The 72089-nt window shown below is 46.7% G+C and overlaps 1 protein-coding gene across 1 annotated transcript; it reads right to left on the bottom strand.

The window, feature by feature from the left end:
* Positions 1-20832: 20832 nt before the first annotated feature.
* LOC146195909 (techylectin-5A-like) lies at positions 20833-71096 on the bottom strand. The gene is made up of 5 exons (XM_084597952.1): positions 70943-71096; positions 69868-70010; positions 64031-64136; positions 46371-46538; positions 20833-21316 (listed from the first exon to the last, which is right to left on the bottom strand). The coding sequence occupies exons 1-5, from the start codon at positions 71085-71087 to the stop codon at positions 21042-21044; spliced, it is 837 nt and encodes a 278-aa protein (XP_084454078.1). The 5' UTR covers positions 71088-71096; the 3' UTR covers positions 20833-21041.
* Positions 71097-72089: the final 993 nt, after the last annotated feature.

Genomic DNA, 72089 nt, shown 5'->3' with positions numbered 1-72089 from the left:
ACCAACTACACTGAAGATGTGCTCCACCTATGCAGTCGCGTAAACGCCCAGATGCCCGAGGCACAAAAGATCAAGCACATCCTGAAGGGCATCGAATATGACACCTTCCTGGTGTTGACATCCCGGGATTTGACAACTGTTGCACAAGTTGTCAACCTTTGGCAACGCTATGATGAGTTGCGCAAACAGCGACTCCTCCCTTGACAGCTTTCCGCGCCTGTGGAATCGCTTTCTGGCCTCTCCGCTACATCTGAGACCTCATCGCTGCTGCAGCAGCTCAAAGATTTCATCCGAGAGGAAGTTGCTCGCCAAATATCACTATTGCCAGCAAACTGCGAGCTTTCCCGCAATTTGGCGCCCCTTCGACAGGTCATCGCCGGCCGCGTGGCGGAAGCCCTTCCCCCTGTACATCCGCCAGCGCCTATTCCTCAGCCCGCATAAGCCATTGAGACCCTCGCATACGCCGACGTCGCTCCACCTGTCGTTCCACCAATGACATACGCCCCCGTTCCTGTCGCACCGCTGACGTACGCTGCGGTCGCTGCCCGACCACTGCCACCACCTAGCTACCCTGTGGTGTACGCTACGCCTCCAGCACCTGTACAGGAATATCTTCAGGCGCCACAGCCTTTCGTCCCGCCTCGTCCTCAGCGCCGCAATCCGTGGCGAACAAGTGATAACCGTCCCATTTGTTATTCTTGTGGATGTGCTGGTCATATTGCCCGGTACTGCCGAAATCGCACTCCCGATGAGTTTCTATCGCGCCAAACATCACCTTCCTGGCAGCCAACCCGGGATCAGTACGCAGCCGCCGATTCATCTGCAGGTTCCGTTGCGAATGACCGTACTACCTTTTCTACTCGCCGCTCAACCTCGCCGCGTCGCCGCTCCCTGTCTCCTCGGCGCCGGCGTCCCAATCTTGCGCAAGAGGAAAACTGAATGCCGCAGTTCCTGAGGCGACAACTGCACAACGAGCGAACTGCAAAAGGCCTCACGTATCTCCTGCAAATCTCCTTGAAGTTTCTGTTGAGGGGGTTATAGTACTGGCTCTGGTCGACACCCGCGCTGCTGTTTCTGCCATGGCTGCAAGTCTTTGCCGTTCCTTGCGCAAAGTGACGACACCTATTTCAGGATTCTCGCTATGCATAGCAAGTGCCCGGCCTGTAGAGCCTATAGCGGTGTGCACCGCTCGTCATCATTCAAGAAGTTTTGTACGCAATAGAGTTTGTAGTTTTGCCTTCCTGTTCTCATGATCTTATCTTGGGTTGGGATTTTCTGTCGCGTCATAATGCGGTGATCAACTGTGCATGTGCTGAACTGGAGTTTTTTGCGCTAGACTAACCGTCGCCGGACGTTCCTTTTCCCAAAGTCTTCGTTGCCAAAGATACTGATCTTCCTGCGTGCTCTTTCGTTCTTGTGCCCACCGCTTGTGCTTTTTCCCGCCGTACTGATGTACTTTTCATCCCATCGCCTATCTTCCTAAGCCGCAAAAATCTCCTGCCGTACGCCGTACTTTCTGTATCAGCTGACCTCACCGCGCTCTGGATTTGTAATCCGTTCTCATTTCCCGTATACCTGCGTCGCGGTGAATGCCTCGGCACCATCCAGCTCATTTATTTTATTCTCCGTGGTGGCGCAACACCCGCTTCACAGCCCGCTGACTTGGCTGCACTTACACCACCTGTTCTTGCGCTGGACCAGTCTTCTGCCGACGTTTTCCTCCGCTCCATCGATGCCAGTCTTCCTGAACCTCAACGCTCTGAACTTCTCGCGCTGCTTCATCAGTTCCGTTCTTCATTCGACTCTCACCAGCCTGCTTTGAGCCGCACATCAACTGTTGCCCACCACATTGACACCGGTTCCCATGCTCCTCTGCGTCAGCGCCCCTATCGAGTGTCGGCCACTGAGCGCCGATTTATTGAAGGCCAAGTTCACATAATCTTACAGAATGGAGTGATTGAGCCTTCTAATAGTCCCTGGTCCTCCCCTGTTGTCCTAGGGCGGAAGAAAGACGGTTCTATTCGCTTTTGCGTTGACTACCGTCGCCTAAACAAAATCACGAGGAAAGACGTCTACCCTCTTCCGCTTATATAGATGATGCATTGGACTGCTTACAAGGTGCTGAACTTTTTTCTTCCCTTGATTTACGATCCGGTTACTGGCAGGTGCCCATGGCTGCGGAAGATCGCCCTAAAACCGCGTTTGTCACCCCCGATGGCCTCTTTGAATTTACCGTCATGCCGTTCGGTCTCTGCAATGCTCCTGCTACATTTGAGCGTATGATGGATACAGTTCTGCGTGGCCTAAAATGGAAGACGTGCCTCTGTTACCTTGACGACATCGTGGTGTTCTCGCCGGACTTTGCGACCCATCTCTCTCGACTAAAGCAGGTCTTGACATGTCTTGCGAACGCTGGTCTGCAGCTCAACTTGAAGAAGTGTCGTTTCGCTGCTCGTGAGCTGACCATTTTGGGCCACGTTGTGTCCAAAGATGGTATCCGTCCTGATCCCGCCAAACTTCGAGCTGTGACTGCATTCCCGAAACCTACTACCATCAAGCAACTCAGGAGCTTTTTGGGTTTGTGCTCATACTTTCGGCGTTTTATGCGGAACTTTGCTTCCATTGTTGCCCCGCTGACTGAGCTCCTCGGCAATAATTCAGACATTTCGCTGTGGTCATCAGCTTGCGACGACGCCTACAACACCTTGCGCCGCCTCCTCACAGCCCCGCCTATCCTGCGCCATTTTGACCCCCAGGCGCCAACCGTAGTGCACGCAGACGCGAGTGGTGTCGGCCTCGGAGCTGTGCTTGCTCAGCGCCCATCTGGCTTCGGTGAGTACGTAGTCGCTTACGCCAGCCGTACTCTCGCCAAAGTCGAAGCGAACTACTCTGTAACGGAAAAGGAGTGCTTGGCCATTGAATGGGCAATCACAAAGTTTCGCCCTTACCTTTACGGCCATTCTTTTGACGTAGTCACGGACCATCATGCCCTATGCTGGCTTTCATCGCTGAAGGACCCATCCGGCCGCTTGGCACGGTGGGCTCTGCGTTTGCAAGAATACGATATCCGCGTTATTTATCGATCTGGTCGCAAACATAAAGACGCCGATGCTTTATCTCGCTCACCGCTTCCAGCCGACCTTGCCAGCCTCTCCGTCTTAGACTCCGTGGCATTTTCAATCGACGTCAGTGACATGCCTGCCGAACAACGGAAGGATCCATGGATCGCCTCTCTTATTGACTACCTTTCAAACAAATCAGCGATTACACCTTCACGCGCCCTTCGCCGCCAAGCTTCCCACTATGAGTTTCGGGATAACCTCCTTTACCGGCACAATTACAGCTCAAGTGGACGGAAATGGCTCCTCGTGATTCCGCGCCATTTACGGACTCAAATATGTACAGCCTTTCATGCCGATCCACAGTGTGGACACGCCGGAGTTTTCAAGATGTACATACGAATCCGTCTTCGTTACTATTGGCGGGGTATGTATAACTCGGTCCTCGGGTACTTTCGATCGTGCCTGATGTGCAAACGCAGCAAACCTGCCTCTCCCCGTTCGGCTGGTAAGTTACAGCCCCTCACATGCCCGCTTAGACCCTTCGACCGCATTGGAATTCACCTATATGTCCCTCTTCCGTACACACCCGATGGCAATCGCTGGGTTATTGTCGCCGTCGACCACCTGACGCGATATGCCGAAACCGCCGCGCTCTCAGCTGCAACAGCCCGAGATGTGGCCGGTTTCTTATTGAAGAACTTTATTCTCCGTCACGGTGCTCTTCGTGAATTTCTCAGCGACAGAGGCCGTGCTTTCTTATCCGAAGTCGTTGGAGCCTTGCTCGATCAGTGCAAAATCATTCACCGGACTTGCACCGCTTACCACCAGCAAACGAACGGCCTTGGTGAACGATTTAATCGCACCCTCGGCGACATGCTCGCGAAGTACGTCGTATCCAACCACACGAACTGGGACATTGTCCTTCCTTATATCACCTATGCGTACAATACTTCTACGCAATCTAGAGCGGGTTTCTCTCCGTTCTTTTTCTTTACGGTCGGCATCCATCTGCTCCCCTTGATACTGTTCTCCCTTACAACCCTGATCCATCAGAATACACTACAGTGACAGAAGCTGCCAAGTATGCCGAAGAATGCCGCCAGATTGCCCGCACGTTTACGACCGACTCTCAGTGGCGCCAAAAATATCGCCATGACACCGATCAGGAGAATGCACCACACTTTGAGCCGGGCTCACTTGTGTGGCTATGGGTTCCATCCGGTAGCCCCGGTCTCTCCGCAAAGCTGACCTCAAAGTATCACGGGCCCTACCGTGTCGCCGAGCGCACCTCATGTTTAGCCGCTTACGCCATCTTCTGATTTGCGACGCCGTGGCCGCGAGACTGTACATGTTCAGCGTCTTAAGCCGTTCTACGATCCAATTGTACCCTCGTCCCCTTAAGTCTCCAGGATGGCTCCTTTTTCTCTGGGGGGCATTGTGAAGAAGAAGATAAGCCCTTTTGGCTGGACGCTGATGAAGAGGAAGTAGTCTGTGGAACTGTGATCGCGCAGATCATCGTGCTGGTTTGATCATCGTGCGCTTCCGTGCCGACCCCGACGCCGTCCTCGACGAACAGATTAAACCTTCTCTTACAGGAAATAGAAATGAAGTTACAAATTATCGACCTATATCCGTATTACCTGTGTTTCCTAAGGTATTCTAAGGAGCCATTCATTCAGATTAGAAAAGTTTTTGAGCGTTCACAATGTATTACCCTTGCAAGTATGGCTTTCAAAATAAGATAGATTGAACGAGCAAGCTTTACTGGCGGGTAAAGGTAAAGTAATTGATAATATCGACTCCCGAACGTACACACTTTGTCTGTTCTTGGACCTCCGAAAAGCTTTTGAAAGTGTACAGCACTAAATTGTCTTAAGTAAATTGGTATGGAATACGTTGGAGTCCACTTAATCTGTCTAGAAGTTACTCGAGCAACAAACGTCAGTATTTAAAATGTAGTAATTGTGTTTCAATCGCTTGTGTTTTACCCAAGGTGGTCGCAGGGATCTATTTTAGGCCCTCTTATGTTTTTAGTTTACATAAATGTTATTTGTAACATACCTGATTCGCCAGATTTCGTCATGTATGCTGATCATACAAATATATTTTTCGCAGCCCGAATTCTGCTACATTTATAAACTACTCTAAATGATTATCTGGGATGCAGGCTAATAAATTTAGCTTAAACTTTTTCAAAACCAGGTGTATAATTTTCGGACTTAATAATGCCCCAGTCCATTGCACTCTTAAAAAAGGTATGCTAACAAACAAATACAACAGGTACCCACTCAGAAACTTCTCGCTGTTTTGTTCAATGAACACTTATTCTGGGATACACATATTTTTTAACTTGCCACAAATCTTGTCAAAACTGTTGGCTGTACCTCATACCTGTTTCGCTAGAAGTACCTATGTATTATCCTCTATTTGTTTTCTAATTTATGTTATTGTACGCTGTTCTGGGACACCATCACTTCTAGTAACTATCAGACTTTTTTAATTGTGTAAAAAAGGCACTACAAGCTATTGAGGGTTATCACGGCAGACCGAAAAAAAAATATCATCGTCACCTCTATACAAAAAGCATAATTTACTGAAAGCTAACCGAGTCTAGATGTACTACCGCTTGTTACAACATCTCCATAGCAATAGGCTGTTCTTGGTCTCTGGTAACCGATTTCCTAGTAAATACCTTCTAAGGCAACACTGAAATTTCGTCCATAAAAGAAGGACAAATTACGGTACACAAAAGCCTAATTACCAGATTTCAGTTGTTCTCCTTAACCCATCCCTACGTTCCATGTTCCATCTCTCTAAAAGCAAATTTAAGAGGCATAAAAAAGAATGTGATACTCGCTGACCTCTAATAACTGTTCTTTTTTTCGTTTTGTCGTTAACAAATGCAAATTTTCATAGTGTCATGTTATTGTGCGACTTAGTTTATTTTTGTCATGTTGTGTTGTTTTATTTTGAGTGCATAGTGCACGTTATGTTGCGGCGCGTAATTTATTTGCTGTTTTACTGCAGCATATGGTAATTATGATGTTTGCTATATTGCTCTGTCAGCATTTGTTTTCAGTGCTGTGCGCTACTGGGCACAGATTCCGTTTGAGGTCATTTTAGAGAGCAGCTCTTTGGCACCCGTTCCTGCGTCTCACTTTTTTTTGCGCTGCCTTTGTTGTCCCTCGTAAGCCAGATCCATAAATAAATAAATAAATAGGTAAATCATCTCTTCACCGCGAATCTAACCTCCATCCCTTGGACTTCCGGCTGGGAGCTTTAACCAACTGCGCCATGCCCGGGATCGTGAAACGCACATAATTCTCCTTGTCTACTGTGAGAATGATAGTAGCGATAACAATGACGCTGCAATTAGTCATAGGGACAATGATGATATTAGCAATGATAATGATGGTGCATTTAGTTGAAAATGATAATGAGAGCAAACATGATACACCGCGTACAACAGCAACGCTTAGTAATAATAATAATAGTAATTGGTTCACAGGAAGGGAAAGGTGCAGTATCTGTCACGCTCTGTGAACACCTTACCCGCGCCGTAAGGGAATCAACGTTTTAGATTAACCTAATCTAAAAACGTTGAAGGGAATGAAGGAAGGAAGGTGAGAGTGAAAGTGGATAGAGAGAAAGAGGAGCCGTAGTGGAGGGTATAGGGAATAATTTCGGCCACCTGGAGATCTTCAAAGTGCGCCGAAAGGGTGGAGATGGTGAAGGGTGGCTGATCCTGGCCCTGATGGGGCTGGGACAGATTGGTCACTGCTGCTTGTGGCGGGGGCTAGCCTGCCACCGAAATGTTATCTGTTGTAGGCCTTTATTCTACTCGCCACCGCTTAAGTGGTGGACGAAGGCTGTTTCGGCGCTCGTCTTTCTCACCCTCTTCTTTTTCTTTCTTCTCTATTTTCTCTTCTGTCCGCACCAGGCAGCGGAGGTGGCTCAGCTACAGAGCCAGTAGCAGGCCCGTTCATTTCCTTTTCCTTCTTCCTACAGCCACAACAACAACAACACGTCAACATTGTTGCTGTTGTGGCTGTAGGAAGAAGGAAAAGAAAATGCACGAGCCTGCTCCTGGCTCGGTAGCTGAGCCACCTCCGCTGCCTCGTGCGGACGTGCGCTGACATCGCACAGCACACGGACGCCTCTTCGTTTCGTTTCGATGGAGGCGGAACGAAGAGGCGTCCTTGTGCTGTGCGATGTGCGAAAAAAGGAGGGTGTAAAAGACGCGCACCGCAACAACAGCCGTCGTCCACCACCTAAGCGGTGGCGGGTGCAATGACGGCCTACAACAGATAAAAATTCGGTGGCTGGCTAGCTCCCGCCGCAAGCGGTGTTGACCTACCGTACCGACCCAGTAGGGCCAGGAACTGACACCCTTCGTCGACATCGCACAGCACAAGGACGCTACTTCGTTTCGCTTCCATCGAAACGCAGCCGCCGCGGTCGTGATCGAATCCGGGAACTCTGGCACAGTAGTCGCGCGTCTTACCACTGCACCACCCCTGCGGGGCAGCAACGCTTAGGCTTTCGCATTTCATCAGTGTAGATTCCATAGTGCTTCCAGAATTTTAGAGCGCAGCTCTTTGGCACCTATTCCTTCATTTCGCGGCGTCGCCTTTGTACCTCATAACCAGCTTCACAGCCAATCAATAACGGTAACATAGCATACAGTGTCAAGGAAAGGTGTTCATAACTTTGTCGGCGTTGTAAAGGAGGAAGTCGTAACAAACTAAAACTGTTTCTAGTAACTAAACTAAACAATTATCTAGTAACATACTCATCAGCGTCACCGTTGCTCCTCATAACAAGATCGGCAGCCAAAAAAAATGGTACCATAAGACAAAGCGTCAAGGAAAGCTGCGCATGAATTTGTCGGCGCTTCAAAGAGGAAATAATTGGTATATGGGCAAAATAATTGTATTCTAGGATAGGGCGTTAAGAAAAGGTGAGCAAGTGACAAAACGATTGATGTGGTTTTAATGATGTACTTATTACAGCCAATAACAACAAAAATTAAAGAGCACTGCAGAATCTGCATTGGAGTAATGCGAAAGCACGGATACTGCTGTTGGTTGCTTTTAGTTGCTTCTAGTTGCTTAATTCACTTCTTGTTTTCCCATTTTAGTCTTTGGTGCTTTCAAATTGCGCGCCAATCCCTTCTTATGCCTTTCGGGCTCTACTTCCGGTTGCGTGACGTCGCATCCTTGACGTCATATCCACTACGGCACCCCTTTCTTCCACTTTCCTCCTTTCCCTTACACCCGGTTCAAGCGTCCACAGAACAAGTGTGGCAGATACTGCGCCTTCCCTTTCCTGCGTTTCCAGTCATTCTAAATAATTACCTAATTAACTTATTGGCCTAATTATTTTTCGACAACAACATTGTCACCCTCTATCGATTGATACCACTCATTAACCTCTACCACTTCTCAATTACAACTGCTGCGGACACGATTTTGCGGACACTATCTGTGGACGGCCTGTGGACACGGTCTGCGGACCTAAATCTGTGAACATAGCGAAGTCATGCTTTGGCCTTAATTAGTTCACAGAAAAGGAGGCTGAATGCCTGTCATACCTGTTCTGTGGACATTTTAACCGCGCCGTAAAGGAAGGGAGGAAGATGGGATTTAAAGCAGAAAGAATTAAAAGGGTGCCGTAGTGGAGGGCTCCATAATTTTGACCAGGTGGTGATCTTGTACTGACATCGTAGAACCCACAGACACCTCTTTATTGAAACTTGGAGCCAGTTATCTTCATCCAAGGAAAGGTCCAGTATCCGTCACTCGCTGAAGGGGTACTCGTTGGTATGGAATATGTGCGAAAGACAAAAATGAAAGATGGCTTAGCTCTGCTATGCCTGAATATACGGCGAAAATTTGTGACTACCTCGGAATCAGAAAATGTTAATTTCATTAGACTTCTGCGCCGTTCGCCAGCAGCTAATCTCTCCTTGGCTTCCATGTCGAGCGCGTCTAAGTTCACCGGCGAACTATAATTCATTTACAGGAAAGCCAAGGCGCAGCATCTGTCACTCGCGGAACGCAAGGGCCGATCGGCAACGTTCAAGCGCACTCGTTTCCGCTTGGTCCTCATAGCCAACACCTCCTATAGCTGACGGCAGATGGATGACGTTGCATTTGGCGTCACCCTAATTGAGTGACTTTATTTTAGTCTTTGGTACTTTCAAGTTGTGCACCAATCGCAGTATCTGTCAGTCGTGGAACCGCGCTAACATCCTCAAAGTAAACAAGCGGAATTAGGAAGAGCGTTTCACGACCCGGGGTATGGTATCCGCGGAGGCACTCACTGGGTGTTCGGGAACAAGTGGTGGGTCGTCGGCGATTGGCTTCTTGTCAAAAGCTTGATACGATATCTCGTCCAAGGCCTGAGACGCTACTTTGTTCACATGGCCCTCAGACAAATCAGTATTTTCATCAGGAACCTGTGGTGCGGTACTTGAAGACTCAGCCAGAACGATGGCAGGAAGGTCGCGAGACGCATCAATTATCTCAGAGGGATTAATGATGTGCTCCCGTAATGCGTCGTCAGGAAGCCGGTCTCGATACCGAAGCTTGTCCGCGTATGTAACCACACACTCCTCCGCTGTGCGGCCGAAACGCTCGCAATCTTCGCAACGTGGCGTATGGCAGTGACGACCCCTGTGGCCTTTGCTGGGCAACAACGTCCAGATCAGTTCCCGGTTCCTGTCGCTGATGGGCTCGCTGCTGCCGATGAGCCAGTCTTGAAACGCCATGCATCATAAGCCTCCGAATCAGTGAGGAGGACGATCAAGCAGGTAACAAGCATAGCCGTCATGGTCGAGGGTCGAAGCATAATGGGAAGTGCCGGCGTTCCCGGTCGAGGAAGCCTGGCGGTGGTTCAGAGGCGGCTTCGCTGTCTTCCGACAGGCTATTGGAATTGTAAGCAAAACTATGTGCTGTCACCATGGCGGTCTCTGAATAGATAGTGCTTGCAACTCTCAATGCACGGGGTCTTAAATCTCGCCAGAGACAGATGTGACGGGGAAAGCAGTGTAAAAGACAATGATCGACCTACCGAAAGGCGCTACAAAGCTGCTCCTCAGACGGAAAGGCGGCATAACGGCGAGGTGGGGAAACGTGGAGGAAGCGGAAGTTGCACACGCACTAGCGCAAGAAGCAGGGGTGGACCCGAAGATGCTTACGAAGGAAGATGTGGTCTGAATAAACATGACTCAACAAACCATCCTCGTTGCATCAGCGAGCGAGGACAGGGCTGTGAAGTACCAAGACGCCAAGAAACATAATCCGAAGGAAGACAGTGGAAGTGGACACCCATGCACCGATGCCGCACTGTGCGGGCAGTGGAGTCATACACGGAATTCCTATGACCATGAGCATGGAGCTAATCAGGGAAACATTGGACTGCGACGCGAAACCGCCGATATTGTGAGCACGGAGACTAGGGGACTCCGGCTCGCTGCTGATACTCTTCTAGGGAAGCGGGGTTCCAGGGAGGGATGAAATGTCTAGGTTCGTTCAAGAAATGCCGACTTTTGCGCAGCAGGCGTATAAATATTGTGGCAGTCGAAGAGACGAAAATAGAGAGCGAGGAGGAAACTGAGAGGGTGCTACAGCCCTTTTTGGCAGATTTTAATGTCATTATTGTGCATGCTGTGGGCTTGTCGGCAGGTTCTTTTCTGTTTCTGAGAAAGACACTGCCTTGTCCTGGCCTAACTTATAATATCGACGCCGAGGGCCGGTTGATATGTTGCATCTTCTACTCTTTAGGAAGCCATGACGGATAATTAACAATTGCGGTTTTAATACATTGGCTCAGCGTTAAGTTTATTTGAACACATAGCCAGCTTACTGGACTGTGACCGACATGTTGTGCTAATCGGCGACTTTAACTGCGTTTGCAACCCCATAGACCATTGTAGTCCAGGCGCACGCATTGACAGGAGCGGTAAACGTTTGTTCCGTGTTACAGACACATGCAGGACTATGATACAGGCGTGCCCTGCCGCGCTTCTAGATAATTCACCTACATTCAGGGGCATTCTCAAGCTCCTCGAGACCGGATTTATGCATCTTGTGCATTAGTTTCTCACGGGCTTCTATGCGAAACTAAAGCGGTTTCGTCTTATCACTGCATGGTGGTGGCCCGGCTCGGTGGCAATGACCATTCAAAGTTGAGGCCTCAGTGGGAACTTTTGAAGTTAAACTCATCGCTGGTAAATGACCAAGAATTTATCATTTTTCTGCGCTCACAGCTCCAATCATGCTTTTCCGGAAGTCTGCCCTTGTTTGCCGCTTGAGAAATGTTGAAGCAGGAAGTACGTGCGATATAGCAACTGAACTTGGCTCAATTAAATCTTTCTACAGGAAGCATAAGAAGAAGGCACTTAACAAAAGCTTGTGCAACCTTTATGAACTAGAATGTGACTTCCCTGGCTCATATACGGATGAAATTGCTAGTGCCAAAAGTGAAATACAAAGGAACGATGCGGAAAGATACAAGGGTGCTTTAATTCCATCTCGTGTCAAGCGTTTCTTGCACTGCGAATGGCCTACGCGGCAAGCTTCGCTTGATGAACGTCATCATGCGACTGCAAAGCTGATTCCGGGAGATCGCGCGGGAAGTTTGGTGCGGACGCTGGAGGACGGGTCCGCATGGGCTCCCGCGCACTTGATGAAGGCGGAGGACTCCGAGGCTTCAAGAGACGATCGCGAGAGCAGCGGAGCTTCGGGGTGATACCGGGTTTTTGACGGTAGGCCCATTTTCTCGTTGGTATCGCCATTTCTGTGCCGCCTCGTGGGAGCCGAGCGTTCTGTCTAACGTTAGGCATAACATCGCAGCGTGGTGGGGGTTCCCCAACGCACACAAGACGTCAGAACTGGCCGAGATGGCTATTGACGAGAAGGGAGGAGAGCAGAATTGTGTCGACATGACTGCGCAGAAGCTAAAGCGGAAACGTCAGGTTTTAAAACCGGCTGGTATAAACGAGAAGGCTAAAGGTACGTGCCGGAAGAAGATGGCGACGATGGAAGTGCGCAGCAGCAATCTAGCCTAATGAAATTCAGGCCCAAACTAAGGAAGAATGTGACGGGGAAAGCAGTGTAAAAGACAATGATCGACCTACCGAAAGGCGCTACAAAGCTGCTCCTCAGACGGAAAGGCGGCATAACGGCGAGGTGGGGAAACGTGGAGGAAGCGGAAGTTGCACACGCACTAGCGCAAGAAGCAGGGGTGGACCCGAAGATGCTTACGAAGGAAGATGTGGTCTGAATAAACATGACTCAACAAACCATCCTCGTTGCATCAGCGAGCGAGGACAGGGCTGTGAAGTACCAAGACGCCAAGAAACATAATCCGAAGGAAGACAGTGGAAGTGGACACCCATGCACCGATGCCGCACTGTGCGGGCAGTGGAGTCATACACGGAATTCCTATGACCATGAGCATGGAGCTAATCAGGGAAACATTGGACTGCGACGCGAAACCGCCGATATTGTGAGCACGGAGACTAGGGGACTCCGGCTCGCTGCTGATACTCTTCTAGGGAAGCGGGGTTCCAGGGAGGGATGAAATGTCTAGGTTCGTTCAAGAAATGCTCGTTATACAAGAAGAAGCTGGAAGTATGAGTGGAGTACGGCCGTCTGGGGCACAGAGCCAACGTGTGCCCGGAACAGACGAAGATAAAGTGCTGTTGCTGCAGCAAGGAGAACCCGGAGCAGGGACATACGTGCACCCCCGCATGCCAGCTGTGCGGGGGAGCCCACGTGCTTGGCGACAGCAAGTGTAGGAAGATATATAGGGAGCCGTATGTGGCGACTAGATATGCAAATAGACGAGAAGATGGGAAAGATTCAGCAGCGCACCACACGAACGGGCCCAAGGGAAGGCCCAAATCCGGGACCAAGTCCAGCTCCAGGAAGCCCTCGAGATTCCGATCTGGGGCGGGACTCACAGATGAGAGGAGTTTCCGAGCGTGCCCTCCAGAGAGGACCCGGGACTACCCAAGGTAGGATCCCAGAAATCAGTAAGCTTCGCGAGCAAGGTCTCCCTGTCTAGCCCAGAAACAGTAACGCTGAGGAATGAAAATGCAAAGTTGAAAGCAAAGATAAGGAAACAAAATGCAGTACTAAAAAGGCAAGGAATGGAAATTGTGGGGTTGAAAATGATAGCAGAATTAGTAAACAACAAGCCGAGGCCGGTAGCGCCTCCCACGCAAGCGGTAGCGCGAAAACCCACCGGAGGCAAACTCTGTGACAAAAGATGCAGAGGAGAAAATGGATATGTAGGTAGTTAGAACCCCTTCGATAAGACGAAAGGCAGGTGAGACCGAGCTCCTTGTGACACTGGAGAGGAAGCTAACGAGTAAATTTGGAAACAGAATAGACAGGCTGGAAACGCAGATGCAGGAAGTGAATGTAAGGTTAAACGCTCTAGGAGACATCAATGGACAAGATTCTAGTGGCATTAAACGGCCTCACCGGGAGGATGGCGAGAATGGAGCGCGTAGGTTTTGCAATAATGGACAGGAACCAGAGGCTGAGAACGCCACCATTTAGCAATGGAATCGCTGTGGGTACCGACGGAAGCAAGCGCTATTACAGCAGCACTTGGAACATGTGGAGGACGAACCAACTGCCATAGCGCTGCAGGACACCGGAGGAAATCAGGTCAAACAGGCCGGATACCAAAGCTTCTGTAGCGATAGGGGTTAAAAATGCAGAGTGGCCACGGTGGCCAAAAGGAATATAGCAACCCTAGAGCACGACGTGAGCATGGGAGACGAAGAAGCGGTTATGATAGAAATGATCACGGGACGAAGGCAGCAAAAAGCATAGTTCTTCTTAATATTTAAAGCAATCCGAGGCAGAGGAAAATGAAATTCGGAACGATATTTAAAAAAGCCATCAAACTGGCCGGGCCAAATCCATTGGTGATCGTGGGGGCTTTAATGCGGCACAGCAGGAATGGGGCTACATGAGGCAAGATCCGAAGGGTATACTTCTCCTTAAGGAGTCCCAAAACCTCGGACTAGCCTTGCATACCGACCCGTGTGCGCCCACTAGAGTAGGCAGCAGTGTAAGCACAGACACCACTCCGGACCTCTCCTTCAGTAAAAATGCTGGCAGAATAGAATGGGAAACAGCATGGAACCTCTGGGTAGTAATCACTTCATTGTAGCCACGAAGCTGGGAGATGGAGGCAAGCTGAGAAAACTCAAACAGGCGAGAAATGTGGAGTGTTCGCAGAAGCCACAAAGCTAAGGAAATTGGAGACATGGAGGAATAGGTAAAACAGCTAAGGAAAGATGCCAAGGACGCGGAAGTGCTATCCGAAGCGTGAGATGTATCGGAAATAATAGACAGCAAACTAATGAGCACGTGGAAGGAGAAGGAAAGACTTGAGAGAGAGTGAAATCTTCAAAATGGAACAGAAACATAAGGCGCTCGTTAGCCAGACACATCAAAGAAATGAAAAGGTATGCGATCAAGCAGAACGAACAAAATTGGAACGACAGGTGCGACGAGATGGAAAGGAGCATGAGTGTAGCAAAGACGCGAAATATACTGAGGCATCTCCTCGACTCGAGCAAATCCAAACAGCTTGCGAGCATCAACCAGGTGAAAGCGAAACACGCATGCAAGGGGACGGACAAACAGCTAATGGACAAGCTCAAGGACATTTACATAGGTGACGCGACGGAACTGTGACAGGCAGAATATGGAGGAGCGGAAAATGAAGAGCTGGACGCGGTCATTATGGTAGCGGAGATCAGAGCAGCTATCACTGGACTAGAAACTGGCCTGGCCCCTGGCCCGGATAGAATATCCAATGTCATGCTCAGGAACCTAGATGACGACTCGATAGAGGCGATTGCACGATACATGGACGAAGTATGGAAGGAAGGTAAATTGCCGGAGGAATGGAAACAGGCAGAGGTGGTTCTCATCCCCAAGTCGGAGAAGGAACCAAAATTGGAAAACCTGACACCGATCTCGCTGACGTCGTGCGTGGGGAAGCTCATTGAACACGTAGTGCAAATGACGTTAACGAGATTCATGGAAGATGGAAACACGTGGCCGCACGAGATGGTGGGATTTAGACCTAAGTTCAGCACGCAGGATGTAATTCTCAGACTAAAACTTGACTATATAGACAAGAAAGAATTAGATGCTAAAGTGATACGAGGTCTTGACCTCACGAAGGCCTTCGACAGCGTCGGACACGAGGCGGTGCTCAGAAGTCTGGAGAAGGTAAGTGCGGGCAAGATAACATACGAGTATATTAAAGACTTCCTCCGAGATATGAAGGCGATGAATAAATTCCAGGACGCAGAGTCCCCCAGCATAAGGCTTGGCAGCAAAGGTACCCCACAAGGAGCCTTGCTGTCCCCTTTCCTATTTAAAATAGCGATGAGAGGTCTCCCGGCCATGCTGAAAAGATCCCTGATATAAACTTCAGCATGTATTCCGACGACATAAACATTTGGATGAATAGCGGAAGCGACGCGGAAGTTGAGTGGTGTGTGCAAAGGGCAGCAGCGTAGTGGGAAGTGTGCGGCTGAAAGAGGCCTGGCGTGTTCACTGCAAACGTTAGAGCTGTTTTGTATAATAGCGACGACAGGAACAAGAGAGAAGTAGAAAGTAAAGTGCTGGTGGAAGGCCTGAAAGGGCCCGGGGTCGAGGAAATGAGGATCCTAGGCATGTTTCTCAACAAGAAGGGCAGCAAAACCAACACCATAAAGATCTTAGCCACGCATGCAGACCAAGTAGTAGGCATATTCAGGAGGGTAGCGGTAAATGCGAGAGGAATAAAAGAAAGGAACCTCCTGAAAATGTCACAGGCGTACGTAATACGTCGGTTCTGCTACGCGACGTCGTACCTAAACATGATCAAAGCAGAAATAGAGAAGATAGCCAAAGTGTTTAGGAAATTCGTCAAGCGAGCTCTGGGACTGCCCACATCCACGTCGACGGAGAGATTTGAGTAAATGGGTGTTCACAACAGGTGATCTCAGCTTGCTGATGCGATGAGAATATCCCAATTGGAACGGCTTGACCAGTCTGAGACGGGCAGGACAATATTTTAATGGATAGCCATCCGGCCAGAAAGTAGCACGCACAAGATATTAAACATCCTGCCAGGAATCAGAGCCAAGATACGCTTCCCACCTATGCCCCGGAACATGCAACCCGAGTATGACAAGGAAACATATTTAACCAGCCAAAGGACGAGACACAGGGAAGGAGTCTTCTTCGTTGTTTTCTTCCGTTCAATATACATTCAGGTGCTAGTTCAGCCTTGTCCTGTCCTCTTCTTCCATGTGTCTCGTCCTTTGACTGGTTAAATATGAACCTTTACCAACTTGCCCAGTCGTCAAACATATGACAAGGAAAGGCGAAAACATATGGCTAAGACCTATGAGAGGAAGATGAGGGAGCGACCGGCACACCAGGTGGCTTAGTAGACGCGGCGTGTGGTCAGCACAGGGCGGTTGTATCATTGAGGGGAAAGGAGCATCTATGCTAGCTGCTTCAAGCCGCACGAGACATGCCAGCGTGGCGGAAGAGTTGGCTATAGCGCTCGCTTGCGTCGGTACAGCCAGGACAGGACAATTTTATGGGACAGCAAAAATGGAGTGAGGAAATTTGTGAAAGGAAGAATCTCAGAAGAGGTCAAACACGTCGTCGAGGCGAGGCTAATAGAACGTAACATATAGATAATATGGATTCTAGCGCCCGAGTCTATTGCAGGAAATGAGGCGGCACACGAGCTTGCCCGAGCTCTCTATCACCGGGTGGTCGTAGAGCAGCCCTCTCGCATAGAGATTATAGATAGCTTGATTTCATACAACGAGATCACGGAACATTAAAAGTTTAGCGGCAGGATCTATCCGCCGCCCAACCTTTTCCTACGAAATGAAGAGGCAAATGCATGGAGATTACAAAGGAAAATCATATAAGCCCCTTCTGGGTATACATGACAATCTCTAAATAGGAGAAAGACCAGTATTGCATAACATGTGGGGAGAGGGGCACTCTAGACCATGTAATTTGCGACTGTGCTGGCAGCTTGGGCGCCGAGCAAAAGATAAAAGACAGAGAAGCCTGGGAGACCTTGCTGCGGAGCGAGAACCGCGCTCAACCGCAACAAGCCATCCGCCTGGCGGCTGAGGCCGTGAAGCAACAAAGCATCTTCACCAGTCCTTAGTTTGCAAGTATCCTGAGTAGGACTCGCTTAGGCCTGCGTGCGGGGGATCCAAAAATGACTTTCATTTCGGTGGAAATAAAAACTTTTGATGATGCTGACGATGAAGCTGATTCCGGGATTAATACGTAATGGCACATTGGTTATGTGTACGAATGAGGTTACTTCCGTATTCATTAATTATTACTGGATGTTGTTTAGTGCCACTCCTCCTGTGAGAAATTCTGATATGTCGCGTTTCACATCCCCGGTGACCCCTTTATCAGTAGATGATTGTTCTGTAATTAGTAGCTCTTTCACGCAGCAGGAGGTAGAAAATGCAATTGATCAATTACCTCTTTCAAAAACACCAGGTCCTAATGGCATTTCCTCTGAATTTTCTAAAGCTTTAAAACTGTTCTTGCTGCTATCCTGCTACATTTCTTCGTAATGAGTTTTGATGTAGGGGCCCTTTCCTAGACTTTTACAAAATATCACACAGTCTTAATTCCAAAGAGTACCGATGAAGAACGAATACGCTCAGTGGAAGGTTATAGACCAATCACACTTGCAAATGTGAGTTACAAGATTTTCTTCAAACTTTTATCAAATCGCCTGCAGTTCGAAATGTCGGCTCTCAATGGTCCTCACCAGACGTGCGGCTTGAGGGATCGCGCCATTCAAAGTACTATACACATTGCGCGCACAATCCTCGAATCGTGCTCCTGGTCTCATGATCAGGTTGCTTTACTTGAGGTCGACCTCACGAAAGTATTTTTGATCGAATTCGTCATTCATTCCTGTTTTCGCTTCTGGAGCGACCGAATGTTGGTTCTGTAGTACTGAAGGGGGTGCAACTTTTCTATAGGAATTGTTCGACTCCCCTGATTGTAGATGACCACCTATCAAGCCCCGTACCAATCAACTCTTCTGTGAAGCAAGGCTGTCTGTTGTCTCTGCTGCTTTTTGCTTTTTACTTGTAGCCACTTTGACTGTTTTACGTAATAGTACTATCCATGGCTTCTCTCTCCTTGGAAATTAGGTTAAAGTTCTTGTATATGCGGATGATCGTGAGTTTTTCTGCACTGACAAACCCAGTATAGAAAACGTTATACCCAGCATAGAACAATTTGCCAATGTTTCTGGTGCTCAGGTGAATGTCAATGTTTCTGGTGCTCAGATGGTGCTCAGTGCTTTTTCCGCCACTACTGTATCGTTCTTTATACTTTGGTCTTAAGGGTAATTATGTGTTAGAGAGGGTGCGCAAAATGCGGATTTCTCCTTGCACGAAAACATTTTTCTTTAAATAACACACCGAAGCTCTACCTGTTAACACATGGCTCCACAGGAGAAATATTTTTGTATGTTCAGTAAACTGCCGTCGATGTTATGTGCCTGAAACAATTGAGCACGATTTCATTAATTCCAAAGCCTCAATTCTCTTTGGGACATGTTGCAAAGAAACCTAAATAAAGACTTTATTCTAAATTCGTACAGTGTGCGGTATCTTGCTGTTACACAATCTGATTACGAACCATATGACGTTTTTCTTATTGGACTTCATAGCTTGTTGGATCGCAACACTGATTTTGCTGTTCCACCTAGACTCCATTTTGTCAGAATGATGCTGTAACTGAGACATTTATGAAGAAAATGACTTTCAACCTGAGTGATTTCCGCTGCTGACACGGTGTTTATCTTTGCCTGCCTTTTAGTTGTGTTTTCTTTTGTGCAGCTCAGCAACGGCTGAGTGCTTTGTAAATAGTATAGGAGAAAGATTTGATGTTGGGAAAGGTTGAGGGTCACCGGAGAAGGGGTAGGCAGCGAACGCGATGGTTAGATGGCATCCTCGAGGCACTGCAGATGAATTTATGTGATGTTAGGGAGATAGTGAGAGACCGGAAAGCGTGGCGTGATATGGTCCATAGGGTCACGAAGAGTCGGACACGACTGAACTGAACTGAGAATATGACGTTAGCCAACTTCATGGTCGGGTCGCACCTGTTGTTTGCACTCACGCGCTCGTACATAGCGAGCCAGTCCTCCACATCCACACCATCCACTCCAATGAAAGTTCCGAGGTCATGCGGGTGGGCAATGATGATAGCCGTGGGGTGGAAGAAGCCGATGGTGCAGCCCCGTCGCTGGGCGTGGCTAAAGAGCCGGGAAGTCGAAGACCGGTGCGGAGTTTCGTGCTTGTTGCAGGCTACTCCGCACCTCTACCAACAATAAAGCGTAGATACACGCACACAAATAGTAGATGTATTTACAGATATTTACAAAGGGGTAGCTGACCACAGCACAGACGAACAACAGGCCAGCGGCGCCCAGCACGAACCACCCACACTTCGTCGTCCTCGCGTACCACACACTAAACACGCGAGCACAGAACTTTGTCGTCGTCGTTGTCCCTTGATAATGTCAACGCTGATAGCCTCAGCCGAAATTTTTTTTTGTTTTTTTTTGTAGTAACCACCTGTTGGTTCCCAGAAGTTACTCCACTGGGAGCGGAACACAATATCTATAGTTATAGATTTTTTGCTTGGTGAAATTCTTTTTTTTGCGCTTTGCTCACCTTCAGCTCTACGTTGTGATACGTATCCACGAAATTGAACTTTCTACGAAATCTGTCTGCTACGACGTGAATTGGAATCTTAACCGACGTGTTCGGTTGCGAACTGCAATAGCTTTCTGGGTTCCCATTTTCGCCAACTGGTTTCTTTCATAGGAGACTCGAAAACCTCGACGCAATTTTTTTAGAAAGGAAATCTTCTATAAAGCATCCTGACATTTCCCGAAGTTCTTTTCGCGATTTGTTGCGCCTTGAGGGTTGCCTGGCGGGGACAGCTCACGCTATACACAGAAGAGACAGGAACAGCAGGCCACGCTATGGCGACTCGCATACGAACCTGCAATGCTTCAGCTCTCTTCGAGGAGCCGCTTTAACAGCAAACCTTGCGAGACCACTTCAGGGGCTCGGCTCGATTTATTAATGCTGCTCAGAATACCGGCGTTATTACTGAAATGGGGGCAGTAATCTATGACCACTTTTCGGCTGAATCGTGTACACAGCCGGCCTCAGTGGCTTACATAGGTGCGGCTACGGTTTGGAGGCGTGAGCGCAGATGGAAATGAAAGCAACAACCTACGGCCCCATAAAGCGACAATCTCCAAAGCGTCCTATAGGCCAGCAGTGACAATGGACGTGTCTTCGATGCGATCAGAGACAATAGTAGTCTTTTCCAGGAGTGCCAAGCTTTAAAGGAACACAACTGTCGTCCTCTCGTGCCTTTATTCAGTTCGAAAACGCAGGGAAAAAGGGCCGTCAGCTGTATTCGCTGCATCAAAGAGCATTCAGATTAACCTGAGGTGTCCGCTCGGTATTCTGTACTTTCACTTTGACCTCCCCATTTGAAGCTCTATCCGGGTATTCTGTCATCATTCCTTGCGGGTTTCTAGCGCTGTATACTGGTACAGAACAACGTTCTCGGCACAACCCATCAACGCAACGTAGCATCTTTGTGCTCTGAACCTGTGTTCTCAAAAAAAAAAAAAAAAAACAATAGACTGAAAAGAACAAATCGACTTTATTTTACCCTTTTTTTACCAAGTTAAAATGTGTGTTTGTCCACGAAAACACTAGTCCAAATCGTGGTAACTATACCTTGCTTCTGTTATTAAGGTGCAGTATGTTTTCTGGATGTACGTGCGGGAGGACCTTCATGTTATTGTCATTCCTGTAATGGATATCTTTGATTAAGCCTGCACATGGCCCTACTAGTTATTAAAATCAGTTGGCCTGATTAACATTACTGCACTCGGATAAGAGTAATTGAACTTATATGAGCTTCCGGTAAGGCCCCAAACGATTCCACCAGCGCTGCCCTGGAAGAAACCGTTTTGGTTGAGCCCGTTCAGGTTTGCAAGGTAGCACTTGTTGTACCACCAGCCGCCGTTATACGTTTGAGCACAGTTTCTGTCCCCATATCCGTCGTTGTCCTTATCGTATGTACTGAACTTCATGCCATTCGCGCCGCTCAAACTGTTCCAACCTGAAATATGAAGCAAGAAAGGAAAGACGAGGAATAAATTCATTTCTGCCAGCATGAAAACAATGATTCAAGTTTTTATGTATGTGCAACTGTAACAGACCTATCTCTGTTGAAAAACAGCAGGCTGCCATAATGTAGTCAGATAATCGTTGGCAGCACAAACACCAAGTACTATTGACATTTTATATTATCAAGTGCCTCATAAAAGCATTATAAAATTTCAGGCTTAGGAGACAAAATTATAAGTAACATTCCTCAGTTTCCAGATCACAATACATCTCTTCACAAATTGTCCCTTTGATCAGGGCTGTATTTTGGGAAGCTTACTGTTGTGGAATCCAAAAAACGCAGCTACCTCAAAAGCAACATTTACAAATTTGGGATTGATGAATATACCAGGTGAAATTTTTTACTATTTCCTTATATGTATGTTAAAAAATATTTGATATCTCTGTATAGTCTGAGCAGGTGGGTTGTACAGTGAGGTAGATATTTTTATTTATAGAGCGTAATAAATAAAGAACGGTTTACCTTAAAATTCTCCAATCGATGTTTTGTTTCAATACATTTAGGGAATATTGTACTGTAACAGACATCTAAGCTGAGTCTCAATTTCTAATTCAATTAATCGGCTATATGATCACAGACATCGAGTGCCGAACATGCGGATTCGAAAGATTATTGAGTTGGATTTCAGGCCCTGCCCATTTGCAATCGGTCTTCTTGAAGTTCATATGTTTATTAATCACATATTAGTGCTGTTCGCTCATTTGATGATAAAAAAAAAAATCGGCTAACGTGATTTTTATTGCAATACCACGCGCCCAGCCGTCATTTGAAATGAATGCAATGCAGGAAAGGCGAATAAGTCACCTTTTCGTGTAAATGTTTGACATGCCATATTTTATGCCACTATATTGATATAAACCTTTTAAATCGAGGGCTAACGTTTTATGGCTACGGCGTTGTATTGAATAATGTATTATTGTCCATCAAAAATAGGAGACAAGTAGGCTCCACCAATAAGGCAGAACTAGACAGCGTTAACGGCTCCCATCTGCCGACTCACCTCGTGGAACCCTCGTGTAATTTACGTCCCCTTAATCAATAGCCCCTCAACTGGTACCACTATATTGCTTCACGGATACTCGTTGGCATACACTTGTAAAAGATCGTATTATGCAAACGACCGAGGATATATAAAGCCCATTTTTAAAGAAGTCGTAACCAGCTCCTGCCTAGCTTAGGACCACAGTGTCTGACTCGGGTTCCAGGTGTACCAGTGGGTTTGATTCCAGTTTGCGCTCTTCCATTTCAAAGGCGAAACGAAAGTTGGAAGCGCGTGCCAACTTGGCCATGTCATGTGACCTCGTGACGTCACACAGCCCCTCGAATAATGAGTACCCGTGCATTTCACACCTCACCTGCAGAGACTCCACAGTGGTGTATCACATAGTTGTTTAAAATAGAGATCTGTACAATGGAACAAAACTCAATCAGTACTCTTGAGTTGCAGAACAATGTTACAAGCTTGGCTGAGGTTTATATAGCTTTGTCAGTCATTCTTCAGAATTGGGCCGAAGGTTTGTGCCACAATGTTGAAAATAGAACAGGAAGAAAACGTGTATTTGACGCGTTTTTAATTCTTGGCTTGACCAAATTTTTGAAGTGTGCTGTAGGTTAATGAAAACACTTAAGCGGACATGTTGGTGGACCATTTCACATTCCTCAACATAAGATGAGCACAGCACTGAGTAGGCAGGTGCCATGATTGCAACGGACATGTTGCCGCACACTTGCACTCAATATTTTGTAGCGCCGGCTCTAATATGATCCCTGTTTCATGCTGATTTATATTGCAGCAAATTTTGTGCATTAAACAGACAGCGAGTAACAACTTAATTTGGGTTGCATGAATAGACAACCAACAGCACTCAGGCGGCAAACGACCTGTCATGCCTGAAAACGGAAAACATGCCAGACACGAAAGAGGATTCGCTATAAAGGGCCGATTTCGCAAGCGGGGAGCCGAGAAAGCTTTTTCGCTAGAGCTGCCAAGGGCCACTGCTCCACTATAAAATGAGTACCATGGCTGTTCTTTTTCTTTTCTAACGTCATGAACGTGTTCATGGCAGCGAGAAAATATATATGAATGAATTCTTGAGTAATAGACGAGTGTAGTGCAGGATGAAAGAAAGTTGGAAATAATTTCCTATTGAGAAGAAATTTGGTGGCGTTGCCAGAGCAGCTCCGCTTAGTTATTTAATATGTAGAAATAAATTTCATGTCCTTTCAATGCCAATGAGCGCACCCGAATTGTTGCCGATAAGGTAGTAAAATGTTGCATGCGTCAAATATATAACGATTTACGTTTGGAGTTGCCTACAAACGAAAATGGAGGTGTCCGACTCTGAAGATGTCTGAATTGATCATTATGAAAAATTTTGTTTGCACTATGGAATAACATTTGCGCCCGGGTAGGGGGCAGAAGATGGTGAACTCGTCTTTATGTGTTCACCATGCCACTTAGTTTTTAATACCACGGCTAAGCAGTAGAAATAATGAGCCGGACGAGTATAAAAAGCCCCTGAACTATGAACGTATTTTGTACCGCTATGATGCACACAGGAATCTTAGGCCCTTCAGATCGCCTCTACCGTCGTCATGGAAGATAGGGTACCAAGACGCACTTTATATGGTAGTGACATACGTACCAATATAGATTACAGAGTAAAAATGATGCCTTGAATTGAGAGAAAACAGTGCTAGCCCGAAGTATATTGGTATCCCATAATTATCAGGTTGGTAATGTTAAGAAACTAATATAGGCCTCTCACATTATCCTCCAACTGGCCGTGTACTGAAGTCTGCTGTAGACAATCGTTTCCCACACCAACGTTACACTCTCATCTCTCCATCTCATTATTTGCTACCCTTTGCTTCTTTACCTTAAGCGCCAATTTTTTAGCTGTTGTATGCAATGCATGCGGAGAGTGAATAGCATTTTCTTCACTTGTATATAATTAGAATTTGTATTATTCCTTGCGATAACTTTGTGTTCTTGTTACCCTTTTCTGGTACCTTCGCACGTGCCGGATACCAGTTGGTTCATGACTGCAGACGTTGTGTCCGAATCAGTTGCTCTCTCCTAATGAGTGAGTGCTATAAACGGATAATAGTCAGCGCATTTTTTATCACTCATTTGATTGTGCAATATAATCGCCGTAGAGTATTTTTAACCGACAGCCTTGCCCTTTTGCTGCCAGAAGACAATGAAAAGTAGGCAATTGATCTCATGCAAATTGTTTCCTACGTTCAAGGAATCAGAGTTCGTTTTGTTCTGAATTATAAAAGTTTCGATGTTATTTAATGATTTAGGTGTGACCCAACTCATTGTGGTTTGTGCCCAACGTTTGGCCAGTATACTTCTCAGAGCATATTTAACTTCCTGATGGTTTCTTAGCTTCCTTCATTAGTGTGAACAAGCCCCACATTTTCCCTCCAATTGAATCTTCAACTCACCTCACTTTATGTCAGCACCTTCCGCTATTGTGCTTTGTAATTCATGCAAGGTTATTGGCATTTATAAGTTATATTAAAGTTCTGCAGTGGGGTTACCGTATGAGGCAAACCCATGCAGGGCAATGCACACAAGATAGATGTCATGTTTTAATTTAAGTAACCCATTTATTGCTGCACATGCATCCATAAATGAGAACCTACTTCACTGCGACATACAGAAATGGACTTTATGAAGAAGGCGTACGTAAAGTTTGTGAGCAGACGCAGTGAACTTGTACAGATCTTCACGGGGGGGGGGGGGGGGGTAAGATAATACCACCTCGTTGTCTTAGTTTGTGGTGCATCGTCTGATAATTACCATTTCTTTACAGCAGCACATAGAAATTGAGTAAACAGATACTTATATCAAGAACTATATGGATTCATTTCTTGGTTGACTGCTGTGAAATAATAAACTTGAAATAGGAACAGTAAACAGAAACATGAAGCAGAAGCAAAAACAATCACGTGATCCTTGTGCGAAGCGAGCCTACGGCCTACAAAATTAAACTCAGGTGCTCGTAACAATTGCGTCTGTTAAATGTTCAGATTCCTTGGGTATATAAGTCGCACAAAATATATCCTTGACTGTGTTCACTAGCGCCACCCTCGTCCATATAGTTTAAGTGAACTATAATATTTTAGTGTACTATAATATAGCGGAGCACGTGGAACATCCTCTCTTACCGCGAGGGCCAAGTGGAACGTGATCTGACGGTGAGTGTGCAAGTAGAGCGATAACACTCGTACCCTACTTGCGGCATCAAGGTCGTTGCCAGATTCGAGGCCCTAGTTAGAATACACAGCAAACAAAAAGCATATATAAAATGAGCGGCAATTTACGGGATGCTGTGGTGGGAGCAAACAGCCACTGAAATCAAGAAAAGTATAGATAGTTTTTATTCACATTGAAGGTCGAGCAAAAACACGAGCACCAATGAGTAGAAGGACACAACGTAACCTATTTTTCGCAACTAAATCTTTTATTAAAAACCACTGTATAAATACCAATCTCATGAAACTAAAAACAGAAGAAAACCAACGTTATAGTATCAAGAAAATGGTAAGATGCAGCTGGTGAGGATGCTTATTTACTAAGATAAGGTGCAAAACCTAGGCACTTCGCAGTCACAAAAGCGAATAACAATTGCCAAAAAAGAAGGAATCGACGGAAGAAATTAGTTGTATGTGTGATCTATAGATATACCAGTTCTTTTTCTGTTAAAGAAGTCGACTGGGCCCTTATGAATGTTTTTCTTCGACTTGAAATGTAAAAAGCCTCCGTGATTTCGCGCTGAAGTCGTTCATTATAGGTTTGTAATATTCTTACCGGGAAACGCGTGACCGGAAGAAAGAAGAAGTGTCTTCCTGCTAAGGTGGCTTCATCGCTCCTCTGAAAATTCTTGCCGTCCTTGTAAGTACCTGTCCTGTCCCCAGAAAAGTGGATCTTCTATTTCCGAGGAAGCTCCGGACGTCCTCTCCGCGTCAGGTTTCGAGACCTCCGGCGCATGCTACTGATGCATGATTGCAGCTCAGGTCGGTACGGAGGCTAGGCCTAGTGCTGCGGTTGCCACGCTGGCAGAGGTAGCTTCGCCGGAGTTGCTCGCTGCCACACCTGCCCTGCCGTCGACACCTCAACCTGACCATCGGCCTCAGGTCCAGCTTGGTGCTCCCGGTTCTTCAGCACCAGCGCCCATTCAGCCTTCCCAAAATGGACAACAGCCCGTAAGGGAACTGTTCTCTGGGCGGAGCACGGCTATGGCCACTCAGCTAACACGACGAGATGCACATCCAACAGTGCGACCTGAGGAGACAAGCTCTCCAATGGACCTATCGGCTCCACCATCCGTATCAACAAGCACCCGTGCCCCTCACAAGCACCCTTCGGAAGATAATCAACCGAATTCGTCCTCGGCAAGTGGTGGCTATCAAGGAAAGCGCTCCTGTTTAACTATCGAAAACCAGGTTGCACCTACACCGGGATCGTCAAGTGGCGATTAAATCTCTAGCCAACAAAAGCCTCACCGGTATACCAAACAGGATCATCCAGGCCAACTTGGACGCGTGTCTCGGAACCAGAGGTTTTCGGGGCTTCACGGCAAGGAAGAAGTCAAACACTATAGCTGTGTGGCTCCCGACACTTACTGCGGTGGAACGTGTCCAAACGCTTAGTTATATTTCAGTCACAAGTGACATCTCAGTGCCTCTGCAAGTGTATCTAGTTGAAGGCTCCGACTTGCAGCGTTGCGTCGCTTACAACGTCGACATAAACGAAGATCAAACCACCCTTCAACGTGAGCTGTACTGCCCAACGCACCGAGTAATACAGGCCCGACACATAGGAAAGGGGCATTCCTGCATGATCACCTTGCAAGGCCCTCCGACACTCCTAGCCTGTCTGTACTACTACGGCTACATATTAAGGCCACGCCCATATAAACCGAGTGTGGTTTACTGTTATAACTGTTTTCGGGCAGGGCACATGCGCAAATCTTGCCCCTTTGCTACTGCCGATGAAGGTGCGTCTGAAAGAAGTTACGTACCGATGCGGCCTCTGTAAATCGGACGACCACGAGATAACATCTCCAAGTTGTCCGACAAAACAAAAGGCAACGCAGAAGGCTCGTCTTCGGAACACTAAGCGTTGGCCAATAGAGGACATGACACCGGTGCAGACATCCAATCGCTTTGCAGCTCTTCAGTGGGATGATGACGAGTGGCCAGAGCTTCCTGGGCCCGCTTCGAATGCACCTCCAGCTAAGACAAAGTCTAATGATACGGTGCTCAAGAAACGCCGTCGACAACAGCCAATACAGCAGCGTACTGATTTACCAGACGACGATATGGCTGTAGTGGATGAGCAAATCAATCGTCTCTTAGCAGAGGTCTCTAAGCTCCGACAACACCGCGAAATGCTTGCTCGACATCGACGAGCTGCAGAAGTAACCGCCAAATCTAGTAATTGCCCAACACAACCGCCTTCATCCCGCGCAACATGGCCATTTTCTACCTCTTCCCAGAGTACCACAACGCCCAATAATAACTCTGCAACATCGCTGCTCCGCTATATGGTCAACCAGTTGTCCAACCTGACATCTGTGATACTACAGCGCTTGGACTAGCACACAAAAATGGCGAAATCCAGTCGTCCTGGTGTACTACAGTGGAACTGTAGAGGCATTTCCACGAAGGTGGCCGAGCTCAAGACCCAACTGCGATTTAACAAGCTTCGGGTGTGGGCTATGTTACTTCAGGAAACGAATGCCTTGCCATCTATTCCTGGCTTCAGCGGCTACGTGTCTCCTTCAATGACCGACCGTCGCGTGCAGACTGCTTCTCCCCCGGGAAAGGCGGCGATATATGTTTAAACGCGTATTCCTTATGTACGCCTTTCTCTCGAAAACTGGTGCACATCATACCAAGAGGTAGTAGCAGTTGCTGCGAAATTTCTGAAAAGAACCGTTGTTCTTGTTTCTTATTACGTTCGACCAGCTGGAGGCGCCTCTTCCCGTATTAATCTTGGCTGGTTATTAAGTGTTCCTCGGCAATACCCGGGTGTCCAATTTTAGTCGGAGGCGACTTTAACGCCCCTCACCCAGATTGGGGGTATCCGACTGCAAGCCCTCGTGGTAGGCGTGTGCGGGACGCCTTCACTGGTGCCCTGTTTGTTCTGCCTAATCACCCTGGACAGCATCACGGCCTGTCCGTCACATACGTAGTGCTGCCTATGCTCCAGACTTGACATGGTGGTTGGGCGCAGGAACTCCCTCATTGCACATGGAGCCGGACTGCTGGGGCAGTGATCACCACCCTATCCTCATCGGTCTCCATCCCTCCCGTCTCCGCCCTTTACGCCGCAAATGTTCTGTGATAAACTGGGACAGCTTTCGCTCATGTCTCGACAGTATGTCTCCAGATTCGCCGTCACTCCTTGTTGACCGTATACAAAGAGCACTAAACAGTGCTACGACTACTACCTGGATTGATGTAGGTCGACCGGCACCAGATCTCGGCCTGCTTAACTTGTGGGCAGCGCGCCGTCAAGCTGAGCTGGCTGCTACGCGAGACCCTACTTCGGGGCAGGCACGTACACGACTGAATTATCTTACCGCGAAGGCTCGGAGATATGAACGCGATCTCTCGCGATGCCAGTGGCATGCATGGTGTGAACAATTTTCTGATAAATCATCGAATGCCTCACTATGGCGAACGTTTCGTGCAATGGAACACGGTCGTCGTTCTACTGACGCAGCAGCAACAGCATGCTTTGCGGCTAATCTGTCGCCGGGCGATTTCGCCAAAGAAGCTGCTCGAAAATTTTTCCCAAAATACGATATACTGTCTCCTTCAGCTGTAAACTTTAATTTGGCAGGTATCCCTGCAGACGCATGGAAACTACCATCTGCTGCCGACGCAGATGGAATTGCGAGCCCCTTTTCGATGTGCGAGCTGCTGGCTGCAATTGACGATGCGAAACGGAAAACAGCGCCCGGCCTGGACAAAATTCAGTATGAGGTTTACAAGAACTTCACTACTGCTGCACTTCCTCAACTACTAGACACCATAAACAAAGTGTGGCTTGATGGTGTCGTACCCGAGAGCTGGAAAACCGCTGTCGTGATCCCTATTCCAAAACCTGGGAAGCCTCCAACGGACCTCGCCAACTTACGACCAATCTCCTTAACATCAACGCTTTGCAAGCTCGCAGAGAAAATGCTAGCCACACGACTTTCTTGGTGGCTTGAACTGCACGGTTTTTATCACCCTCCTCAAATTGGATTTCGTCCATTTACAGAGGACGGGTTGGCTGTCTTGGCATCAGAAGTTCTATCATCTACCCGCAGCCGCAATGTACGTACCATATTAGCAATGGATGTTGAAAAGGCATATGACAACATCAGTCATGCTGCAATCCTGAAGGCCATTGACATGCTTCATCTCTTCCGAGAGTACGCACTTTCGTCGCATCATTTTTGGACGGAAGAAAATTTGCAATACGCCTCAACGGTGACACTGTTGGTTCATTCGTTTCACTACGTGGCGTGCCCCAGGGATCAGTATTGTCTCCGATGTTGTTCAATATTACTTTCATTCCATTGGCGTGGCGCTTACATGATATCCCTGAAATCAAGTTTTTGCAGTACGCAGGTGATATCACGGTATGGAGCACTCACCATGATCTTCTCACTCAAGAGGCCGCCCTTCAGTCAGCATTAGACGTAACCTCTGATTACGCATCCTCCATTGGCCTTCAACTTTCTGTGTGTAAAACTTCATACACGTCAGTCGCCAACTGCTGGGGACGCCGTAAACTTGCCTCAAATCCAATTCGTCTCTCTCTATCAGGCACCCCAATACAAGAAAGTTCGAGCCTGAAAATTCTGGGCTTAACAATTCACCAATCAGGATCAGCGACTGCTTGGCTCTCTCAGGCAAAAAAGCAAGCACTTCAAACTATAAGTTTACTAAGAAGAATTGCACCAAAAAGGGTGGCGCCGGCTCGTATGTTTAACGCCAGTTAGTGAGGGCGGTTGTGCAGCCCGTATTGTTTATTAGGCCCAGTTTGAGCATCTTACAAGAGCACAATGGGATCGCCTTGAAGCCGTAAATCGAGAAGCTATGAGGACCATAACATGCCTTCCACGAATCACACCGGTCGTAGCGTTACAGGAGAATGCGCAGCTCAACACCATCGATGAACTGGTGCAGCAGCGCCGTGATGCTCGCAGACTCAAGGCCACTTTGTCACATTCCACGCAAGCACTGAGGGCGTATTCAACGTCACACATTATTCTTCAGCCGCCTGCGCCAGTTCTCCCTCCCTGGAAATTTATACAGTTAGGAGACAACAAGCCAACTGACATCCGCAGACCGACGTCTGCCAACTCTGCATCGTTGCTACGCCAGAGATTTGAAGAGCAAGATACTAACCTGCCTCAAGATTCCATAGTAGTGTACGTAGATGGAAGCCTGCAAGGCTGTGAAGCCAAAACGGCAATCTACTGTCCACGGAGGCCTAGCCTGAATCAGACAACTACGTTTCAGCTTTCGGAACCACTTACATCTTTCTGCGCTGAGCTTGTGGCAGTTCAGGAGGCACTCTGCTCCGTGACTTCTATAACCATGCTCCCTATAGCCCACATTGTCTTCCGCACTGACGCACTTCAAGCAGTACGTCTGCTCCGACGTGTCAGCCGCTGCCCTAAACTTTGCCAGGACATCCACCAGCTTGCGGCGCGCATCCCACAATCAATACGCATTGAGTGGGTCCCACGGGATCTGCTGCCTTCCCAAAGTCAAGCCGATTTTGCAACCCACCTCGTGAACCAAGACGCATCTATCCCACGGTTTCTCGAAGTCGACGACGCTACCCTCCTTTTGTCAAGAAAGGAGCACTTCCGGCGCCGCAAACGTGCACTTATCCCTCCGTGTGCGATATCCCTTCCCCGCGGTCTCACCCGTGCAGAGGAGGTTGCGCTTAGGAGGATCCGGGTCGGTGTTGCCCTTACACCAGCTGTAACTAGGACGTGGTCATACTTCTAACACTTATATCCTCGCCCAGGATGCCCGATCTGTAACAACGAAGATGTCGAGGCCGACATCCACCACTTGCTGTGGGACTCCCCAGCACCCAAGCCAACACGAATCCGGCACCTGAGTATAGCTGGCCTTTCAGCAACCAATCCTGCCTCATACGTCACTTGGACGCAGGGGCAGCTGCCGTGCGGCGCTCAGACTTTGCAAGGCGATTGCCTGGGCTACGGAGCTTCTGTGGAATACCAGTTTTGCAACGGTAGACCCAATTTTTGGATTTTATCGCCACCCTTGAGTCGCCTCGTGGGAGCCGAGCGCTAAGCCTAGCGCTAGGCCTAACGTCGCAACGTGGTCGGGGCTACCCGACGCGCGTTAGACGCCGAGACCGGCCAAGATGGTCACAGAAGAAAAGGAACAAGAACTGGAATGCGTCGATATGATGGCGCCAGAAGATGAGGCTGATAAGCCGGCCTTTCAAACCGGCTGGTTTCGACGTGAAGGCAAAAGATACGTGTAGGAGGAAGATGGAACGCAAGGGCTAATCAGTCAAGGCAAGTTCAAGCCCAAACTGGGAAAACGGCTGGCGAAGAGAGCGGTGGAGAGGAAAATGATTAATCTACCAAGCGGCGCTATAAAGCTGCTCCTCAGACCGAGAGGCGGCATTACGGCGAATTGGGGAAACATAGAAGAAGCAGAAGTTGCTGGCGCGCTAGCGCAAGAATCTGGAGTCGACCTCAAGGTACTCATGAGAGAGGACGTGGTCTCAATTAATATAACACAACAAGCCATCCTCGTAGCGTCAGCAAACGAGGAAAGGGCAGTGAAGTACCAAGGAGTCAAGAAACTGGTGATCAGAGGGAAGACCGTGGAGGTGAACAACCATGCACCGATGCCGGAAGACGCGGGAAAAGGAGTCATCCACGAAATTCCCGTGACCATGCGCATGGAACTGATCAGAGAGACGCTGGATTGCGACGCTAACCCACCGATATTAGGCGCACGGTCACTCGGGGACTCCGGCTCTCTGCTGATTCTATTCGAGGGGAGCGAGGTGCCTGACATGGTAAAGTGCTTGGGATCATTTAAAAGATGCTGGAGATACAAGAAGAAGCTGGAGGTGTGTATGACATGTGGCCGACTCGGACACCGAGCCGACGTATTCCCGGACCCGATGGAAATAAAGTGTCGCGGCTGCGGGAAAGAAGACCCGGAGCAAGGACACACGTGCACACCCGTATGCCAACTATGTGGGGGAGACCACATGCTGGGCGAAAGCAAGTGCAGAAAAATATACAGGAAGCCATTCGTGCCAACGAACAGACTGGAAGATGAAAAAGGCGAGGCTACGCTACCCAAGAGTGGGCCCAAAAGGAGGGCCTGCATCTGGAAGGAGACCCAACTCCGGGAAACCCAACCCCCGGCCGAGTGTGGTACTTGCGGACGACAAGGAGTTCCCGTGCCTACCCTCCAGGGAGGACTTGCGACTACCCAAGACGGGGCACCAAACGGCCGCGGTAAGCTACGCGAGCAAGGCCTCCCAGGTTAGCCCAGAAACTATAGCGCTAAAAAAAGAACACGCAGAGCTAAAAACAAAAATAGGAAAGCAGGAAGCCGATATAAAAAGGCAAGGATCAGAAATTGCAGAGTTAAGAAAAATGATGCCAGAACTTATCAATAACAGATCTAGACCGGAAACGCCTCCTGTTCACGTTGCGGTAATACAAAAACCAGCAGAGGCGAAACAGGTAACAGAAAATAGGGAAGAAAAAATGGACGCGGAGGTAACTAAACCCTCACCAGTAAAACGGAAGGCGGGCGAGTCAGACCCTCTCTTGGTACTCGAAAGGAAACTAACAAGCAGATTCGGCAGCAAAATTGAAAAGCTAGAAACGCGAGTAGAAGAACTAAACACGCGGTTTACACAGCTAGAGGGACGAATAGATGCACAAATGCAAGAAATTAATAACAGGTTTAACGCCTTGGGCGATATAAAGGGGTCGATAGACCAAATCCTTGTGGCGCTAAGCGGCATCGCTGATAGGATGACGAAACTAGAACAAATAGTATACTCCAACAATGGACAAGAACCAAAATAGGAAAGAGAACGCTACCATATGGCAATGGAATTGCCGGGGGTACCGACGCAAAAGGGCACTACTGCAGCAGCACCTAGAAAATCTAGACGACAAACCGATTGCTATAGCACTGCAGGAGACCGGAGGTTATCAAGTCAAATTGACCGGATACCAAAGTTTTTGCAGCAATCTGGAAGAAAAATGCAGGGTGGCCACGCTGGTCAAGAGAAACATAGCAACCTTAGAGCACAATGTTAGTACTGGAAGCATAGAAGCAGTCTTGGTAGAAATGATAACAGGGCGGAAGAACATTTATAGCAGCCCAAGACAAAAGAAAACCAAATTCGGAACGATATTCAAGAAAGCCATCAAATTGGCCTGATTGAACCCGCTGGTGATAGTGGGAGACTTTAATGCGGCGCATCAGGAGTGGGGGTATGCAAGGCAGGACCTAAAAGGTAGACTTATCCTGGAATAGTCCCAAACTCTTGGCTTAACCTTACACACAGACCCGTGTGCGCCCACTAGAGTCGGCGGCAGTGTAACCACAGACACGGCGCCAAACCTCACTTTCAGTAAAAATGCTAGTAAAGTCGAGTGGAGCAACACCATGGAGAACCTGGGCAGTGGTCACTACATAATAGCCACCAAAGTGGGAGTAGGGGTGACACTGAGGAAGATCAAGAAGACCAAAATAACGGAGTGGGATAAATTCCGAGCAATTCGGGGAGACCACGGAATTGAAGAAATTGAGGATATAAATACCTGGGCTAAACAGCTTAGAGATGATGCTAAGAGCGCGGAAATGGCTGCCGAAGGGGAAGACACGCCGGAAATAATGGACAGCAAACTAATGAGTATGTGGAAGGAGAAGGAGAGACTTGGAAAAAAACTGAAATCCCAAAAATGGAACAGAAACCTAAGAAGAACGCTAGCCAGGCATATGAAAGACATGGAAACCTACGCGATAAAACTTAACGAGCAAAACTGGTGAAGCACGTGTGACGAAATGGATAGGAATATGAGCTTAGCCAAAACGTGGAACCTACTGAGGCATCTCCTAGACCCGAACAAATCAAAACAGACAGCTAGCGTCAACCAAGTGAAGGCGAGACACGCTTAACCATGGGACGGATAAGCAACTAATGGAGAGACTCAAAGAAATATACATAGGAGAAACAACAGAAATTAAACAAGCGGAATATGGGGATCCAGAGAATGGCAAACTAGATACAGATATCACGGTAGCAGAAGTAAGAGCAGCTATTGCGGGGTTAAGAACTCGCTCGGCCTCAGGACCAGATAAGATATCAAATGTCATGCTTAGAAATCTAGATGAAGGCTCGGTGGAAGCAATCACACGATACATTAACAAAGTATGGAAAGAAAGTAAATTACCGGACGAATGGAAAAAGGCAGCAGTGATTCTCATTCCTAAGCCGGGGAAAGAACCAAAGTTAGAAAACCTAAAACCAATCTCTCTGACATCGTGTGTGGGGAAGCTCATGGAACACGTAGTGCAAGCGAGATTAACAAAATACATGGAGGATGAAAACCTATGGCCGCATGAGATGGTAGGCTTCAGACCTAAGCTCAGCACGCAGGACATTATGCTCAGACTAAGACATGATATCATAGACAAAAAAAGGCTAGACACTTAGGTGATCCTAGGCCTAGACCTCACGAAGGCCTTCGATAATATCAGACATGACGCGGTACTAAAAGGTTTTGAGGAAGTAAACGTAGGCAAAAGAACATACAATTACATTAAGAACTTTCTTCAGGGCAGAAGGGCGGTGAATAAATTTCAGGACGCAGAGTCTCCCAGCATAAGGCTAGGAAGCAAAGGAACTCCTCAAGGTGCCATGTTATCTCCATTTCTATTCAACATAGCAATGAGAGGCCTCCCAGCTAAGCTGAATGAGATCTCTGGAATAAAGTTCAGCATGTATGCTGACGATATTAACATCTGGATGAACAATGGAAGTCATGCAGAAATTGAGTGGAGCCTGCAGAGAGCTGCAGACGCCGTGGAGAAGTATGCAGCCGACAGAGGACTAGCATGCTCACCGCAGAATTCGGAGCTCTTTAGGTACAACACCAACAGCGGAGACAAAAAGCCAATAAACATCAAAGTGGTAGTAGAGGGCGTAGAGGTGCCGCAGGTCGAGGAGATGAGGGTCCTGGGTATGGTTATCAAACATAAAGGCAACAATACCAATGCCATAAAGAAATTAGCAACATATGCGGATCAAGTGCAAGGCATATTCAGAAGGATAACAGTAAAAGGGAGAGGCCTAAAAGAAAGAAGCCTCCTAAGAATATCACAGGCGTACATAACAAGCAGAATCTGCTATGCAACGCCGAAATATGAACAAAGAGAACATAGATAAACTAGACAGGATACTGAGGAAATGTGCCAAGAGGGCTCTGGGACTTCCCATATCCACATCAACGGAACGTCTTGAGAAAATGGGTATCCACAACAGATGGGCCGAGCTAGCTGAGGGAGTTAGAATAGCTCAGCTGGAGCGACTTAGCCATTCTGAAACAGGAAGAAAAATACTAGAATGGATAGACATCCAACCGGGATACACTGCTTATAAGACAGTGGATATCCCGGAAGCGATAAGAGCCAGGATACGCGTCCCGCCTATGCCAAAAAATATGCACCCCGAATATAACAAAGAGAGGCGCGGGCATAGAGCCAGATCCTACGAGAAAAGAATGGGAGAACAACCAGCAGAACAAGTGGCCTACGTAGATGCTGCATGTGGACGGCAAGGAGCAACCGTATCCGCAGTAGTCGACGGAACAGGAGCACCTGTAGTATCGGCTTCAAGCCGCACGAGAGACGCCAACGCGACGGAGGAATTGGCAGTAGCAGTCGCTTGTGTAGGTACCAAGGCTAAATTCACATTACGCGATAGCAGAAATGCGGTCAGAAATTTTGGGAAGGGAAGAATATCAGAAGAAGCTAAACGAGTCCTCGAATCGAGGCCGCTTGAGCGCAACGTGGAAATTATATGGATACCAGCACATGAATCCATCGCAGGGAATGAGGCTGCTCACGAGTTTGCCCGAGCTCTCTATCACCGGGCGGCTGCCGAGCAGCCCTCTTGCATGGATATAAAAGATAGCCTAATCTCGTATAAAGAGGTTACAGAGCACTATAAACGAAGCAGAAGGGTCTATCCGCTGCCAGACTGTTCCCTCGGAAACGGAGAGGCAGTTGCATGGAGGAGGCTACAAGGGGGCAATCATAATAGTCCCTTTTGGGTATATGCAACAATTTCAAAAGATGAAAAGGATCTACATTGCATAACATGTGGGAGATGGGGCACTCTAGATCATATTATTTGGGAATGTAACAACAGCCCAGGAGCTAAAGAATATATAGATAGAGACGCCTGGGAGACCCTGCTGCGAAGCGAGGACCCCGCTCAGCAGCAGCAAGCCATCCGCCTGGCGGCTGAGGCCGTGAAGCAACAATGTATATTCACCAGACCTTAGTTCGCGAGGCTCCTGAGTAAGGCTCCATCAGGCCTGCGTGCCGGGGAGTCCGAAACGGAGCTGCTTCTCGGTGGAAATAAAGGTTTTCAACAACAACAACCTCATCATCGCTCACTTCTGGACTTCATAAAATCAGCCAACCTTTTTCCATTCATTTAATCATTTATTCATCCTTCATCTCATAACCTACTGATGCCCTGAGGTAATAAATATCAACTAAAAAAAACGCGTGACCGAAGTGGTGTGCTCACAGACAACGACGACGACCGAGGAACGCGCAGACGACGAAGTGTTCTGAAAGACGACGACGCTGACAGAGTGGATGCTGCACGGATGGTGAAGTCTCTGCGCTGAGTTCCGCTCATCGCATCGCAAGTTACATTAAATACATCCCCGTAACAATATTTCCGCTTGCACATAAAGCGGCTTACATTTTTTCTTGCACACAGGCTTACATAAGGCTTACAGTACTTACACTCTTTGCATCCCTAGTAGAGGTCAACCAAATGTAAGGCCTTAGACACTGATAGCGATCTTTCCTGTTAATTTAGCCGTACATTTACACAACGTCCCGTCTGACCTATGTATGTATTTCCACAGGAGTCTGGAAGCCCTTATACCACCCCGTTTTGCAAGGAATGAACTCTGAAATAAGGCATGCCATAAATCTTTTCTTATTTTCATTTTGTCCCTTGCGATTCGCTATTATTCTACTTACCAAGCCATATAAACCGTTTTACCGAGAGAGAGCAGGGGAGGAGGAAAATACTCTCTAACCAGACTCCTTGCGCCGGTTCATTGTTCCCAGTACCGAGTGGGCTGTGCATTCGCACGCTTCAAGCATAGCAGAGCGGCCTTGCACCTCGGTATAGTGTCGTTTGAGAGACTTAAATACCATTAGTAGCGCTCCTTTTAGTGGTAATGTCATCGGGACAACAATGCGTGATCGTGGACTGCGCAAACAATCAAAGAAATCGCAATATGTTTGCCGAAAGCGTATGCGAGACGCATGCATCGACAGTCCAAGTTCGGCTGTGATATGTTTCTGCTTCACCGCTTTCCAGTCTATCCTTATTTAATTCGCCTATGAACGTTTTATGTAAGCCAGATAGACTTATTACCAATGACAGACTCACGAATGTGATGCCCATTTCACTTCCTGCGCCGTAGTAGCCACGCACGCCGGGCAGGCAGTGCGTCCTGCAAGCCCTCCGCGCCAACGATACGGTGGATCTCTTCCGCCAACGCAAGAGCGGGCTAAAATCAGTGCCTCACATTAAGCCGACAGCAAAAAAGAAAAAAAAAGTCGTTCTTGCGGATTTCTGACCAATACCGTGTTATTGATAATTGCAATACAAATAAGTTACGCAACACATTGCCGCTGGTGCGGCCCGCGGCTCATCGTCTGCTCGCTGGCTCCGCTGCTAAGGGGTCACTGAAAGTGACATCTTTTATTTACTGATACTATGGGATCGGCAGTTAGGCAGTTCCATGAGAGACAATTTACTCTAGCGCTGAGCAATTACAAAGTGTCGTCGGATGTGCCTTCGGTGCGAAACAATTTAGGCCTATAGCGACGACTAGGGAGTAGCGCTCGACGAGAGTGCCGTAGACCACCGCGCAGCGGGCGGCGCCGCTTTCGTAAACGCAGCTGTATGTGCAGCGAATTTGTCTTCTTGCACGGTGCAGCTGAGAGCGCACGCTTTTCGACGTTTTGCTCAACAATACGTCGTGCAAACGATGCTGGTACGTGACGGGGGTATACGATGTTGTTGCGCCTCAGGGCGAACACCAAGGCTTTATAAAAACGTCGACGGATGGTACTTTAGACACTGCTTCTTTTACGTGCTGGTCTTGAACCATGGTTTACTTTAAATGCATACATTTTTGAAGCAGGACAGCTCAATCCTATATCGAAATGAGTCGCACTTCATGTTAAATCCATGCGGCGATATCTGGAAAGCATCGTTTGTATTATCTTCATTCCGCTTTCGGTAGCTGCCCGTACGGTTCATTCGCTGTGTTTGTGTGTACAGTTACCATTGCGATTATAAAATATAATTAAAAATACATGTATCGTGAAAGATATAACAGATACATCCTCACTGCTGAAGTGGAGCGCAGTCTTTCGCAGTCACCCCGGCCGCTAGTGCTGTTTCCAACAGCTGCCGCTATGTCAAACGCATTGTATACGGTTTGCTGGCGCGCTCAAACAAAGCACAAATAGCACCAAGGTGTCGGATAGCTGTCACGAGCACCGCGAAACAGCACTTTTACACTGCCGCACTGCTGCATCAACACGCACAGCACAGTCCAAGATGGCGTCAAGAGGAGCCGGAGCGGACATTCCCAGTGGGCTCATACGGGGCGCCATCATCAAACTAAGATGGCTGCACCCAGGCATCGAAATGAAAAAGGTCGATACTTTCTCGAGTTTTTTAGCTGGAAAACTTACTTGCACACCATAGCGCTTGGTAACGCTGCATATATTGGGTGAAAATCGGTACTTGCACGGCATCATCACAATTTTTTTTTAGCCTTATCATCAGTGGCATTCATATGATGCGTCATCTTTTACTCAGTGGATAAATTTATCACATGCCAACCTGCTTGTCCTGTCCGGATAGTTTGATGCCTTTACTTTATTTACCTATTCATGAAAGCTTTTAGCCATGTCGTGCCCGCAAGAGTTTATCAGGACTGAAGGAAGACATGAAAGAACATTTTTTACAGCTCTTGGTTGTCCTAAGGCGCTTTGTACTAAGAGTTTGAATGATCTCGGATGATAGCGCCAACAAACATGGCTGTGGTTGAAGGACAGCAGCACATCTATAAACTGTAATTTATCTCTGGTAGCAACTCATGAGGGAAAACGAGACTATTCCCACGTTCTAGGAAGGGTCTGTGAAGCGTGCACCGTCGCCAAATATCAGGTAGTCGCCCACGTATTTACATACACGGGAACGCATCCCATTTAGACTACCTTCAAGATATATGTAAGCCCCTTTATGAATAAGCTGAATTATTATCAACCCGTAAGATGTCCAGCGCGAGATCATGGAGGCTTTTTTTACATTTGAATACAATGGAATACACGCATAAGCGCACCGTCGATTTCTTTAGGACAAAAAGAACTTGCATAACTAGACCGCACGTGGTAGTAATCTCTTCCGTCGATTCCTTCTTTTCAGTAATTGGTGTTCGCTTTTGTTACTCTGAAGTTGCTTGCTTTCGCACCTTATCTCAGTTAACAAGCACCCCCAGCAGATGTATTGTACGCTTTTCTTGATGCTATCACGTTTGTTTTCTTTTTTTTTTTTCATGAGAGGGATATTTATTTCGCGGTTTTCAATAAAAGTTTTCCTTGCGAAAAGCCGCTCGTGTTTTTTCTTTCTATGCCTTGGTCCTCGTTTTTTGAGCTACCTTTAATATGAATGAGATTCAACCCGCCCAACTTTCAACCTTAATACTGTATATTTCTTCTACAAAAGGCTCTGTTCTGTGTTTTAACTCCCACCTCTCCAGTCCGGCCTCGCTGGTAACGCTAATAGCTATTTCTGTGGTGAAAGCAAGGATTGCCTCATGGTACGCGAGATCTGGCAACTGCATTCCGAAAAATCTTCAACCTGTGTATGCTTCCCACTTTCAATTGGCCATGCCCGACGGGTGAAACGCTCGGAGGTTTGGAGGCAGGTAAGGCACTAAAAGGAACGGCTACGTCTGGCGTGTGACCTGAATATGCCGCATAACTACCAAGCACGTATTTACAGGAAATGGTGCGACACAGCTTAACGGACTACAGAGTTCATCTCGGCCTCCATCCGCCATCAACTGCTAGCAAACCAACGAGCGATTCTACATCAACAAACAGTCCTAGTTTGGGGAAACCAGCACCTCCCGGACCGAACTATTAAGACCCTACAACAGGGACCAAAGTTGGCCTACCAACCGACCTGGACAACAATCGAGAAACTGTCCTTCGGTAGAGCCACCGCCCAGTGTATCTGTCTACGGGACTGCAAGAATCAACGTTGGGACACGACTTTGTAAGTTTGATCCCAGCTACAGCTTCGCGTACTTTCTTGTCAATTCCGGTTTGCGGTTACTTCTGTGGGATAGAGAATGTTTCTTTGTTCTTTCGGAGAGCGTCTATGCGGACAAAGGGTAGGCGGTCATCGAAAATAATTTTAAATGGCTTGACGTTCCAATGCCAGAGGGGTTCACGTATCCGCGTTATATTGCTGTCAGTGTGAAGAAGAGAAAGAAGAAAGGCAGAAGACGACAAAGTTCCCGTTTCGCGCTCGCACCGTTTGTCCCTGAACTTCGCCAACACCGGGCTCTCTGTGTTACCGGCGCTGCGGCCTTCACACGCCTTTCGCTACGTGACAATATGTCACGTGAGTGTTCAGATGCGGATGAGAGGGACTATACACAGAAGTAACTCCTCTCTCTGCAGTATGTGATGCATTGGTATATAATATGCACCCTTCAGGCAGATGTGCGGATGATACCGATACCGACGGGGAAGTAGTGGGGTGATTGTCCGTGAGCTGGCAGTACGAACATAGAGGTATTTATTCCCTCCCGCCCATTCCCACATTCAATGTAGTTCATCTTTACACAGACTCTCTCACTGCCCTTAAACAGCTTAAGGCCGTTCGACGCACATTCCAAATAGCACAGTCTATTCATTTGCTATGTTCAAAGTACCCATCGGAAACGTGGGACAGGAACGGATCAGGGGGAACAGTGGAAGGTGGTGGATCGCCTGATGTGTTTATGTGCGTCATAGCATCCGCTTGAATATTATGTGGTTGGCGAACATGGCCGCGAATCCAGTGTATGCGCACAGGGCATGGGTACTTTGAACAGAGAAAATGAATAGACTGTGCTATTTGGAATGTACGTCGAACGGCCTTAAGCTGTTTAAGGGCAGTGAGAGAGTCTGTGTAAAGATGAACTACATTGAATGTGGGAATGGGCGGAAGGGAATAAATACCTCCATGTTCATCCAAGAATGTGAGAATGGTCTCGTTTTCACTTTTGAGTCACCAACCGGAGATAAATTACAGTTTCTAGATGTGCTGATATCCTTCATCTCCAGCCGTTTGTTGGCGCTATCATCCGAGATCAGTCAAACCCTTACTACATAGCGCCTTAGGACAATCGAGAGTTGTAAAAAATGAAATTGTTCTTTCATGTCTACGTTCAGTCCTGGTAAAATCTTACACGGACGACATTGCTAAAAGCTTTCATGAAGAGGTCATTAGAATGAAGGCATCAGGCTATCCTGACAGCGCAGTCAGGTTTGCATGTGATAAATTTGTTATCCGCCGGGTAAAAGGTAACGCAACAAAGAAGGCAACTGATGATATAGCAAAAAGGAAAAAGACAATAATGCGGTACAAGCACCGACTTTCATACAATCTCAGCAGCGGTGGCCAAGCGCTTTGGCGTACAGGTAATCCTTTCGGCTCCAAACAAACTCAAGAATGTATGTTGCTTGGTAAACACAATAATATCGAATTGGTAGGAAAAAAATAGAAATAAGAAAAGATCTAAGGCATGCCATACTTAAGTGCTCATCCCTTGCAAAACGGGGGAGGAGAGGGGGGTATACGAGATGCCAGTTTCCTATGAGAAGACCTACATAGGTGAGACGGGACGTTGTGTAAATGTACGACTAAAAGAACATGTAAAATCGCGATCAGAGTCCAAATCCTTACATTTGGTTGGCCACTGCAAAAGATGTAAAGACTGTAAGCCAGACTGTAAACCGTAATATAATCCGATGTGCAAGAAAAAATGTAAGTCCCTTTATGAGCAAGTGGAGATATTATCAACTCTTAAGGAACAATTTCAGCGCGAAAACAGGGGGGGGGGGGGGGGGTACATTTGGAGACAAGGAAATACATGCATAACCGGACCGTCTATTTCTTAACACAGAAGAACTGGCATATCTACACTAAGCCTGGAACTGATCTCTTACGTCGATTTCTTTTTTTATATAAATGTTCGCTGTTGTGGCTACGAAGTTCCTTGCTTTTGCATCTCATCAGAGTTAATAAGCACTCCAACCAGCCGTATCGTGTAATTTTCTTGATGCTATCACGTTTGTTTTCCTTTCTTTAGTTTCATGAGATGGGTATTGATGCAGCGGTTTTCAATAAAAGGTTTTGTTGGGATCAAACACTCGTCTTGTGTCCTACTTTTTGGTGCTTGGTGATTGTTTTTTTGCGCTACCTTCAATATGAATAACATTCAACTTGCCCAACTTTCAGCCTTGCTACTTTGGTATGTTCAGCATTGTGAGATAATGTAATCGGAGAGGTTATCTATTAGAAATAAAATGCAACCCAGTAATGCTAATTTAATCCTTAACCACAACCATTTATTTTGCGCCTGATTCTCTTAGCCACTGTGCGACGGAGACGGTCTCGCTTTTAACAATTCTTTCATTGACGTTAATGGCCGTCCGCGGTCTTCGTGTGTGTTATAACGAGCCTTTAATTTTATTTCCCTTATCTGATTACCATAACAAAGGCCTCATCTGGCAAGTAGATGTCATAAGTTGTGTAAGAAGTTTTCGCAGCACTCTCACTTTTCTAGGTACATCTCGTCCCCCTGACACTGGCGGTACAATCGCACGCTTCACGTCATCCTCTATGGAGGAAGATGTCGCAGCGCTTGTGAGCACTCGAAGATAGGTTACACGCAACATAAATACCTTAATAGGGAGACAGTGAACAGCCGTTGCTGTGACTAATGTGTTAAGAGAACCGGATTTCAGGTTCTAAGGTAGTGCTTTTAGATCTCCCGGTTGCATGCGATCCCTATCCTTATGCTTTTATGCGAAGCATATTGCTAGAGGTAAACCACAGCCCTTCGTGACGGTTACACGCCGTGCAAAGAATGTGGAATGCTACGTCACACCACGTGATACGCTGACGTCACGACAGAGGAGAGACGGGGGACCGGCTCGCGCCGTCGGCTGCGGTTGCACGCCGTGCGGACCAGTGGTATGGTGACGTCACACCACGTGATACGCTAACGTCACGACAAAGGAGAGGGGGGTCCAGTAACGACCGTTGGTGCACGTCAAGCCGGCTGGACACGGGTAGTTTACGGGGAGGCTTTCCCATACGACCGTGTTGTTGCCGAAGAAATCAAAATCGTTAATTCCTTTAGCACGTCAGTGTTCTAAGAGCTTTTGCTTTGCGTACATATTCGCGTAGTGGCAATCGAATATCGTTGGCCTGGGGGACGACATGTTCGTTGTGCGTGTCGGTAACACAGTTAGATTAGAGATGAACGAGTCATGATATTACCTAGTTTTATGCGATGGGAAAACATTGTGCATTCCGAGTTTAAACCGTCTAAAAGCACGTGTAACCAAGGAAAGAAAAGTTTAGCCAAGTGTAACCATGGAAAGCCGAGTTTAGCAATCAATATGCTTCGTATCTGACCAGGCTTAACCAAGCTAAGCCTCACCAATTTTTTAATCAATAACATTCATTACTACAATATACCACATATGGATCCAGCCAAAGCATTTGGTATTCATTCTTTGGTGTCAGTGGCTTTTGGTTCCCTTCGTATGCATATTATAATTAGTTTCTCATTCTCATCACATTTGTTTCCTGATTACAGCAGCACCGTGTATCAAAAATATCCCATGCGACATAACAATCTGTGGTGCGATCTGTCTATAGAAGGTTATTTTTGAGGAGGTTGCCGTTAGTTCGTTTGATATTTTTCAATTTCTTATTCTTATACCACGACACTTTTATGCAGAGTTTCTGCATAATTATGTTTGCTTTTGTCTTTTGGGATGTTCATGATAGCTGTGATACGGCGTTCTACGGCAAAACATAATTTGAAAGGTTCATTATTTATTGCAGACTGAGGGTAAACATAAATGTCAAACTAATGTAGGGCATGGCTGCATGCGTTCTTATACACAAGGTTTGAATAAACTAACCGTCTGCTCACTCTTGTTGACCCAAATTCTTTACAATCATTTAAATCTATCGCAGGATATAAATAATATATTTGCTTGCTGTTCGCTGTTTCAAGGCAGCTGATTTTGTTTCAACTTTGCAGTTGAATTAAATGTCGTTCTGCATTAAGCTCTCCGTTCGCTGCGACTGTGTACTTGAAAGGCCCATGAAAAGCTATATACTAAATATGGAAAGCGCGAACAAGTAATAGGTATGCCCTCAATCATCACTGCATCGAAGAAATGTTTAGGCTACCTTCATTAGCACCATACATATGGGTGATCGAAAATGATGCTCCTCCTCATCCACGTCACCTCAGCCCATGTCGGCGCGCAAAAAGAAAAACATAAAACCAAGTATCCCCCACCAAGCGCCATCCCACCCGTGTAAATAGGCGTTGTCCAATGAGCGGGTGCGCCTACCAAGCCACAGTAACGTGTGAGGGGAGGTTTGCGCTAGGATGTGTCGCTCAATCAGTTGCGAGTGGTCGCCAAGAGGACTTCTTTAGAAATTATTCGTCAATTATAGGCTCCTCAAAATCGTTAAAATTTGGCTCGAATACTGGCAAAGATCGCGTCTAAGAATTTCAAGCATTACAGTACTCTCACAAGTACCATTTCAGGGCCTATTTAATGGCGTATATGTCCAGGCGCTGTTTCAGGGCTCAAAAAAATTTGTAAATGTTTTTTTTATGTATACCTGATGTACGGAGCTCGGTATCAGCTTTACATTAAGGGAAGGCGTTTTGCGCATAGAACACGGCGCAAATATATTTCCCTGTTTTAAGGTTGTTCAGGACATAATATATCGCTCGCGATCATCCAAGCATACGTGTGCAGCGCATGTATCACAAAACATAAAAAGTTGTAATTTAATGTTTATTTACAATATATTTCACTGTTTCCATTTGGAAGCATCGGTATATATTTTCGAGGGTAAAGAGATACATCTGAAAGGGTAATAGAGATAGTTATGTACTGGAATCGAAACAATGACAGCTGCTATATCTTGCCTGTATTTTAAAGCAATGCCAAACGACTAAGCATCACAATCGAAAGTATTCGGCATGCCTTTCCTCCCTCAATGGCCCTCGCAGAGTGAAACGAACAAATCGTATTATTGGCAGGAGCTGCTCGAGGCAAGGGCGAGATTTGTTCCATTCAAGGATTAGCAATAAATAAGAATGTTTAAAGAAACAAAGATATTTGGAGTGGGCCATGGATTTAAGTTACTTAAACATTTAAAGTAAAGTAAGTAAAGTATCTCGAACTTAATCAACGTCAAATTACGCATTTAAACGTTTGCGTGGCTTCTAGTTCAGAACTGCATATTGGAAAAATTCCAAACAGGACATTTGTGCGATTGTTTCACCTTCTGGCCCCAAGAACTGTCCGACGTCCATCTGGAAGAGGTCATCTTCGCTGCCAATCCGGATTCTGCGGTAGTTCACCGATTCACTGTCCTTTGTTGTGTTGCTAAGGACAACTCGTAGGTCCATTGTGTCGTTCGCCGAAGTGAGTGTGTGCAAAGCACGGTTTCCTGCGTGATATAGGTTAGTCAGTACTCAATGATATAGGCTAATAGAGGAGACACGTCGAGGAGCAGAAAGAAACGCTTACATAGCTTTTATTAAGGGCGCAATAAGTGCTATGGCCTTCTGAATACTGATATATGCTACTATATGAAAAAAGCTGTTTGAATTAAAAATATTTGCGCTAAAAGCTGGAGAAATGAACGGGGTGAAGAAACACAACCATTACCCCTCTGCTGTGACTTCATTGCTCCATTCATTACTCTTACCACTCCGTGTATAACTGAGACTTTATGCACTTTGAAGCTTTACGGAAGGAAATGACGTGGCATATTGGTTCTGCCTACGAAATCCATCGCAAAGTCTTGATTGCCATATAGTCTATGGAAGATTGGTCCCGAAATTACTCGTAGAGCACGTTGCACATATAGCTCGCTGCTCAGCCAGAAACTGCTTTCTTCTGATGGCATCAGAAGACTGGGCAACGAGAGATTGAATGCATTGAAATCGAGGGAACTATATCGAAAAATAATTGCGAGTTCGGTAAATGTATGTATGTATGTATGTATGTATGTATGTATGTATGTATGTATGTATGTATGTATGTATGTATGTATGTATGTATGTATGTATGTATGTATGTATGTATGTATGTATGTATGTATGTATGTATGTATGCATGTATGTATGTATGCACACATACATACATACGTTTACCGAATTCACAAATAATTTTCGATACAGCTCCCTTCTTTTTCAATTCACTCGATCTCTCGTTGCACAATCTTCTGATGCCATCAGAAGAAAGCAGTTTCTGGCTGAGCATAATACATACATACATACATACATACATACATACATACATACATACATACATACATACATACATACATACATACATACATACATACATACATACATACATACATACATACATACATACATACATACATACATACATACATACATACATACATACATACATACATACATACATACATACATACATACATACATACATACATACATACATACATACATACATACATACATACATACATACATACATACATACGTTTATCCAGAAACACGACTTAGAGCACCACAATCACGGCACGCAAATGGGCTTGTCAAGTGGTTTTATTTGCATATCGTGGGTTTTTTTCTGAGCCCAGAAAAAAAGATACACATTTCGTTATCGCAATTACTGGAATGGGGCTTCTGAAGGCACTCTCCAACTTTTGCATTCACATTTTTGGTCTAAAGCCAATATTTAATAAATTAGAAAAAGTAACATAATTACTAATTAAGCAATTTCAAAACAAAAATTGCCTGTGGTGCGCAAAGCCGCTGGAAGTTGTATTCAACTGATTTCCCTGGCATACCCTAAATATATTATTTTAACCCTTGGTCCAAGTTAGCTGGGACACCCGGTATATATATAAATAGCGAAGATGCTTAATGCTTCATTTATTCTTCGTCGACGTTTCAACCGGTGTCCGGTCTTTCTCAAGACTGTGGTTACATGTAACCACAATGTAACCGCACTCTTGAGAAAGATGGAACCCCGGTCGAAACGTCGACGAACAATAAATGACGTGTTAAAGGGGCCCATAAACAACTCCCGAGCATTGTTCACAAACTATCTCAGTCGCTAGATTATGCTGCGATACACATTTGAACGTAATAAAACACGTCTACGCGCAGTACAGGACCCACAATCCTATTTGAAAGTTGGCGCTCTCTTTCCTTCGACTTTTGCGATCCTCCTGCTCCTTTGCGCAACGCTGCTACGTATTAGGGTTTTCGAATGGCTATTGGTCTACTTCTTCGCGACGTCACGCATCTATTAAACCATCACTTATGCCAAAATAATTGAAATACGCTTAACCTTTAGTTACGAAGAAAGAAAATTAGAATGTTTTGTAGACAGACACATATTTTAAACGCTCTCTTCCTGGCACTTCCGGTCTCGCGCGGGCACCGCGGTAACCACGGAAACGAGTCGCGCGCGACGACCTCGTTTCAGTTCCCTGCGGGGCGCTTTCCGCCGGTGTATGTTCTCGTTCCTTGTGTCTTCCATGCGAAATGGAGTTCTAAGTCGGCTTACTGGTCTCCAGCATTAGGTCGATGCCTTATCAAAAAGTTGCAACACGCCACACAGTTTGTGAATTAAATGCCGTGCCCCAGTGCACCGAGCCGTACGTAGTGCAGCGAAATTTCGGAGGCAACCGCTCCGTTCCCGTGTCCACCAAACCAAAATACGCACCTCGGATTGAGTCAAGGCGACAACATACGCTGGTAAGTAATGTGTGTACTAGCCTTAATATAGCGCACAGATAAACGATGGTTTCACAGGTGCAATGAGTTAGACATTCTTGTGATGCATCATTACTGTGGCGGCTTTTAAAATCCTACCGTCTCAACTGCTGACTTGATTGCGTCAAACGCATTTTGTCATGTAGTAAGTTTGTAGCGTATAAACTTTTTCTAATTCTTATAGTAAATTAGCTAAGACAACTGTACCAACCTAGTTCGGCCGTGCAAGAACCCGCGGTATCGTGTGCCGGCGTTGGCAGCTTTCCGCCCCTGATACTGGAGCAGATTGCGGGTTCGCACTCTACGCAGCAGCAACGAATTAAGCATCCTTACCTTACCTAACAAGAAGAGAGTGAGAAGTTTGGGCTTAAACTGAACATTAAAAAGACGAAGATCATGGCGTCTTGCCCTATCAAGTCCTGGAGCATCAATGGACAAGAAGTGGAAGCTGTGACAGATTTTCTGTTCTTGGGCGCCAAGATTACCTTGGAAGGAGACTGCAGCCATGAAATTAGGAGACGCCTGCTTCTGGGAAAGAGAGCAATGGTTAGCCTTGACCGCCTAGTAAAGAGCAGAGACATTAGTCTGCCAACCAAGATCCGTATAACCCGTGCTATGGTCTTTCCAGTTGTGATGTATGGATGCGAGAGTTGGACTGTGAAAAAGGCTGACCGCCGAAGAATTGACGCGTTTGAATTGTGGTGCTGGCGAAGACTCTTAAGAGTTCCTTGGACTGCCAGAAGATCAAATCAGTCGATATTGTCGACCATAAACCCTGACTGCTCATTGGAGGGTCAAATTCTAAAGTTAAAGCTCAGCTACTTTGGTCATCTGATGAGAAGAGAGGAGTCGCTGGAGAAAGATTTGATGTTGGGAAAGGTTGAGGGTCGCCGGAGAAGGGGTAGGCAGCGAACGCGATGGTTAGATGGCATTCTCGAGGCATTGCAGATGAAGCTATGTGATGTTAAGAAGATAGTGAGAGACCGGAAAGCGTGGCGTGACATGGTCCATAGGGTCACGAAGAGTCGGACACGACTAAACGCCTGAACTGAACTGAACTGAACCTAACTTACTACGAGCAAATAAAAGTTACCGCAATATCAAAGCTCCGTGTGCAGTTTCACCACAAACGATGAGCGGTTGAGCCGGAGAGATACAAGCTACCGCGGTAAACACGTATTAGGATACGCATGCTGTATCGGCCCCTTGCAAGGTTTCACATGACTTGCAGTGATGAGGAGACACTGAAGAAACAAGGAAAACAACTTTATTTCGAGACAAGGCCTACAGACGTTCTCTAGATGAGTCCTAGAGCATATTCCAATATGCCCTGGGGCAGTAAACAAAGTTAAAAAAAAAAAGAAAAATTCTCTCCACGGCGAAGCGCTGTGCTTTCTTAGTTGCTCATTAGTATAAATTACCGCTAAAAACACAGTATTATTTCGCGCACATAATAATAATCAGCGAAATTACACTGTTGTCTTCTAAACTGTGTAGCTTAACGGATGGGGAACAGCGAACGCGTGAAAAGAGAGATGTACAAGATCACTTGTGAAGACGGCTCACTTTAATTACTTCCATTTACTTCCAGCTTGGTCTCAAGAAGCTGAACAACTCTGATCGGCATAATTATTCGCAGTCTAGCCTTACACACACCCTGAACCCATAGTTGCTCTGTCTTTCCTGCTTTTGTTTTAAGCGGCAGCTTTGATGCAAAACTTGAAGGGCCTGCGAGCGGTCGCACACGATGTGGAGTTGCCGCGATAAGCAAAGAGCAACATGTTTTGTGAGCACTTTTGCTTGGCCGTAGCCAGAAGCGAAACTCAGAGACATGGGTACAACAAGAATGCACTCACTCCGACAGAAAACGTCGTATGAAACTGCGCTCCAGCTATTGTTAGTCGCAGCAAACATATTCAAACAATTGTTTCGGCTCCAGCGGCCAATGCTTTGCGACGCTGATGCCAGTCTGTTGAGCATTTGGGTTAAGTATGCGGACAGTTGTACTGTGCAATTGAATAGTCATGATGAAGCGCAAATCTGTGCCTGTGTGCAACATTTAGTCCTTCTTTTGACGGTCTTTCATAGACAAAAGTCATGAAGTGGAGTTCTGAAGCTGTGTTTGCAGCTGTCTCTCTGTGTGAAGAGCCCCGAGACAGTTTCTCCGCATCCTAGAGGAGACTGTGGACGTACGCTGCGTGAAATGTTCATCGAGATTACAACTGTTCACTTAGTTTTTCGGCACTTAGTTTTTCGGGTACTATTATAAGTAGAACAAAGTTTTAACTTACAAAAATTAGTCTCCATTTTCACTGGAACGGCACTGATATGTCCTTTTCTTGATTTTACCATTATTTTCACTTTCCAGTGATCCTCTCCTTATTTTTTTCTGTGCCTGGAGCCTTGAAGAATTTTCATTGAAGTGAATAACAGCCAGATGTGACCTAAAAAGAAGGTAAATATGAATGAATTTGTCATACTTTGAAAAAAGAATGTGTTTCTTGTTGCAATTATGCCGAGTAGAGGCTACTATAAGGAACCATCATGCATTATATTGCCATCACTGCAGAAGAGATTGCTTTTGTTTTAGGTTCTATATCCACCGCCTTTATATCGAATTAAGAATGTGATGCAATAATTTTCAAGCAGCCAAATGAATGTATGACATGGGCTATACCACATCATATCGTGAATCACCCGTGTTCTCCCTGCTGTTGTATTCTAGCGATCATCATTAGTCCAAGTGATCAAGTGAACCTTGAGCATTCTTGCAGTTTCACTACAGTAGCTTCGGGACATTCGAGATGGTTTTAAAGGGGTCGGAAACTTGCGCTGATAACATCCAGTTCTCTAAATACTACCTTTGTCTTTGGGCCTGCACTAAGATGAAGAGCACAAAAGAGCGACAATGTGTTTTTCCAGCCAGCCCTACATGCTTGCTCTTAATTTTGTGTCATTACAGTGTCTCAGCTCTTGTCATTTCTTTCTGTATGTACCCCAGGTGCGGTGTTCTTTATCTCATCCCATCCCATCCCACTAACATAACAGCAATGACATTCAATGAAGACCCTTGGGTGGCCTGTTCAGTAGGTCCGATAGCTTCCTGTCTGACTTTTTCCATGGAAGGGGATTACAGAATGGCCAGTGCTATCAGCCTACCAAATATATTTTTTATCATATTATATGAAGCATCCTTGAATGTCAGAAGTGTGCACCGCAGTCTCCTCCAAATGTATGAAAACTACCTTTGACATAGCAGTGTTCAAAGTTTCGAAAAGACACAAGATAAGTTCAGCTAATTTTACAGCAGTGTATTTACTATCAGGATGGAAGAATTGTGGCAACTTGCTCATAAGGTGCATTGGGTGCCTACTTTATGCGGAAGTTGGGATTCAGTTACGATGTGGGAACATTTTTTGGCAGATGTCAGGGTCAACTCTTGTGAATCGCAATTGTAGGGTCTTGTTTTACCTGACCTGATAATATGAGAGCTCCAGATCAAGCACTGCACTAAGGAGACTGGATTGAAGCCTAACTTCCATAATAAGAAGGCACCCAATGCGTCCAGTAACACAGCAGCTGCTCCCTCCCTACATTAAAAAAAAAACACGAACTGATTTTCTCTTTTTCTCCAGACCTCAGCACTACACCATGAGAAAGACTGTTTTGAAGTGCTTGAAATTAGTCACAGTGCAATTTTTCAGACCTACAGGGCTATTCCATAGCCTGAACTAAAAGCTATCTGCTCAGTTGCAAGTCCCAATTGGCTGCTCAGCAAGTTGAAGGATCAAAAGGAGCAAAAGCAAATGGAACAAATGAAGCACAAGCTTCCGCGGATGAACTTCTGTTTTTTTTTTTTTCGCACTGTGTTCTATTTCCTCTGGCCTCTGTTCCTTTTATAGTGACAATATTATGTACTGCATACATTAAAAGCTTCATGCAAGGATTTATTGCTTGCACATGCCATGCAGAAAAGTTAGACTGCATAGACACACTAGAGTGAAAAAAATAATGTCTTAGTCTTCTCTTTCATTCAACTGCCTTACTTGCATCCCACCATCCGAGTATGTAAGTGATTTGAGAGCAAACCTGATGTCCAAGTTGTAAAGAGAATCAAGGCAAGATGTTTGGGCTTCGGGAGACAGTTGTCGAATGTCATTCAAAAACCGGGAGTTCTTCAGAATGGAGTTCAGCTTCTTGAAAGCACATGAATGTGTTAAAAATATATACATAGAAAATGTATATATATTGTTACGTGCTTTGTACGCACGGGGGGTTTATATACAGGGATCGTTCCAAAACAGAACTGCCGCGAAGCGTACAAACGTCCCTCTGCCCTTGTTCTTCTTTCTTCTTCACCGATCTACTCGACCGTTCTTCTTCATCTTCCGTCGGCGTTCTGCGAAGGCGCGTGATAATATATATATATATAGACATGGTTTGCTTGTTACTAATGGGCCAGAGTTAAATTCAAACAGGATGTCACACAACTTTCCCGATTATCTATTTTATTCCAACAGTTTCGGACGGTGGACCGTCCTTGTTTAAGGTAGAATTGAGAATCGAGAATCGAGAATAAGTCCGCACATTACGCCACTGTTAAGAGAGGGAGAAGGAATTCTCGCTCTCCGTCTTTGGAGAAGCAAACATTACCGAATAGATAGAAAGGGCGAAAAGCTCCCGTTGATTATTGGCTGGTAATGCAACAAAGACGGAGAGAGAAGAAAAAAAAAAGGGGGGGGGGGGGGGGGAAGAGAGGGGCAAAAAGAGAAAGTGGAGAGCCAACGAATGTAACGTACGCGCCGCGCTTCCACGAAGACGACACTAAAAGCAAGGCAAGTCTCCCTCGAAAGAAGCCAGAAATTGAGCGAAGGTTCAGAATAACATTAGAAAAAAAAAGTGAAAAAGAGAAAAACAGATTGAGGCCTTTATCTCCATTTGCCCACTCCTAAGAATTTCCTCCTTCTCACGCAAACTATACTGTTCGTTATTTAGCCCCTTTGCCTCCCCCCTCTGGTCGGTTTTCTATCCCGCAACAAACGTCTTCACTTAGGACACGCTCGCGGGAACGACTTGACGCGAATGCCCGGCTGCGTCATCGGGTTTCGGGTTTCAAGTGAGCGCGTCTGGCCGACGGCTGTGTCGTCGCCGCGGCGGCGTGCTGCCCTGGCTCCGACCGCTGGCGCTTCGCGGGGTGGAACAACTTCATCTAGAGCACATAACTCTTATAATAAATAATAATAAATTCCCAAGGATGCGGGATCGAATCCCGGCCTCGGCGGCCGCTTTTCGATGGAGGCGAAAAGCAAAAGCGCCCGTGTGCTGTGCGATGTCAGTGCACGTTAAAGAACCCCAGGTGGTCGAAATTTCCGGAGTCCTCCACTACGGCGTCTCTCATAGCCTGAGTTGCTTTGGGACGTTAAATCCCACAAACCAACCAACCAAATAATAATAAATTGGTTCACAGGAAGGGAAAGGCGCAGTAACTGTCACACTTGCTCTGTGGACACCCGAACCGCGCCGTAAGGGAAGGGAGGAGGGTGGGAATGAAAGTGGAAAGAGAGAAAGAGGAGCCGTAGTGGAGGGCTACGGAGTAATTTCGACCACCTGGGGATCTTTAACGTGCGCTGACATCGCACATAACTCTTATCCCAGCGGTTTTTTGAACACCTGCACCGCTGGGGAGCGGGCCGTCCTGGTATGCATGCTCGCGTTGTCTGTTTTGCTCAATTTCTGGCTTCCTTCGAGGAGACGCCTTGCTTTTAGTGTCGTCTTCGTGGAAGCGCGGCGCGTATGTAACATTCGTCGGCTCTCCACTTTGTCTTTTTTGCCCCTCTCCCCCACCCCCTTTTTTTTTTTTTTTTTTTTTTTTCTCTCTCCGTCCTTGTTGCATTACCAGCCAATAACCAACGGGAGCTTTTCGCCCTTTCTATCTATTCAGTAATGTTTGCTTCTCCAAAGACGGAGAGCGAGAATTCCTTCTCCCTCTCCTAACATCTTAACAGTGGCGTAAGGTGGTGCAGTGGTAAGACGCCCGACTACTGTGCCGGAGTTCCCGGGTTCGAACCCGACCACGGCGGCTGCGTTTCGATGGAGGCGAAACGAAGAGGCGTCGTGTGCTGTGCGATGTCAGCGCACGTTAAAGATCCCCAGGTGGTCGAAATTACTCCGTAGCCCTCCACTACGGCTCCTCTTTCTCTCTTTCCACTTTAATTCCCACCTTCCTCCCTTCCCTTACGGCGCGGTGCGGGTGTCCACAAAGTGTGACAGTTACTGCGCCTTTCCCTTCCTGTGAACCAATTGTGCGGACGTAGTCTCCATTCTCAATTGTACCTTGAAGAAGGACGGTCCACCGTCCGAAACTGTTGGAATAAAATAGATAATCGGGAAAGTTGTGTGACATCCTGTTTATATATATATATATATATATATATATATATATATATATATATATATATATATATATATATATATATATATATATAGGTCAATCTATATATAGGTGGAGGTCAATCTGAGGTTCCCTGTACCCATCTCGCCCTGGAACTTCGCAGCAGAACGTTGACTACACCAATGACGGAGCCGACTTCATTGCACCTACCTCCGCCCGTCACCTGCACTGGTGCGATTCGTCAACGGGACCCCGCTACCTTCAGTGGAAGCAGCGATGACGACGTCGACGATTGGCTGACCACTTACGAACGGGTCAGCCGTCACAATAACTGGGACGACAACCGTAAGCTCAACAATGTCATCTTTTACTTGAGCGACGTCGCTAATCTGTGGTTTAGAAACCACGAGTCGGACTTTACTACCTGGGCGAGTTTCAAGACGAAATTTTCTGATGTCTTTGGCCGCCCCGCCGTCCGAAAACTCCGCGCGGAACAGCGTCTTCGGTCGCGACTGCAGCTGCCCGGTGAAACGTTCACCAGTTACATTGAGGACATTGTTGATATGTGTCGTCGCGTTGACCCGACCATGACCGAGGCCGTTAAGATACGTCATGTCCTCATAGGAATTGATGACGGCGCTTTCAACATGCTCGTCGCCAAAGGCCCCACGACAGTCAAGGAAATCTATGACCTCTGTCAAAGCTACGACGAACTTCGCAAGGAGCGTGTTTTGATTCGCCAGCCTCAAGCATCACTTGCTGGACTAGCCGCGGAGAGGGAGTCATCTAGCCTCTCTGAAGACATCAAGGCTTTTGTACGTCAGGAGGTCGCGCGACAACTGTCCCTGCAGCCATATGTTAAGGAGTCGTCACCAACTGGCCTTGTTCCGGAGCTTCGCCGTGCAATCCAGCAGCATGTATCTGAAGTCCTTCCTAATTCCGTTCCTCAATCAGCTCCGGTCGCACCCTCAATGCCGTTCCCTACGACCACAATTTCATCGTCCGGCGTTGCGCCACTGAGCTACGCTCCAGCATTCGCGCCGGCTCCTCCTCATGTATTGCGTCGCACGTATGCCGAAGTTACTTCAAGTCCACCTCCTGAGCCAGCATATGCCTATGCTTCGCCCCCTGTGCGTTCGGCACCAACAGCGTTTGCTCCCCCCTTGCGTCAGACACCATCTCCATGGCGCACTGCAGACAACAGGCCTATTTGCTACCACTGCGGCATCCCTGGGCACACTACACGCTACTGCCGGCGCCGAATAAATATGGCCTTTGCTGCGCGGCCTGCGCCACCTTATTTGGCCCCCCAGTTCCCCGTCCCATCGGGTCCTCCAACAGCACCCCCTGACTCTCCGGACTTCCTGCCTCGTCGTTCGCCATCACCACGTCGCCGCTCCATTTCGCCAATGCGCCGACGACCCGCTACTCAGCCGGAAAACTAACCGCCGCAGTTCGCGAGGCACGAACTGCGTATTCGACAGAATTTCAAAGTCCTCGTCTTAATCCCGCGAATGTTACTGCTGTCATCGTTGAAGGTGTTCATACTCTTGCGCTCGTCGACACCGGTGCCGCTGTATCAGTTATCAGCCAAAAACTCTGCCGCTCCCTCCGAAAAGTGACTACGCCTCTTGAGGGACTATCACTTCGTACCGCATCCGCTCACAGTATACAGCCGACAGCTATCTGCACTGCTCGCGTCGTCATTGCTGCAGCCTTGTACATCATCGAATTCGTCGTTCTCCCCACATGTTCTCATGACGTCATTCTCGGCTGGGATTTCCTGTCCCAGCATCATGCTATCATTGACTGCGCCAGTCCACAAGTAGAGCTCATTGAATCGAGTGATGCACCGTCTGATGCCCTGCTCCACGAGCCGTGTCCTCGTTTTGCGACCAAACTCCTCGTAGCTCATGACACAACCATCCCACCCGTTAGCGCTGTTCTGGTTCCCCTCACTGCCTCTTTTACCACCGCCGCGACAGTCCTCTTTGTGCCCTCTGACGTTGTCTGCCGCCGCCGCCACTTACCGCTGCCGTTTGCCGTCATTGACATGAACAACGGCGCTAGCACACTTCTGGTAGCCAATCCTCTTGCGTCTCCCGCTATGTTGATCGAAGGGGAGTGCCTTGGCCGCATCGAGCCCGTGGACCTTCTGTTCGCCTTTGATGATGAGTCATTCCCTGTTTGCCAAGTTGACGCCTTGACCCCAACTCGTGTGGCTTCCGATCCGCTACAACGGGACCTTTTTGACCATTCTGTGGACAGCGCTCTAGAGCCGCGCCACCGCGAGCAACTTCTTGACCTTCTACACCAATTCCGCTCCTCCTTCGACATCCCGCAATCTTCCTTGGGCCGCACGACGACCATTTCCCACCTCATCGACACTGGCGCTCATCCACCTCTCCATCAGCGGCCGTATCGTCTGTCCCCGACTGAGCGCCGTGTTATTGCCCAACAAGTCGACGACATGCTCCAACGCGGAGTAATTAGAGAATCCTGTAGCCCATGGTCGTCTCCTGTGGTCCTAGTTAAAAAGAAGGATGGCTCCATACGATTTTGTGTTGATTATCGCCGTCTCAACAAAATCACTCGTCGTGATGTGTACCCCCTCCCACGAATCGACGATGCCCTAGACTGCTTGCAAGGCGCAGAATTCTTTTCCTCACTCGATTTACGCTCCGGGTACTGGCAGGTGCCCATGGCAGAGGCGGATCGTCCTAAGACCGCCTTTATTACTCCAGACGGACTATACGAATTTAATGTTATGCCATTCGGACTCTGTAACGCCCCAGCCACATTTGAAAGAATGATGGACACTGTACTGCGCGGCCTGAAATGGAACATCTGTTTATGCTACCTTGATGATATCGTCGTCTTTTCAACCGACTTCCCGACCCATCTGACTCGACTTCGCCAGGTCTTCACCTGCCTAACCCGCGCCGGTCTTCAACTGAACCTCAAAAAGTGCCGCTTTGGTGCCCGCCAGCTCACAATACTCGGACATGTTGTGTGTAAAGATGGAGTTCTGCCTGATCCTGAGAAGCTGCGCGCCGTCGCTGACTTTCCGAAACCGACCACTTTGAAACAACTGCGAAGCTTCGTGGGCCTCTGCTCGTACTTTCGTCGTTTTGTTCGGAATTTCGCAACCATCATAGCCCCCCTTACACAGCTCTTGAAAGGCACCCCTAACCTCTCCTCTTGGTCGCCAGCCTGCGATGATGCATTCGCGACACTGCGCAATGTTCTGACGTCACCGCCAATCCTTCGCCATTACGACCCTACTGCACCTACAGAACTTCACACCGATGCCAGTGGTGTCGGCCTCGGCGCCGTCCTCGCCCAGCGCAAGCCTGGCTTCTCCGAATACGTTGTCGCCTACGCCAGCCGTGCTCTCACCAAAGCCGAGTCCAACTACTCCGTTACCGAAAAGGAGTGCTTAGCAATCGTGTGGGCTGTAACGAAGTTCCGCCCTTACTTATACGGCCACTCCTTCGAGGTAGTTACAGATCATCACGCTCTCTGCTGGCTCGCGTCTCTCAAGGATCCGTCTGGCCGTCTCGGGCGCTGGGCTCTCAGGCTTCAGGAATACGACATCCGTGTAGTGTACCGCTCTGGCCGCAAGCACTCTGACGCCGACGCTCTTTCTCGGTCACCGGTGTGCTCGCCTAACTCATCGTCCCCTCCTCAAGCATCCTTGTCAGCACTCACCATTGAGGATATGCCTTTCGAGCAACGACAAGATCCTTGGGTTTCTCGCCTGCTAGATATCCTTGGCACTACTTCCGCGGCTGCGCATCCTCGGGCACTCCGCCGACATATATATATATATATATATATATATATATATATATATATATATATATATATATAAACAGGATGTCACACAACTTTCCCGATTATCTATTTTATTCCAACAGTTTCGGACGGTGGACCGTCCTTCTTCAAGGTACAATTGAGAATGGAGACTACGTCCGCACAATTGGTTCACAGGAAGGGAAAGGCGCAGTAACTGTCACACTTTGTGGACACCCGCACCGCGGGTGTGTATATATATATATATATATGCATGTGCAGTTCTGATGTGTATTCCAGTCAATCGTAGATGCTGAATTTGCTTACAGCTGCTGCATTGCAGCTGAAAACAGTTTTAGCATCATATTCATAAAAAGACCCTTCGTAATACCATATTACTGTGAAAAAAAATCCAAGAGATGTTATCAAGCAAACATGCTGCACTTTGTCTTCTTTAAAATTGTCAGTATAGGACAGTATGGAAACTCCCATTGTATGTGTGTTCCGTACTGGACTATATAACCACGCTGCCTCGGTATTAAAATATCTTGCAGTCACAGCACTCACATGCACATTATTGTGTTTCTTAACTTCATTATGGGTTTATGTCATATGTGAACTTGCTGTTATGTGCAGATGTGTAGAAAGTTTTTTCCGTGAAGTTCTATTTGCATTACCTATCGCTTAAATTTATCATTGGTTGCCAAATGCCACAAATGTGGGCCGCGCACCTGTCAGACAACATCAAAGTGAAAACTTTACAAAAAAAAAACCTAAACAAAACAGATTACCTGTGCTCATCCACTGCCTGTTTGCAAGGAGCTCATGCAGGCATTTGCTGTATGGTCCATCATGGCCATCATGCTTATAGCATATGTGGTTCAACAGGCTTCACCACATGCTGATCATCAGTTCATCATCACTCTGGCACAGGGCAGCAACATAGTAAACATGACTTGTGATTGTCTGGATCCATAGTTATATTGCTTCACAGCCCTTCGACCTGCTCACAGCTTTCAACTTCTTAAATCCAGTGCAGAATAATGTTATCACCATGTGTTCGCACTAATTATTAAAGCAAGCAACTGCACGCATCTTAGTAATGTGCCAGGCATCAAAGTAGTGCTATATGTGCGATTTTCTGTTCTTGCAATATGTCCGGATAACTGGTTGGCGGTCTGTAGATAGATGAAATTAAAAACTCATTACATGATAATATATGTCACCAAATGTACCTCTTCCCGAATGATTCGCAACGATGAAACATTTTGTAATTCAATTGTTTGTATTGTAAAATGATTAATTTGATTCTTTTTATGTATAGACAAGCAAGCAACATTCACTTGCCAAGGGCAGTCTTGGTGCGGCTTAAAATAATTTCTCTTAATAATATCAGAAATTGTCACCTCTTTTTAAAGACTGCACTGAAACTCGTTAAGTTGAGGCCAGGCCCCATGCTCGCGCTATTGGGAACTGCAGCTGACTTCAGACAGTTAATATGAATTGCAAGTTGCCAATTTTCGTATCGCAGTATTTCCTTACCTCTCCTATTACCTGTTCGCAATGTAGGATATGGTCAGTCTGAATGACAACAATACTGTACGAGCAGTACTTGGTGCTGTAGCCGGGGGAGTCGCAACGCCCATCTCATGCGATTTCCACTTCCATTCTATTCAGTTTGCAGATGATCTGCACCGACTCTTCCTGGAGAAGCTGGGACAAAAATAAATGTGCATTTGTGAGCCACTTGTAACAATGCGCCGAACTGTGTCACTCGATCGTTGCACTGCTGCATTCGCGCGCGCTGGTTTTTCAGTTTATCTCCCCCTCCCCCCGTCCCCTTTCCGCGGGAAAAATTTAGCTGTGTAAAACTCCTGTCAACCAAAACTTACACTTCTGATCGGCAGCTGATCGCTTAGAGACTAAGAGGCACAACTTAGAGCAACTAAGCCAGCTCACGCGAGTGGCAACGTTTCCTTCGCAACCCCCCCCCCCCACCCCCCCACCCCTCTTGCCCCACCCCTCTTGCTGGAAGGTAAGGCCCCTTGGCACTTTTTATTTCTGTTTCAATCTCTTCATTCCTTAGTGTGTCCCTCATTTCTTCTTCTTCTTCGTTCTTTTATCAACCGCCCATCTCGGTTTTCCCGTGTTTCTTTCCTGGCCGCCTCGGTTGGTGAACTTGGACGCGGCTCCATCTGCGTGACATTTCAGGGTGCGCTCTGTACAAACGCCACACGGCGTAAACAAAAAGAAAAAGCCACAGGGCGGGAGTCATGCTGCGATCATAATCGGGCACTGAACAGAGTTTGTTTAATTTTTGTCGGCGCGCGTTCGCGTTTTCCCGCAGTCAGCTGACGCCGAATCGCGGCTGACAAACCACACCACTGCGCACAACTACGCAGTCTCATTCTCCTCATCCCGTCTCTTTCTTTTTCTTTAGTATCGATCGTTATCTTTCACGAAGGGGCATCGTATAGTCAAACGCAAGAGGAGCCTAAACACGAAGGTTTCAAGGTTCGGGCAAGGTGAGAGAGTTTCCCTTCGCAACGCCCGGAAAACCACTCTCTGCGATCTCGATTCTGAATTTCTAGTCTTTCGCTGACATATCATACCCTCGCTGCGGCACGGATATTATGTTCCCCGAGCTCAAACAGCGACTTCGGCGAATGAGTGCCGAGATGGGACTGGACCCCCATAAGTACACGCCGTTAAAGAATCCGGTATACGATAGTATACGGCTTTTATGGGAGCATTGGTGAGTGGGATCGACTAGCGTAGCAGTAAAAATATCAAAATTCTCATCGTAAGCTCGCTATTAGTTTATTGTGAGCAGTGTAATTCAGTGATCATGACAAATCTCGCATATGCACGCCACAACGCCGAGCAAGATCGCCTGAGTTAAAAAAAAAGAATGCACACTGTACTGTGATAACGCGTCTAAAGCTAATATTATCACAATCTTTTCATTTTACACTTACCGGCAGTGTTGGAAGAAACAGCGTTGGTAGCGTTCCTTCACGCAGACGCAGTCTTGTTGGAATCCCCAAATCGCGAACGACATCCGGGTAAACATTATACGCATCGGGAGAGAAATGCCGACCACAAACGGTAAACGCTTTCTTCACCGATGCGGGTTATCAGAGGAGGTATAGCCACTGCTTCCGGAGGTTGACGTCTTGAGACACTTTATGCAGAATGCTTTTCCTGTCGTCACTAGCAATACCTTCGCAGCCAGGGACTGCATACTTGAGCAACCTCCCGCTCATGTTCCGTGAAAACAACAATTCAGTGATTCGATAACTGCCTTCGCGAACTCAAGAGAGTGGCCAGTCTAGCCCAGAGCTGTCCTGCACCCGTCGCGCACACGATGTAACACAAAATCGAGGGTGAGGTAAACGCCAGAGATGTATAGCGTGGCAACAAAACTTCCGAGTTGCGCCAAAGGGCGATGACGATGAAGCAGACGACGAAAGGCCCCCGGGCGGCGCCGGCAAGCTAGCACGCCAAAACGGAAGTTGCGGCGTGCGGCGCTAAGCAAAAAAGTAAAAGCAGAAATGCGTCAGTTGTGACGTGTCAGTCGGCGAGGCCCGTGGAGGAGGGCCAGCCTTCGCGCGTGCTAAAAGCACTAAAAGGTTGAAAGGAGGAGGAAAGCCGCTAAGGCGCAGATATTCAAATTTTGATGGCAATCAACTCTGCTTCCAAATGCCGCATTTCAAAAATTCTTGCGGGAAGGCTATTTTACATCGACATTCTTTCACATACAAGGCATAGAGAAACTGTATCGCAAGATCTTTAGAGCCCCTTTAAGCATCTTCGCTATTTATTTCCTCTGCAAGGAACGTCTTTTTCGCAAGTGCATTCATACATACATACATACATACATACATACATACATACATACATACATACATACATACATACATACATACATACATACATACATACATACATACATACATACATACATACATACATACATACATACATACATACATACATACATACATACATACACACACACACACACACACACACACACACACACACACACACACACACACACACACACACACACACACACACACACACACACACATACATACATACATACATACATACATACATACATACATACATACATACATACATACATACATACATACATACATACATACATACATACATACATACATACGTTTACCACACAAAGATGTGTTCGAGACCCTCGTCAATTCACTTATTTCGAGGGGAACTCAGCTGTCCACTGAACCCAAACACATGTAGGAATATCTGTGGTTATATTTTTGGTTTTGGTAAGTTGGAAAGTTATTTTGTATTTGCTTTTCGGCTGATTTAGGGTGGATCCGAGGCTTCAAAATATCCCTCCTGTGCTCTTTCGCACAAAGCTAAATGCATCTGAAAAGTAAATATTGACCAGCCGCACCTTAGCTCTGCAGAAAATATTTGTATTCTACGGATTGGGAACCGAACACAGCTTTCTCAATGGGAAAGTCGTTGCTACATGCCATGGTTATGCGCAGTATCGATGTAGATTTTGTCAGCGTCCTCGACAACGCGTTCAAAGCTAACAGCTAATTTTAGAACCACGCACCCAGTAGGCTGTGGTGAAAGCTGCAAAATGAAAAAAATCAGTGAAATTAACGTTTTTAAACGGACGTTATTCGCCCATGTCGCGTCAGTTGTGTACGAAGCGTATAAGCATTATTCGGGGAAATACAACGAAGCTTCTGGGATAGTTTAGCTGAAGACATCGGCCCGATGGAAGCTGAAAAGATTAAATATGTCGACACTATGAAAATAATTTGATGCTTGAAGAATTAACACCACAGCCTGTGGGGGGGGGGGGGGGGGGAGCACACGATTGTTCTGTTATCTTACATGGATCAACTTGTAGACGCAGCCGTCGTTAATGCTATGAACGGTGCAAAATTTTGGAAAGCATCATTTTCTCAGGAATTCTTTCTTTAAGCTTACCGATCCAGTACTCTTTAGCAGGATCACCAAAACCTCTTGCGTATTCCTCCCAGTTCCGGTTGAAGTAGAACACGTTATTCCCAAACTGTCCCCGCCTTTGTATCACCTGTAACGGAAGGTGTGCAATAAACCAAACTATCGCATATAATGGAACGTGTAGCGACAGACCTGAAAGCGGAGTTGAGTCCGCGTTTTTCCTCATCGCATACTCTCTCACAACGAAAGATATACCACAAATTAAAACAGGCTCTAGCAGTAGTTCAGCCCTTTACCTTCCAAAATTGGTATGTAATATGAGCGCGGCTTGAAAAAAACATGCATATAAGTGCTCCAAATATTCAATATTCTTTCGTACATAGCTCTTGTGTAATTATTTGCTTGATCACTCGCATCGTAAAGTTGTAAGAGTTAAATATGAAGTATTCCCACATTGTTGCCTACGTGGATTGAAAAATGTTTATACGATTGGAAGATAAATAAACTTGATTCGGAAAAGCAGCAATAGCATTTCGATTCGCCGTCGCTTTACCTAACTGAATGTTTTTATTAGAAGTGCATGGTTCACACGTGCCATGGCATTTTCTAGAGCGTATGGGCTACCTTGAGGATGAAAATCCTCGAGGCTGGAGGCGGTACGAGGGTAGCTAAGGACAGGTGTATATCTCACCTCTATTGGAAGCGGGGTTTCCTGTTGGTCACAGCTGATGAGCGCGTGCTTTTCTTTTGAGCTATATTTCACCATCGCCGAAAGCGACAGCTGTCGCAGGACATTTCTGATCATAGTCATTTCTGTCCAAGTCGACGGCGTTGGACAACCAAAATTTATGATCGGTTGACACAGTCATGACTACAGTGCCACACGACATCAGGGAAGGAATATCGAACACCCCTAACGCTCACTCTCTACGTGACGTTACGAGTGGAGTGAGAATGAATAAGCGTGACGTGTTCTGGAATAAAAACTTGCCGCATGTCTCAAAAGATTTACTTCATTGTGAAATTGGTTTTGCTGAAGCAAGAATCTTTAGAATCTTACGCCAGAATCCTGCCCACAACCATCAAGATGAAATAGTCTAAGGTGTGCAAGACACGTTTGCTAGTCTTGGAAACAAGCGGGAGTTTACATGAATGTTGGATCGTCTGATGTAAAATGGTGTCATACTACTGCATGTTAAACAGTGTGCTTGTGTAAAAATATAAACTTGTATAAAAGAGCACTGCACAACAGTTGGGGAGGGGGGGGGGAGGCTTCGTTCACGAGCCGACCTATCGTTTTGACGTCTTGGTGTGGACAGCGCGATCGTCAGTGATGATCGCGCTGCCCATATGACCGACCTATAAATAAGCAAGGCTCATGTATTTCGGTTTGTCCAGGAGGCCCGCGCGGCGGCGGAGAGCTTCAGGCTCTCTGTGCCGACGTGGAAGCTGCCCTCTACACCTGGCGCCTAGCCGAGTGTCCTCCAGGACCCCTACTGTGGGAAATAAAGTTTTACCAAACCAAACCAATGTATTTCGGTTCTCACGGCATGTTGGATTTCAGTGTTTTAGAACATTACCATTAAAGATGAACACGTGGCTGTGCAAAGCGTTGCTCAGTGCCAGTGGTGCTAAACCAATCAGTGCGGCGCGCAGGCGTAAATAATTAGGACGGAAACACAACTGGAACCATGTTAACAAACTTTCTTCTAGTGCTTCACTGTTGTTTTGTACCCGCTCCTCGATTATTGGACAGAGATGCAAACGAGGCTGGGATTCGCCGAGGATGGTTTGAGAAAAAGCCAGTGGTAAATAAACGTTTGCTCTATCGCACACTTGTTTATTGGAAAGTAGGCATGATTATGGCATTAAAAGGGAGAGCTCTTGTAAAAACGGAAGATAGTATTGCGAAGTTAGAACTTACGCTCCTTGCGTACGCGAAGCTGCTGTGTATTTCATGACAATTATCGGAAAGTAAATTCCTATATCAGTGGGGCAATCTCCAGTTTTTTTACCTCTTCGCCCGCCAGTTGGAACATCATTCATGCCTTATAAAGCAGTGCTACGATAAAATCAATGCATCCATTCTGAACTAGCGAGGAAGGGTTTCCGGCAAGCAACAACAGCACATGTTTAATTTAAGGGACAGCTTCCAAGTTTTGTATGAATAGGTTGTTCGTTTTCGGGTATTATATTTTTTTCTTATTCGGTGGGAAAATATCGGGCGTTATTTTTGTTCTTGATTATAGGGGAGAAATCGGGTGTTTCGTGGAAACATTCCAAACTTCAATTTTATCTGGTTAAATTTGCGAACTATTATACTATTCGATTTCTCCTAATCGGTGGGTAACGATAAGGGTTATGTTTTGGGCTTGCTTTTGAACAAGTAATTCGCAGTTCAGCATTTCTGTCGTCAATATTACTCTCAGTGATTCGCAACAGCACATTTTTGGAAGGGAAACATTTTATCGACGTGATCTGGTCATCGACCTTTTACACGCCCTTATTCACATACTGCATGCGCAACATTTCGGTTTCTATCCGAGACCCGTGGTCCCTGGGGGTATCTTAGATGAGAGAACGTTCGCTCAATGTCACAGCTGCCATGAGCTAGAAACAGCAGTGTCAACTCTGCATTTGCTAGCCAGGGGTAGCGCACAGTTGAGTCGTTCCTCTATCAATACAACAGCTTCATCTGTGGGGCTCGCTTCCAGCGAGTACTGGTTAAACTCCCCGCGAAGCGAGTCTAAATTACCCATTACGGACAAGAGGTCGGTAAGCATCACACGACTAACTCAGCAGCCGCTTCTGAAATAGATCGAGTAAGGCATCCTGTTTCAAAAATGTCAACTTGATTTCTTCTTTGTCTGAGACGTTCGGTTTCAGTGTGCAGCCCCCTTTTGTGGAAATTTTCGCGCAAACCTCTTCACAAGTTTTTACTAATGTGGCACTGCTCTTAGGCAACATCGACAAAACACCTTTCTCTCGATCACTTTTACCGATCATCGTGAACACCTCGCTGACCGTCTCCCGTAGCTTGACGTTTGCGAGGTGATCGAAGCTGGCATCAGAAGTTTTAAAGCCTTTTCTGGGCATCTAAAAGTGGCTTGAGTGCGTCTCTCATTATGATTGCCTTCGCATGAAGAACCTCTTTATCAGAAAGTATATCGCCCGATAGGTTCTGATTTAGTGCCTTCATACGAGCTTTCAACAAGTTCCGTGGGCAACGGTATTCCAGAAACAGGAAAAGATCGGCTTATATCCGATTTTTTAAGAACACGATCGGGGTGCAAAATCTGAGTAAAATCAAGCTTTACCTGAAAACGAGCAACCGTATGTATAATCATTAAACTTTTGCCCTCATCTCATTGTCCCTAATAGACAAAAATACACCAGAATCTATGAACCAAAAGTTCAAAAACCTGCTGGATCAGAGTTTTATAATATTTCGTACAATGACATCCACTGAGTCAGCGCGGCCGCCCGGTACAGCTGCCCTCCTACATCCCGCTCTGACTGAAAGGCTCGTGAGCAGGCGTAGTACCGTTGCTACCGCCGCCTAGAGCACTACACGGGCCTTAATCGCACGCCCTAGTGCGAGACACAAGGCTCGGACCCGTCGCGGGTTAGCGGCTTCAAGCCCAGGCCTAGCCCGCTCTAGCTAAGCTATTACTGTGGTCTCAGCTTGCGCCCACCTCGTGCATGCCCCAAGCCCGCTGTCGCAGTAATGGGCGTGTTAAATTTCTCACTGTAAGCAAATAGACTCCTACTGCACATATAAATAACTAGAAAACAAAGAAGCCTAAATCGAACCAGCGCTTGAATTTGTTTTTTTAACAGAAAAGCAGAGGATAGTAAGCTGTGTTTACCTGGTGAAAGTTTCAACACTGATCTTCTAAATTGGCAGAGGTAACATAAAAAAACTCGCAAATTTCAGCAGCCAAACTAACAACGTGACAAAGACGCGTGATAAATAAATAAAAGTTTTTAATCGGTCATATTTTACAGCCCGCGATATCTACATACTAAAGTGTCCTTGCAGGTAGTGGAATACATTTCTTTAGTGCACATGTTTACACGATCTGAATTCATGACAGAACAGGTTGCCGTTCAGTAAGACCGAAAACAAAGGAACTGCGTTCGTTCCAAGGGAGCTCAGGCTAGGAAGGACTCTGGTGGAGGGCTTCGGATCATTTCCACCAATCAGAATTGTTTAACTGGCACTCACGCAGCGCAGTACACGGCGGCTGTCATGTTTTCCGCCTCACTCGAAACGCGAGCGTCGCAACCATGATGAAACCCGGATAACCCGTCTTTGTACTGGAGCGCCTTATCTTCTGAGGCAGAAGTGCTGAGTAAAAGTGAGTAAATCAAAAACTTTATTTATCTTGAAGGAAGAATACCGCATAAAAAAACGAGACACTTGAACGAACACACCACAAGGGCTCGTGGTGTGTTCCTTCAAGCGTATTTTCCTTTCCAGCGCTATTCTTCCCTCAAGGTGAAACAATACCAACATCCCCAACTTTTCGCTTTGCTTAAAAAACTTTATTATCAGCTTTCATAGATGCTCTCTTTATTCAATGTAGCGGTTGCAATGCCCCAAGTGCACTTCAGGCACTCTGGATAACTTAACCAAACGCCGCACACAAACCCTCTATGTTGGGGCCCAAGCCTGCCAGGTCCCGCTGCTTTAGGTCCGAGCCTGGCACGGCCCCGTAACTTCTGGCGCAGGCCCGCCAAAACAGCTCACATTCAGCCCAGCCCGGCCCAGCTCGCAGGCCAGGCCCGGGCTTTCGGGCTGGCCCGAGTCCGTGCAGTGCTCTACAGCCTCAGTCTGACCGGCAGCGCTCTCCGCGATTTTCCCCAGTAGCCTCGCTGGCTCGCCGCCAGGGAAGGCGCGGCGCTCGCATCGCGCGATAGAACGCGGATATGCTTCCTTATAGTCTTGGCAATTTAACACTAATATATAGTAAATATTCTGAAATGCTCCCCGCGGAAGCATAAACCGCACATACGTCTATGCATGACGATATGGAATGAAATATGCAGTACAGCTGCTTAATATAAGCAGAACGAAGTGACCGTCGCGATGAGGAACATGGGCAATTATTCCTCAATTAGTACTGCCATAAATATAGATTTCACAACCAAATAACTTGTTTAAATCTTGAATACGCGAACACTGCGATTCCAGGTTCACATTTCAATATATTTCGCAGTGTGATAACTGTTATTTCATAAATAGATTTTCATTGATGGTGCTTTACTGGGCATATTGTGACTTTTGTTTGTGTAGAGAATGACCACTGGATCCTCTTAAAAATGAAAGCATTTTATTTGATAACGTACATTACCTGCCTGTACTATAATTAGGTATAGTGCTTACGATGTTGTATTAATTGTGTTTTTTTTTTTTTGGGGGGGGGGGGAAGGGGGTAGACCTTCCGTGGTACTTGCCGTTAGCTGAAGCGTGGAATGATTCCTGCATGCGCACTACCTCTCTGAGGCGTTGTGAGCTTTTCAGGGCAAGTCTACACTTCGGCTAAATAAACGAAACGATGCAAATTGCGAAACGAAGTAGGTATTAGAGTTTTAGCCAGAAGTAATCTGGTATCTGACAAGACTAAGTTGTGCCAACCCTTTAATTAAAAAAAGCACTTATATGTGTCGCCTGGGAGGAATTCTGCTCCTCAGAAAGCAGTGAACATTCGTAAGTGTTGTGAAGGAAACCGACTTGCTTACTTGCATTTGCTGTACTCCACATGCACTACCAGATTCAACAGAGAACAAATGAAAGTTCTGCTCTCAGAAAAAATTCTCGTTTGAGAAAAATCACTTTAAATTTTTTGAAAACTCACCGTCCAGCCACCACCGTCAGTCTCCATGTCGCAATACACTTTCTGACCCGATGAATTGGCCGCCTCGTGGAACAGAGTGTATACTCCGCTTGCTTTCTGGCCGACTTTGAACAGGTCACCGCAATGACGAGGGAATACTAGGCCTAATAACACGTACAAATACATAACACAGTGACCAACAGCTAACGGATCAGAACCACGCGTTACTTCAACAGTCCTCTTTAAAGTCGTTGAAGCTTAAAGCAAAATGGCTGCAAGCGTTACTGAATTTTTTGTTTAGGACATCACAATGCCTGTTTTTGAAGAAAGCATGTATAAATAAGCTATGGCTGCAAGTCGCCATATATATATATATATATATATATATATATATATATATATATATATATATAATTGTACAAACTTGAACACATTTTGATCTTTGTGCCGTTAGCAGGATTCGTAGCCTGTGTTCTCTGTCTGAAATTATAATAGCTGATTGAACTTTCGTAGTATGATATTACCCACATGAACTAAGCTAAATGTTGTGAATGTAGAACTGAAAAATATTTTGGAAGGTTTATGAATGAGGTTACTGAATACACAGGAACTCCAGTGAAAGCATGACCATGTACTCGATCAAAACAGCACGCTGAACAACCAAGCAACAAAGAATATCTCATGAAACGAAAAACGAAGCCTAATCTAATGCATCGCCGCAGTGTTATATCCGGCCAGGCGTCATTCTGGGCGCCTGTTAACAACGACGAACTGTGCGTGTGCAGTGACGTTCGGGGATGTTCGCTCAATTAGGCCAGACTACTGCCAGCAGCTCTGTATTTAAAAGGAATCCTATACCAGCCCCATCTCGGCCGATACAACACCGCGAAACAGGAACTGTATTCGTTTCAAATGCTGGACACGTAATGAGTACAGCGAGTGCGTAAGTGATGAAGGAACTGTCCAAAGTACCCAAGCAAGCAAGATTCTGTCACTCAATAAGCAATATATATTTAGCCGGAAGCATGATCGAAAATCTAATTATGTTTAGAAATATTGTTGCCACGGAGAAAGCTCAGCATGCATAATGACGAACTTTTCATTTCAGCGAGCGTCTCTCGAAGGTCGGTCGCAGCCGCTTCAGCCCTTTCGATTGTCGACCATGCTGGTGGTTTTGCGTGCACAGCCACTGATGCTGTCACCAGAGCGCAAAAAATAGTGACGAAGGAATCCATGGACATCAATGTCGGCGACCTGCGGTGAACAGAAGGAGCTTGAGCTAGCTGCTACCTACGTATCACTCACTATACTGTTTTATATGACAAATTTTACTCGTAAAATGTCCCATGTTCTGCTGTTTGAAATGTTGAAGTCGGATTTACATTTATTGCTCGGCTAACCTCATTGAAAATTTCACCATAAAGAACAAATTTCGCGAGTACATTCCCCACGCTTCATGCATTTCCCGGCTTTTGAGTGTGTAGCCCGTCCTTGAAGAGGAGTTACAGGCAGGTATGCACCCCATTGGTTGCGGCTAAAATAAAGGGGAGGGGGGGGGGGGTAATTTTTTGAAACCCAGAGAAATGACATGAACAAAATGCAATCGTTACGTAGGACTGATTAAATGGCGCCTAAATTACTACTCGCGGTCAAATTCTAATGCAAGAAATTCATAGAGATGGTCTTTGTGAGAATTCGAGTCTAATGTGAAAGTTTTGCGTAGAGATGATAATATACAGATAATTTTTAACCAGTGCTCCTGGCGACAATTGCAACCTATTTGGGCGACTCATTCTCGCGCGCGAACCTCCCCTGTTGCTTCACTGGTGTTTTCTGGGCACGCCCGGTCGCCGGACGGTCCGAGGCAGTGAGGGCGGGACGGGGCATGGTGGGGCACCGTCTTGACCTTTCTTTTGTAGCGAAAGCTACATTGATCACGAACGAGGAGTTTCACGCAGTGGGAGGCACATATGAGAGACTTAGCCTTTGCCTACAAACCGCAGCAGCTGGCGCACGCCAAGCGCTCTCCGCACCATTTGAAATGACGTTACACCGCGCGCCTCGCCACCGGCCGATCCGCCGCGCGCATGGATGGCCGCGCGCCACTTCCTTGCAACCGCCTCCGCTCACTTCTCCAGATGTGAAATAAGCGCTCGGGGGATTGAAAAGGCGAGCTCACGTGTGTCGCAACCACAGTTGAGGCCAAGTATAGATAGCGACAAGGCTGCTAAGCAGAAGGAAGC

Source organism: Amblyomma maculatum, chromosome 3, assembly GCF_055883805.1.
Source record: "Amblyomma maculatum isolate TAMU_Amacu chromosome 3, ASM5588380v1, whole genome shotgun sequence".
Classification (NCBI taxonomy): domain Eukaryota; kingdom Metazoa; phylum Arthropoda; class Arachnida; order Ixodida; family Ixodidae; genus Amblyomma; species Amblyomma maculatum.
This window is presented reverse-complemented; position numbering and strand designations above follow the sequence as displayed.

Excerpts from the sequence above, each read along its gene's own strand:
- LOC146195909 (XM_084597952.1), bottom strand. The coding sequence starts at position 71,087 with ATGTCCATGGATTCCTTCGTCACTATTTTTTGCGCTCTGGTGACAGCA. Across the intron at positions 64,137-69,867 it reads CTGACGGTGGTGGCTGGACG|GTGATACAAAGGCGGGGACA; the intron begins GTGAGTTTTCAA and ends CTTCCGTTACAG. Across the intron at positions 21,317-46,370 it reads ACAGTTCTTGGGGCCAGAAG|GTTGGAACAGTTTGAGCGGC; the intron begins GTGAAACAATCG and ends TTCATATTTCAG.